General features: G+C 51.7%; 3 protein-coding genes and 1 pseudogene across 9 annotated transcripts in view; all 4 read right to left on the bottom strand.

Moving 5' to 3' along the window:
• Positions 1–7,088, bottom strand: part of LOC136387687 (DLA class II histocompatibility antigen, DR-1 beta chain-like) — a 9,149-nt gene extending 2,061 nt beyond the window's left edge. For 3 of the 4 annotated variants that reach the window (XM_066359623.1, XM_066359622.1, XM_066359624.1), the window contains exons 1-3: positions 6,970–7,088; positions 3,145–3,414; positions 514–795 (exon numbers count right to left, since the gene is read on the bottom strand). In XM_066359623.1, the coding sequence (XP_066215720.1) occupies positions 514–795; positions 3,145–3,414; positions 6,970–7,069 (652 nt within the window). In that variant the 5' untranslated portion in view covers positions 7,070–7,088. The remainder of the gene's footprint in view (positions 1–513; positions 796–3,144; positions 3,415–6,969) is intronic. The other variant, XM_066359625.1, reaches the window with a different exon arrangement.
• Positions 7,089–10,347: 3,259 nt separating this feature from the next.
• On the bottom strand, positions 10,348–18,539 carry LOC136387689 (H-2 class II histocompatibility antigen, E-S beta chain-like). 3 transcript variants are annotated; one of them, XM_066359626.1, is made up of 6 exons: positions 18,381–18,539; positions 14,270–14,539; positions 12,277–12,558; positions 11,503–11,613; positions 11,040–11,062; positions 10,349–10,752 (listed from the first exon to the last, which is right to left on the bottom strand). In XM_066359626.1, exons 1-6 carry the CDS (start codon positions 18,478–18,480, stop codon positions 10,744–10,746), a joined length of 795 nt encoding a protein of 264 aa, XP_066215723.1. In that variant the 5' UTR covers positions 18,481–18,539; the 3' UTR covers positions 10,349–10,743. The 3 variants fall into 3 exon arrangements, with proteins under 3 accessions (XP_066215725.1, XP_066215723.1, XP_066215724.1); XM_066359627.1 differs by lacking the exon at positions 11,040–11,062 and having other exon boundaries at positions 10,351–10,752; XM_066359628.1 differs by lacking the exons at positions 11,040–11,062; positions 11,503–11,613 and having other exon boundaries at positions 10,348–10,752; positions 12,253–12,558.
• Positions 18,540–21,089: 2,550 nt separating this feature from the next.
• Positions 21,090–29,591, bottom strand: LOC136387688 (H-2 class II histocompatibility antigen, E-S beta chain-like; annotated as a pseudogene).
• A 3,796-nt stretch (positions 29,592–33,387) lies between these two features.
• LOC136387686 (DLA class II histocompatibility antigen, DR-1 beta chain-like) lies at positions 33,388–42,495 on the bottom strand. 2 transcript variants are annotated; one of them, XM_066359619.1, is made up of 5 exons: positions 42,333–42,495; positions 38,254–38,523; positions 35,908–36,189; positions 35,148–35,258; positions 33,388–34,711 (listed from the first exon to the last, which is right to left on the bottom strand). In XM_066359619.1, exons 1-5 carry the CDS (start codon positions 42,430–42,432, stop codon positions 34,509–34,511), a joined length of 966 nt encoding a protein of 321 aa, XP_066215716.1. In that variant the 5' UTR covers positions 42,433–42,495; the 3' UTR covers positions 33,388–34,508. The 2 variants fall into 2 exon arrangements, with proteins under 2 accessions (XP_066215716.1, XP_066215717.1); XM_066359620.1 differs by having other exon boundaries at positions 33,388–34,401.
• Positions 42,496–69,227: the final 26,732 nt, after the last annotated feature.

The following is a 69,227-nucleotide window of genomic DNA, read 5'->3' as shown; positions in this document are numbered from 1 at the left end:
CTGAGTAGATACACGGTTCAGGCACTGGACCCATTGAAACATCCCAGCCCTGACATCAGGCCACTACTTTGTGATCTAAAGGATTTGGAATCTGAGATTCAATGAGGTGGAGCCCTTGTCCAGGGGGACAGAGCTAATAGACACAGAGCAGGGACTGCTCCCCTCATGCCAGAGGCCCCCACATTGTAGAGGATGCGCCTCTTCTCAGATCACAGAGGACAACTCAGAGCAGCAGTGTGGAAGGACCAGCACAGCCCGATGCAGAGGACTGGTACCCAGAACCAAGAGAGCTATGACTTGTGACATCATGGGGAAGTTCAAAACAGGGACAAAAATAATGGCCTCTGCCAGGGTTATAGCTTTTCATAGAACTATCACACAACTACCCAGTGACCTGTGCTGAAGGAGAAACCACAGTGAGAACACGGTGTGGGGAGGGAGAACCCAGCCCTCAGGGAGAAGCAACATCCCCTGTGCTGGGTGAGACACGTGTGAGGTCAGAAAGCTTCTCACTCCATTTTGTAATGTGAGGGCTCATCAGGCTTGGGTGCTGCACTTGGCAGGTGTAGACCTCTCCACTCTGGGGCACTGTTTCCAGCATCACCAGCATCTGGAAGGTCCAGTCTCCGTTCCGGATCAGGCCTGTGGAGCTGACCCCAGCCTCCTCTTCCTGGCCATTGCGGAACCAGCGGACTTCAATGTGGCCTGGATAGAAGCCAGTGACAGAGCAGACCAGGAGGTTGTGGTGCTGCAGGCGCTCGGTCTTTGCAGGATACACAGTCACTGTGGGTGCAGCTGGGAGAGAAAAGAGGGAAGGAACATGAGGAAGACAGAGGGAGGCTCCTTGGTTGGCTCCCTGTCGGCCTCCAGTCTCCAGTCCCAGGCTCTGTCCTTGGGCAGCTTCCCTCAGAGCTGGTCCTGTGGCCCAGCGGGAGTTAGCGCCTTAAGCCTTGAATCTATCCCTAAATCTGTGGCTTTCTAGAGTTGACAGATACTGTGGAGATTTGGGGGACATTTCCATATCCTGAAACAGTTATTCATTATTGACGTGTTTACAAATCTTTGCAAGGCCTGTAGGTATTAAAGTGTGATTTCTAGGCCAGGGTTTCCTGAGTTCAAATCTCGGTTCTGCCTCTTAATGGTTGCTTCTGGGAGAATTTTTACATTCCTCTGTGCCTCAGCTCTCTCACCTATAAAGGAGGATAGTAATACTAACTTACCTCTTTGGGATATGGTAGGATCAATGGACCTAAATATGTAAAGCCGTGCCTGGAATCCACTGAGCAATATATTTTAGCTAGCTATTATCCTCGCTCCTTCGAGAGAAAAGATAATTCAAAGCAGTGTGGACAAATTGAGAAACAGCGTGGAGAAAATGGGATATAGAGTATGAAATCCTGGGAATATGACACCCACACCTGAGAACCCCACTAACATGGTCCCACCTGGGCAGCAGGAAAGACAGGTGGTTCCCTGACTCTAAGAACTGAGCCCCAGAAAGGCTGAGTCCTGAGGAGAGGGGCAGGAGCCCGGGGAGTCATTCATTAGAAATACTTGTAGGCCCTGGCCTGTTGGCTCAGTGGATAGTCAATCGGCATATGGACATCCCAGGTTCAATACCCTGTGAAGGCACAGATAAGAAGCAAACACATGCTTCTCTCCCTCTTTCTCCCCCCCACTCTCCCTCCCTCCTCTCCCTCTAGTCTTCTCCCAGCCAGTGGCTGGATTGGCCCGAAAGTCCACCTCAGGCACTGAGGCTAGCCTGGCTGGTTCCAGCATCAGCCCCAGACGGGTATTGCTGGCTGGATCCCTGTTGGGACGCATGGGGGAGTCTGTCTATCTCCTGTGCTCTCATTTAAAATAAAAAAGAATCTAGAAATCAAAAAAGTGTAAGTTAAAAATAAAAAAAAATTTCAATTGACTGGTAATATTAAAGAACATTTGGAATGTGAGATAAATTGTTACAACTATAAAAAGATAATATGGAACTAGTTTTAAAATACATTTAACATTATAGCCCTGGCCGGTTGGCTCAGCGGTAGAGCGTCGGCCTAGCGTGTGGAGGACCCGGGTTCGATTCCCGGCCAGGGCACACAGGAGAAGCACCCATTTGCTTCTCCACCCCTCCGCCGCGCTTTCCTCTCTGTCTCTCTCTTCCCCTCCCGCAGCCAAGGCTCCATTGGAGCAAAGATGGCCCGGGCGCTGGGGATGGCTCTGTGGCCTCTGCCTCAGGTGCTAGAGTGGCTCTGGTCGCAACATGGCGACGCCCAGGATGGGCAGAGCATCGCCCCCTGGTGGGCGTGCCGGGTGGATTCCGGTCGGGCGCATGCGGGAGTCTGTCTGTCTCTCCCTGTTTCCAGCTTCAGAAAAATGAAAGAAAAAATAAAAAATAAAAAATAAAAAAATAAAATAAAAATACATTTAACATTATAAAAATAGTAACATCAAAATGTGAAGTAACAAAATTATAATTTATAAACCTGTTTTAAAATCACTTCCACTATTTAAAAATACAGACACTAAGGGAAGAAAAGTAAGAAGCTGAGACCTAGTTGGAGCCTCAGAAAGAGCAGAAGCACCTGGGAGCCCCTCCACTCCGACACCAGCCCCGCCCCCTGACACCAGCCACGCCCCCTGACACCAGCCATGCCCCATGACACCAGCCACGCCCCCATCACCAGCCACGCCCCATGACACTAGCCACGCCCCACGACACCAGCCACGCCACCCGACACCAGCACCTCCTCTCTAGTAATGGACTCGCTATGTGCAAGCACGTGACTGTCCTGGCCCGGGTACGGAGGGTTTGCCCGGGGCAGTCGTGACTCTGCTCACACTCGGTCACCTCCCTCACCTCTGCTTCCCGAGCCTCCACCCCAGCCCAACAGCCCCGGAAACGTTTCTTCCGCAGGACAGGACTGCACGGTGTCCCGTGTCCCGACAGCCGCCCTCAGGGCCTCGCGTTCCCGCCCCCTTGATGGTCCTCTTCCTCTCCCCATCCTACGCACACGAACACATGGACGTACGCACATGTACATGCACGCACAGGCACGCACACATGCACGTAGACATACATTCACACACTCACGGACACGGACACACGTGTATACACACACACACACACCCCACCCCGGCAGCGCTCACTTTGCCGATGCACCAGGAATGGCTCAGCAATCCGGTACCAGACTCTGCAGAACGTGTCCACATCTGCCCTAGAGTCCTCCAGAATATTCTTCTGCCGGTTCCAGTACTCGGCGTCCGGCCGCCCCAGCTCGGTCACCGCGCGGAACTCCCCCACGTCGCTGTCGAAGCGCACGTCCTCCTGCCCGTTGTAGATATATCTCTCCACATGCCGCACGCGCTCCGTCCCGTTGTAGAAATAACACTCACCCTTATACTCCAGCAGATAGTGTGCTGTGGGGACAGGACAGTGTGGGCACACTGGGTAGAGACAGATGGTGGCGCCGCCCAGTGCGGGGCACTCAGACCCAAGTGGATACGTGAACACCAGCACCCCAACTGCCTGCACCCAGGGTCCTGTCTCGTCTGGGACCCGGGGTCAAGGGAGACCCTTCAGGTCCTAAGTCACTGAGGATCCCCTTGGGCTTAACTGCAGGGCTGCTGGACCCCCAGCTGCTTGAGGATTTGTCTCAACTCCACCTCCTTCTGGAAGCTTCCACCGCCCTCCTCTCACCACCTCTTCCCCTTTCCTTAAACACATCCTCCTCCTTCTGTGAGCACGTGGTTGGTGGGACCTCCTGCCGCCCTGCTGCCCTGGGCATCCACAGAAGGAGAACAGACTCTCTCCTCTGCCTGGAGCTTAACGTTTAGTGACAGTGACTGTCGCAGCCCAGGGGCACAGAGTTCATACAGGAGTGAGAGATGTCAGAGGAGAAGTGTGGAGTCCAGAACAGAGAGGAATAACATGATCTAAGTTACAGCAGAGTGCCAAGAAGCCGCCTCTGTGGCCCTGGCCCGTTGGTCAGAGGATAGAGCGGTGGCCAGCCTGTGGAAGTCCTGGTTCCTTTTTGGTCAGGGCTCACATGAGAGGCGATCTTCTGCTTCTCTCCCCTTCTCTTCCCCTTCCTCGCTCTCTTTTTCTCGCAGCCAGTGGCTCCGTTGGCTTGGTGAGCCCTGGGCACTGAGGATGGCTCAGTTGAGTCAAACATCCATCCCAGATGGGGTTGCTGGGTGAATCCCCGTCGGGGTGCATGCTGTAGTCTATCTCCCCTTCTCACACTAAAAAAAAAAAAAAAAAAAGTAAAAAGCGGCTTCTGAGTGACATTGAAGATGTGACAGGAAAGTTTAGTTGGTGTGAGCTGGCAGAAGACAGATGTGTGTGTGTTTGGGGAAAGAAAAGCACATTTCAGGTAAAGGTAACACCACCTGCAAAAGTCTGAGAGAACATGAAGTCCCTCCAGACAGGAGAGGGAACAGTGCTCTGAGGCACGGACAGTGACAGGGGAGGGAAGGGGACAGGACAGGTCAGGTGGAGCCCGTGCTGAAAGCCTGGGGGGCGGGGTTAGGATGGGACATTTTTCTAAATGTAACGGAGACCACGGACGGGTTTTAGGGAGACTAAACCCCAATCCAAACAGGGCTGCATCTCTTTTCTGCATTTCCACATCCAGAAAGCTCAGAAAACCAGAGACTAAGCCTGTGGTTAAAAGTGAGATGAGTAAATGGAAGCTTCTGGTGTCATCAGTAGTGTGGAGAGGAAAATTACTGCAGAAACTTGAGACACTTTACTGAAAAATAATTGTGACTTAAAAAGATGAGTTGTTAAAAGTTAATAGAGATGTGATGACCAAGAACTCATGAAATTTTGAAAAAACATTGCATAAGAAACCATGATGTGACACCCAACTTGGCTCTAGATATTGCCAGATGTTCCAGGGGTGGAAAGAGAGGGGAAGGGATGGTGACCTTCCCAGGGTGAGCTCACTAGTATAAACCATCTGAAACACCTGTGGTGAAAAAGTCATTGATATTTATACAGCAGCTGAGAATTGCATAGGTAGTTCTACCTATTGAAAATGTAGGTCCTACATGAAATTTGTACTTTTTAGAAATATCATCTGAATGCAGACTATTATTTCAGAAGAATAAATTTGTTCGGGACCAAGGTTTACCTGTTTCTTTGCCTTGTCGACCAATCACCAAGTCAGATAATTTATTCCTCACATCATCTTCTCTCTTACCTTTTCTGCCAGGTCCCCCGCTTATCTACAGGAGGAAACTGCAGCACAGCCACCTGATTCCTGTTCAGTGTCCCAAATAGTTCACTGTCTAACTGTGTCTCCTTCTGCATCAGAATACCAGCCTCGGCCAGAGTGGAACTCCCATTTCTATAATCAGGTCCCTCAGAGGGGAGAAACTAAGAAGATGACATTCTCATGTGGACAGTTTACAAAAACGAGCAGGTCCCCAGACTCTGAGTAGAGACCTTCACTTAGAAATGATGGCAGAGACTAGGGGACTATGGTCAGATGAGGTCTGTTCACAAATGATCTAAACCTTCTTGACATATGACAAAATTGAAAAATAAAAATGTGTGAAGCTGCTGTAGCCTGCAGGGTTAGCACTGTCCGTCCACGTTCATGGCCCTATTTAAAGTTTTCAAATATAATGAATAGTGTGCCCAGTTAAATTTGGATTTCAGACAAAATATTGTTGTTTCTCTGAGATTCAGATTCATTCAGGCATTCTGTGTTTCTCTGGGAGCCCCAGCCCCACGCTAACAAGACCTGAGACGCAGGAGCATAGTTAATACTCCCTGTGTTCTTCCTCACGTGCTCACGACAGTCTGCACTAGTGTGAGTCCGTACAGGACTTTTCAAATCATAAATGCGAATGAATGTGAATGTGAATCTCTCTTATATTGGAACTAGGAGACCATGCATCTCCCTACCCCCAACCCTAAGACACCCTGGCACATGTGAGCATCAGATACTTCCCCAGTAATTCAGACTCAGCCAAGCCACTGTCACCAGTGGAGGTTAGAAGCCCGAGCTCTAGAGTTAGAAAATCTACATTTTAATGTCAGCTCTTCCACTTAGGTCAGGTTTTAACATCCATGAGCCCAATTTCCTTTATTTGTAAAATTGATTTAATGATAATATATTTTTCACAGGATATTGTTAAGTGTGGAATCAAATAGTGATTCTTTCTAGTGCTCACCAAATAATAAGGATGCAAAGTAGGAGAATCTGATAGTACAGAAAGTAGAAGAATCTGATAGTACAGGATGAATTTATAATGAACAGGAACCTGGCCAGGTGTTCAGAGAAGCTTTGAGTTCTCTAAGGCATCAGAGACACTGACCCCATAGATGCTGCTTGTCAGCGGGTTCACTTTAAGTACTGAGAGTCTCTGCTTCAGCCCCGGGGACTTTCCACAGGAGGAATGGAGAGCACTGACCCCAGCTCTGTCAGGGGACCTCCGCTACTGGGTTCAGGGGGGAAGGAAGGGAGACAGAAGTGAGGCCCCTTGGTACCTCCTTGCCTTTTAGGGAGAGACACCACATTTCAGATGCTGTCAAGGACATCACAGTGGATTTCTTAGTAGAGACCCTTCTAATTTCTTTTGACTCCTCATAAAACTTCAGAGAACTTTTCCTTTTCTTGGGATAGCTCAATATAATAAATAGAGCCATTTAATAAGGAATTACTTTGACATTATTATTTCTGAATCCCATGAAGACCCTGAGGGAATGGGACACGAGGCTGGAGAGGTTTATTGGAGGAGAGAGGAGAAGAAATGGTCTCTACACAGGGAGCCCTGACATGGATTTCGTAGGGCGAGCACCCAGGCTCCTTCTGTTGTGGAAAGAATCGGGGTCCACAGGATGAAGACAGGGGGTCACTGAAGAGAATGTTACAGTTTTCTAAGGGGCATGGCCTGGACACAGTGACAAAGCTCACCCTTTCTTCTCTCACCCACAGCAGCTCACCCCCGAGGTGCACTTACGTGGTGTGTCCCTGGCCCCATCCAGGAGAGGGCTCAGTACCGTCACTGTCACCGTCAGAGCTGCCACCCAGGAGCCTCCGAGGAACCACAGACGCGCCATGCTGGAGCAGAAAGGACAGGTGCAAATAGCGGGGAATCCCACCCAGTAAGGATCATAAACCTTCCTCACCCACATCCCACATAATGTGAACTAAGAAAACTTGTTTTCTGTTCCTTGATTGGGTGATTTCAGTGTTGAGAACCAATCAGCATCAGAGAAAAACAGTGTCATCAGTTGCCGATCAGAGATTTTGTCTGAAGGTCCTCTTGTAAAACTTAAATTTCCCTTCATTAAAAGGCTTGTTTTAATTTAGTGCTTTAAAGGTTTGTTGGGTTGTATCGAAAACATTTAATTGGGTCCCTATGGAGAGCCACTCCGTGCGGGTCGGTGACAAGCACACAAGTTGGAGACTTTTAGGAGCATTTGTCTGTCTTGCTTGAGCACGAGCTGCTGTGACAGATGTCCGAGTGCGTGTGCTAGGAGTGAGGGTGGAGGAGATGGAGCCCTGTGGGGAAACGGGCATTGCTCTCTGTGATGTAACCATACGGTTTCCCACACACGGTGCTACTTTGTATAATCATTACAGGTCATTTTAATGCGAGTAGAGCTCAGAGCCCGAGTGGACGTTAGAAGACAGCTCTCTACCCAAAGTTCTGTACTAATTCTGACTCCACCACGGTTCTGACCCGCAGTCCTGCTGACCCGTGCTGTCACGTTCCCAGTGACGGGACCCCTACCATGCTGCCGTAAGAGTGACCGCGATTCCGTGGGTGGAATGGGTGGAGACGGTCAAAGGTACAGACTTTCTGTTATAAAATAAGTAAGTCATGAGAATGCAAAGGACAGCTCAGAGGGTAGGTCTTAAATGTTGTCATGACAAGAAAAATTGTAACTGTGTGTGGTGAGATGTTAACTAGACTTACTGTGGTGATCATTTCACAGTGTACAGCAATGTCCAGTCATTATGTTGTGTATCTGAAACTAATATGATGCCACATGTTGATTATATCTCAGTATAAAAGGTAAGAGCCCTGTGTGCTTCCCAGGACTTGGGTAAAGAGACTGATTCACTACGGACTTAAGGATGTATGTTCTCTGTTCTAGAGTGATCACCAAACAACAGAAACAATGTAGAACTTCCAAACTTGCAGTAAGGGAAAAAATAAAGGAATGATAAATATTTACATCACTCCACTATATATTTCCTGTTCAGATACCACATCTTTGTGGACCACACCTTACGCTAGACATGTCCAGCCAAAGAGATCCAATGGCTATAGCCAATCTGAACACCCATCATATAACAGACGCTGCACATGGGACCTTTTCTTCACTGTTTCAGTCTTTACTTTTTCCCAGAGGTCCCTATTCTCAATAAACGATGAGTAGATTTATATCTTAACACTCTCTTTTAATTTGTAATTTGTTCTTTGAGGAATAAATAGTGTTTACTTAGAAATATATAAAAGTTTATAAAAATATCTATGTCACTGACAACTTCAATACAAAAAATAAAGTTAAAAATGAATTGTCGTTTTTTAGCATCTTTGGAGAAGTGAGGTAACTTTCCTTTCATGGTTCCATGCACTTCCTCAAATAATCTAACATGCAAAAGTATTGAGGAATCAGTTCAGAAATAGACATTTCCCTCTCTTCCTTTGCAAGGGATACTTTAAGAATTTCAGCTAGGCCCTGGCCAGTTGGTTCAGTGGTAGAGTGTCAGCCCAGTGTGCGGATGTCCCAGGATTGATTCTCAGGGCACACAGGACAAGTGCCCATCTGCTTTCCCACATCTACCCCTCTCGCCTCTCTCGCTTTATATATTCCCCTTCTGCAGCTATGGCTCGATTGGAGCCATAGCTAATTGGCCCTGGGTGCTGAGGATGGCTCCATGGCCTCTGCCTCAGGTGCTAAGAAGAACTCAGTTGCTGAGCAACGAAGCAATGCCCCAGATGGGCAGAGCATTGCCTTGTAATGGGCTTGCAGGGTGAATCATGGTCAGGGCGTATGTGGGAGTCTGTTTCTCTGACTCCTCTCTTCTCACTGAATAAAAAATAAAATAAAAAAGGAATTTCATCTCACAAAGAACTTGTTTAGGTGAATTCCTTTTTCTTAAAAAACTAAAAGTGTGTTTCAGAATTCATGTAATACCAATTAATTGACAGAGGCATTGAGGAAATGTGAACTCATCTGTCTCATTGTAGAGAGCTGAATTGCCCAGACCACGGGCAGGGCCTGAGCCCATAGCCGACTATCTCAGAGACTCAGCGGTCCCTGCTTCGCTTACTGAGGAGTCGCCGTGGGGCCCGGGGATCTGACTGTCTCTGAAAGGAAATGTTGTCTTGTTTCTCCTTCCAAGTCCCGTTCCTTCCCCCCAGCTTCTGAGAAGCTTTAGAAAGTCAGGTTTCTGGATTTGACAACAGGAAAGAAGAGACACAAGCAGAGAGGTGCTGTGCCTGAAACCCCAGAGGCCATTTACTTGTCGCTCTGTCCTGATGGCCTCAGAGACCTGTTTATGGGAAAGGGGACATCTCAGGGCAGAGTCAGCATGGCACTGATTGTATCTGAGAGACAGGAAGGGATTAAATCTGGAAGCCCACCATTAGTCTAATAAAAGGGGACTTCAAAAAGTAACCAGGTTTATATTTTATTTTAAAAAATCAGAGTAAAGGAAGCGAAGGAACATGATATAAAAACCATGAGGACACCACTTCCTTACAGGTGACTGCATTTTATACAGTTGTTGTCCCCTTTCTGTCCCCACGGGGCAGAGGAACCGTGTGTCTGTTTGTGAGAAACAAAGACGTAGGAGACACCATGTCTGGGTTCAGTGCAGGCTCCTCCCAGCTCAGGAAGCCGGGCCTGGTTACAGAATCCAGAAAGGTCAGGAAAAAGCACAGAGGGAAACAAGGACACCTTCCAGATCCCCCTGTGGCCACAATGCAGGCACATAAGTGAACAGTGTCCTTGTACAGTGATGACACCCTCTTTATCTTTGTTTCTAATTCTTGTCCAGAAACTGTGAAGATGATGAGTTTCACCCGATTTACTGTTTATTTATTTATTTATATATTTTATTTTTTGATTTTAGAGAGAGGAAGGGAGAGAGAAACAAGAACATTCATCTGTTTCTGTGTGTGCCCTGACTGGGGATTGAACCAGCAACCTCTGTGCTTCTGGGCAGGGATCTAACTAACAACTATCCAGGTAAAGCCACTCTGTACGTAATTGGAAAAAATGTATAAAGAAATGTGGGCAGCCTGACCTGGGGTGGTGCAGAGGATAGCGCGGCGACCTGGGATGCTGAGGTTGCCGGTTCAAGATCCCCGGCTTGCCCGGTCAAGGCACCCACGAGAAGAAACGCTGCTTCCTGCTCCTTCTCTCCTCTGCCTTTCTCTCCCTCTCCTCTCTCTGAAATCAATAGATACAATAATAATAATAATGATAAATGTGGGCAGAAGGTGGATTCAGGGGCACAGGGGACAGTAGGGTGACCACACAGGGACCAGGGAAGGCATGAGATAAGGTACTGCTATCAGCATGGGGACTTCCGGGTCAAGTGTGAGCCGAGGAGGCCGTCAGGGAGGACGTGTTCTGCAGGGTCACTGACCTGGGGACAAACCAGAGCCCGAGGAAGCGCTCTCTGTGGAATAAGAGCCGAGCAGGAAACCTCACGCTGCGATGACGCTGGGACAGGGGCTCTTTATCCTCCGTGTCAGCGTGGTCACATCAGCTCAGGAGCCCTGCAGACAGAGGGGACGCTGTGTCCAGTCCCAGCCACAGGCAGGTTCATTCCCTGCCCCCTGGTCCTCTTGTTACAGCTCTCAAGTCAGAAGAGAAATGCTCCTTTCTCACCCCAAGCCAAAGCCACTGCAGAGTGAGCCTTTTCTAAGTGGTGAGAAAAGGCTTTCGTGCAAACTGCCTGACCACAAGTCACAGCCAGAGTCCTCATATTATTCTGTCCCTGTCCTGTCACCTCCACATCCTGTGCTAGGGACTGTGTCTCTAAAGGAGGATTAAAGAGTGTTACTTGTTGCTGAAGTCCAGAGTGTCCTGGGAAAGAGAAGGAAGACACACACTCAAACATATGAAGGTAAATCTGTCCCCAAACACATCGTCCCCAGCCCCAGAGCACCTGAGATTTCTCTACCCCACAACCCACCTCACCCGACACCGGAGAGGACAGGGGAGCAGACACTGAGAGCAGTGACCTATGAAGCTCCCCTCACACACATCCAGTGTCTGCTCCTCATTACTCTAGGGTCGTGACCCAAGTCTCCTGCATGCTAACCCTTCTCTTCCTCTTCATGCCATAATTCCTTACGTTTCAACCATAAGTACTGTGAACTATTATTTTCAGATTTCCTGGAAATTTGAGATTCAGGGAAAGAAGGAGTTTATATGAAGTCATTGGTAGTAGAGAACTAAGGAACAAAGTCACTTCTTCCCCCATAGAGTCTGTGGGGATCCTCAGCTGCCAGCAGGCGCCTTACCTTTCTGACCCCTGAAGTAGACGCACAGCCCCGCCCCCAGGAAGAGCAGGCCCAGCACGAAGCCCCCAACTCCACTCAGCATCTTGCTCTGTGCAGATTCAGACTGTGCCCCTGAGAGAAGAAACTATTTTAGTGATTTTGATCCCAAATCCAGCTTTTCTAATTGAGACTCTGGGACTGAGCTTTGAGAGTAAGGGGACAAGTCAGCCCCAGAAGGGCCAGAACAACTGGCCATTTGTGGAGAAGAGACCTAAAACTCACACTGAGTAGATACACGGTTCAGGCACTGAACTCATTTAAACATCACAGCCCTGACATCAGGCCACTACTTCGTGATCTGACGGATGCAGAGCCTGGGACTCAGTGAGGTGGAGCCCTTGTCCAGGGGGACAGAGCTAATAGACACAGAGCAGGGACTGCTCCCCTCATGTCAGGAGACCCCACATTGTAGAGGATGCGCCTCTTCTCACATCACAGAGGACAACTCAGAGCAGCAGTGTGGAAGGACCATCCTAGACCACTGCAGGGGACTGGGGTCCAGGGCCCAGGGGACTATGACCTGTGACATCGTGGAGAAGCTCAAAACAGGGACAGTAATAATGGCCTCTGCTGCGGCTATAGCGGTTTATAGAATTATCACAGAACTACCCCAGGGACCTGTGCTGAAGGAGAGAACACAGTGAGAACACGGTGTGGGGAGAGAACCCGACCCTCAGGGGAAAGCAAAGTCCCCTGTGCTGAGTGAGACACGTGTGAGGTCAGAAAGCTTCTCACTCCATTCCATGGTGACAGGGCTCATCAGGCTGGGGTGCTGCACTTGGCAGGTGTAGACCTCTCCACTCTGGGGCACTGTTTCCAGCATCACTAGCATCTGGAAGGTCCAGTCCCCGTTCCGGATCAGACCTGTACAGCTGACCCCAGTCTCCTCTTCCTGGCCATTGCGGAACCAGCGGACTTCAATGTGGCCTGGATAGAAGCCAGTGACAGAGCAGACCAGGAGGTTGTGGTGCTGCAGGCGCTCGGTCTTTGCAGGATACACAGTCACTGTGGGCGCAGCTGGGAGAGAAAAGGGGGGGACGTGAGGAAGACAGAGGGAGTCTCCTTGGTTGGCTCCCTGTCGGCCTCCAGTCTCCAGTCCCAGGCTCTGTCCGTGGGCAGCTCCCTCAGAGCTGGTCCTGTGGCCCAGCGGGAGTTAGCGCCCTGGGCCTTGAATCTATCCCTAAAGTAGTGGTTCATTAGAGTTGTCAGATACTATGAAGATTTTGGGGACTTTTCCACATTTTGAAATGGTTACTCATTATTGACATATTTACAAATCTTTGCAAGGCCTGTAGGTATTAAAGTGTGATTTCTGGGGCCAGGCTTCCTGGGTTCAAACCCCAGTTCTGCCTCTTACTGGTTGCTCCTGGGAGAATGTTTACATTCCTCTGTGCCTCCGCTCTCTCACCTATAAAGGGGGACAGTAATACTAACTTCCCTCTTAGGGAAATGGGAGGATCAATGGACCTAAATATGTAAAGTGGCGCCTGGAACCCAGCCAGCAAAATGTTAGCTAGTTATTATTTTTTGTTCCTTCGGCAAGAAATGATTAATTGATGCAGTGTGAACACATTGAGAAACAGTGTGGGAAAGATGGGGACACAGGATATGACAGCCTGGGAATGTGACAGCCACACCTGAGAACCACACTGACATGGTCCCACCTGGGAAGCAGGAAAGACAGGTGGTTCCCTAAGAGCTGAGCCCCAGAAAGGCTGAGTCTCAGAAAGGCATGAGAGGGGAAGAAGCCTGGGAGTCACTCATTAGAAATACTTGTAGGCCCTGGCCTGTTGGCTCAGTGGATAGTCAATCCGCATATGGACAGCCCGGTTTCAATACCCTGTGAAGGCACACATGAGAAGGGGCCATCTGCTTCTCTTCCCCTTTCTCTCCCCTTTCTGTCCCTCTTCCCTTCTTGTAGCCAGTGGCTAGATTGGCCCGAAAATCCACCTCAAGCTCTGAGGATAGCTTGGCTGGTTCCAGCATCAGCCCCAGACAGGTGGTGCCGGCTGAATCCCAGTCGAGGGCACATGGGGGAGTCTGTCTATCCCCTGTCCTCTAACTTAAAATAATAAAGAACCTAGAAATCAAAGAAGTATAAGTTAAAAATAAAAAACAAAATTTCAATTGAGCATTTGGTAAAACTGAAGAACATTTGGAATGTGAGGTAGATGGTTACTATAAAAAGATAATATGGAAGTAGCTTTTAAATACTATTAACGTTATAAAAATAGTAACATCAAAATATGAAGCAACAAAATTATAATTTATAAGCCTGGTTTCACATTCACTTCAGCTATGTAAAAATACGGACAGTAAGGGAAGGGGAGGCAGAGGCTCAGACCTAGAAGGGGCCTGGGAAAGAGCAGAGACTCCTGGGAGCCCCGCCCCAGACACCAGCTCCACTCAGAACACTCGTGGCACAAACACGTGACTGTCCCTGGTAAGGAGGGTTTGCCGAGACAGACAGTGAGTCTATGCTCACACCAGTCATCTCTGTCACCTCTGCTGCTGCAGCCTCCACCCCAGCCCGACAGCCCCGGAAATGTCCCCTCCGCGGGGCAGGACTGCACGGTGTCCCGACAGGCGCCCTCACAGGGCCCTCGCTCTCCCTCGCCCCCGCTGTCTCCCTTTCCCCCTTACACACGCACGGACGTACTTGCACGGACACACATGCACATACACACACACACACACACACACGCTCCCTGCCCCCCGCCGCGCTCACTTTGCCGATGCACTGGGAACCCATCATACACCCCATAGTTCTGTCTGCAGAACGTGTCCATCGCAGACCGCTCGTCCTCCAGGAGCTCCTCCTGCCGGTTCCAGTACTTGGCACTCTGCCGCCCCAGCTCGGTCACCGCGCGGAACTTCCCCACGTCGCTGTCGAAGCGCACGTGCTCCTCCGGGTTGTAGATGTATCTGCTCAGCAACCGCACCCGCTGCGTCCCCTTGTAGAAATGACACTGGGCCTTCCGCTGCTCCAAGAAATGTGCTGTGGGGACAGGAACCATTCGGTCACACTGGTTAGAGACAGACAGTGACCCCGCCCAGTGTGGGGCGTTCAGGCCGGGGGGGGGGGGGGAGGACACGAGGACCCGGGCACCCCGACTGCCTGCACCCAAGGGTCCCATCTCGTCTGCGGCTGGAGGGCAGCGGAACCACTTGGGTCCTAAGTCACCGGGAATCCCCTGGGCTTCCCTGTGGGGCTGCGAGACCCCCAGTTGCAGTGGATTTCTATAATGTCCACCTCCTTCTGGAAGCTTCCACTGCCCTCTTCTCACCACCTCTTCCCCTTTCCTTAAACATCTCCTCCTCCTCCTGTGAGCACATGGATGGTGGGACCTCCTGGTGCCCTCCTGGGCGTCTACAGAAGGAGAACAGACTCTCCTCTGCGTGGAGCTTAACATTTAGTGACAGTGACTGTCGCAGCCCAGGGACACAGAGTTCATACAGGAGTGAGAGATGTCAGAGGAGAAGTGTGGCGTCCAGAACAGAGAGGAATAACGTGATCTAAGTTACATTAGGGGCCAAGAAGCCGCCTCTGTGGCCCTGGCCTGTTGGCTCAGAGGGTAGAGCCGTGGCCAGCCTGTGGAAGTCCCGGTTCTGTTCTGGTCAGGGCTCACATGAGAGGCGACCTTCTGCTTCTCCTCCCCTCCTCTCCCTCTTCTCTCTTTCTCTCACAAATAGTGGCTCCATTGGTTTGGTGTGCCCTGGGCACTGAGGATAGCGCAGTTGAGGAGAGAATTCGTTCCAGATGGGGTTGCTGGGTGAATCCCTATCTGGGTGCATAATGAAGTCTATCTCCCCTTCTCTCACTAAAAGAAAATTTAAAAACGGCTTCTGGGTGACACTGAAGATGTGACAGGAAGGTTTAGTTGGTGTGAGCTGGAAGAATACCGGTGTTGTGTGTGTTTGGAGAAAGAAAAGCACATTTCAGGTAAAAGTAATAAATACCACGTGCAAAAACCTGGGAGAACCACGAATGCCCTCCAGACATGAAAAGGAACAGCACTCTGAGGCACAGACAGTGACAGGGGAGGGGAGATGGGACCAGACAGGTCAGGTGGAGCCCGTGCTGAACACCGAGGCAGGTGGGAGGTTAGAATGGGACCTTATTCTAATGTAACAGGAGACTATGGACGAGTTTTAGAGAGACTAAACCTCAATCCCAAAAGGACCACATCTCCTTTCTGCATTTCTGCATCCAGAAAGCTCAGGAAAGCAGAAGAATAAGCTTGTGGTTAAAAGTGAGATGAATAAAAGGAAGTTCCTGGAATCATCAAGAGTGTGAAGAGAATTACTGCAGAAACTTGAAAAACGTTACTGAAAAATGATTGTGACTTAAAAAGACGAATTGTTAAAAGTTAATAGAGATGTGATGACCAAGAACTCATGAAATTTTGAAAAACATTACATAAAGCAAAAAATAAAAATGAATTTCTTAAACTTCAATTGATTGAATGGATTCCACAAAAATGTGTGATTTTGTTGTTGTAACAAAACAAGCTAAAATAAACCAGAAAGAACTGAGATGGAAGGTGAGTGTGTGTACAAAGTGTGAGTCTAGAATTTTAGGAACAGTGAGTATAGAGTAGTGTTCTCAACCTCAACACTGTTGACAATGGAACCAGGTAATTCCTTGTGGTTGGGGGTGGCTGTGCTGTTCTGTACTCAGTGTCTCTGTTCTCTCTACACACTAGTCACAAGAAACCACAATGTGACAACGAACTTGGCTCTAAATATTGCCAGATGTTCCAAGGGTGACAAGAGGGGGGAGGGGTGGTGACCTTCCCAGGGTGAGCTCCAGCAGTATGAACCATCTGAAACACCTGTGGTGAAAAGGCCATGATATTTATAGAACAGCTGAGAATTACATAGGTAGTTCTACCTGTGGAGGATGTAGGTCCTACATGAAATTTGTGTTTTTTAGGAATGTCATCTGAATGCAGACTATTTTTCCATAAAAATACATTTGTTCAGGACCAAGATTTACCTGCTTCTTTGCCTTGCTGACCAATCACCAAGTCAGACAATTTATCCTTCACATCGTCTTCTCTCTTACCTTCCCTGCCACTGGTCCCCTATTATCTACAGGAGGAAACTGCAGCACAGCCGTCTGACTCCTATTCAGTGTCCCAAATAATTCACTAACTGTCTCCCACTGAGAGTAAGACCAGCTGGCATTGGAATACCAGCCTCGGCAAGATGTGGGACCCCCATTTCTATAGTCAGGTCCCCTCAGAGGGGAGAAACTAAGAAGATGACATTCTCATGTGGACAGTTCACCAAAACGAGCCGGTCCCCAGACTCTGAGCAGAGACCTTCACTTAGAAATGATGGCAGAGACGAGGGGACTATGGTCAGTCTAGGTCTTATCACAAATTCTCTAAACCTTCTTGACACATGAGAAAGTTGAAAAATAAAAATGTGTGAAGCCGCTGTAGCCTGCAGGGTTAGCACTGTCGGTCCACGTTCATGGCTCAATTTAAGGTTTCCAAATATGCTGAATAGTGTGCCAGTTAAATTTGGATTACATACAAATTATTGTTGTTTCTCTGAAATTCAGATTCAGTCGGGCATCCTGTGTTTCTCTGGCAGCCGTAGCCCCACGCTGACAAGACCTGAGACGCAGGAGCGTAGGTAATACTTCCTCACGTGCCCACGATAGTCAGCACTAGTGTGAGTCCGTACAGGACTTTTCAAATCATAAATGCAAAGGAATGTGAATCTCTCCTGTACTGGAACTAGCAGCCCTTGCATCTCCCCGCCTCCAACCCTAAGACACAGTGACACATGTCAGCATCAGATACTTCCCCAGTAATTCAGACCCAACCGGGCCTCCGTCACTGGTGGTGGTCAGAAGCCCGAGCTCTAGAGTTAGAAAATCTACATTTGAACATTGGCTCTTCTACTTTGGTCAGATTTTAACATCCATGGGTCCTTTTTCTTTTATTTGTAAAATGGATTTAATGATAGTATATTCCTCACAGGATATTGTTAAGTGTGGAATTGAATAGTGATTCTTCCTAGTGCTCATCATATAATAAGGAGGCAATATAGGAGAAGCTGATAGTACAGAAAGGTCCGAGACAGATTCACAATGAACACGAGCCTGGCCAGGTGTTCAAGATACTTTGAGTTCTCTAAGGCATCAGAGACACTGACCCCATAGATTTTGTTTGTCTGCGGGGTCACTCTAAGTACTGAGAGTCTCTGCTTCAGCCCTGGGGACTTTCCACAGGAGGAATGGAGAGCACTGACCCAGCTTCTGTCAGGGGACCTCCGTTACAGGAACTGGGCCTTATGGACACTGGGTTCAGGAGAGAAGAAGGGAGACAGTGGGGAGGCCCCTTAATACATCCTCAAGTATTAGGGAGAGACACCACATCACAGATGCTGTCGAGAACATCACAGCGGATTTCTTCAGAAAGACCCTTCTAATTCCTTTTGACTTTCCATAGACTTCAGAGAACTTTTCCTTTTCTTAGGATTACTCAATGTAATAAATGGAACCATTTGATAAGGATTTATTTTGACATTATTATTTCTGAATCCCATGAAGACCCGGAGGGAATGGGACACGAGACTGGAGAGGTTTTATTGGAGGAGAGAGGAGAAGAAACGGTCTCTACACAGGGAGCCCCTGACATGGCTCTCGTAGGATGAGCACCCAGGCTCCTTCTGCTGTGGAAAGAATCGGGATCCACAGGATAAAAACAGGTGGTCACTGAGGACAATGTTACAGTGTTCTAAAGAACATGGCTTGAATACAGTGACAAAGCTCATTCCTTCCTTCTCTCACACACAGCAGCTCACCCCCGAGGTGCATTTACGTGGTGTGTCCCTGGCCGCATCCAGGAGAGGGCTCAGTACTGTCACTGTCACCATCAGAGCTGCCACCCAGGAGCCTCCAGGGAACCACAGACGCACCATGCTGGAACAGAGAGGATGGGTGCAGAGAGCAGCGAGTTTCACTCGTTGGCGATTATGACCCTTCCTCACCCACATCCCACATAATACCAACTAAGGAGCTCATTTCTTTGTCCTCTGATTGGGTGAATTTAGTGTTGAGAACCAATCAGCATCAGAGGAGACAAATAGCATCATCAATTGCTGGTCAGAGATTTTCTCGGAGTCTTCTTGTAAAACTTAAATTTCCCTGCATTAAACAACTTGTTTTAATTTAGTGCTTTAAAAGTTTGCCGGATTATATCGAAAACATTTAATTGGGTCCCTATGGAGAGCCACTCCGTGCAGGTCGGTGACAAGCACACAAGTTGGAGACTTTTAGGAGCATTTGTCTGTCTTGCTTGAGCACGAGCTGCTGTGACAGATGTCGGAGTGTGTGTGCTAGGAGTGAGGGTGGAGGAGATGGAGCCCTGTGGGGTAACCGGCATTGCTCTCTGTGCTGTAACCATACGGTTTCACACACACGGTGCTACTTTGTATAATCATTACAGGTCATTTTAATGCGAGTAGAGCTCAGAGCCCGAGTGGACGTTAGAGGACAGCTCTCTACCCAAAGTTCTGTACTAATTCTGACTCCACCACGGTTCTGATCCGCAGTCCTGCTGACCCGTGCTGTCACGTTACCAGTGACGGGACCCCTCCCATGCTGCCGTAAGAGTGACCACGATTCCGTGGGTGGAATGGGTGGAGACGGTCAAAGGTACAGACTTTCTGCTATAAAATAAGTAAGTCACAAGGATGCAAGGGACAGCTCAGAGGGTAGGTCTTAAATGTCATGACAAGAAAAACGTTTGTAACAGCGTGTGGTGTGTCGTTAACTACACTTACTGCGGTGATCGTTTCACAGTGTAAAGCAATGTCCAATCATTATATTGTGTATCTGAAACTAGTATGATGCCACATGTCGATTATACCTCAGTATAAAAGGTAAGAGCCGTGTGGGCTACCCAGGAGTTGGGTAAAGAGACTGATTCACTACGGACTTAAGGATGTATGTTGTCTGTTCTAGAATGATCACCTAATAACAGAAACCGTGTAGAATTTTCAAACTTACAGTAAGGGAAAAAGTAAAGAAGTGATAAATATTCACGTGACTCAGCTCTATATTTCCTGTCAGACTCCACATCTCTGTGGACCACACCTTACATTGGACATGTCCAGCCAAAGGGATCCAGTGGCTTTAGCCAACCTAACACCCATCACAGAACAGACGCTACACATGGGACCTTTTCTTCACTGTTTCAGTCTTTACTTTTGCCCATGGTCTCTACTCTCAATAGAAGATGAGTAAATATGTATCTTAGCACTCTATTATACTTTATAATGTGTTTTTATGTAGAATTTAGTGAACTTGTAAAGTTATAAAAACATAAAAGTTTATCAAAATAGTTATAGTTGTGACTAACCATTTCAAAACAAAAAAGTAAAGTGTTAATCTCATTGCCCTTTTTAAACTCTTTTGAGGAAATGAGGTAACTCTCCCTTCATGGTTCCATGCACTTTTTAAAATAAAGTATTTAGAAATCAGTTCAGACGTAGACATTTCCCTTTCTCTTTTGCAACTGATTCTTTAAGAATTTCAGCTAGGCCCTGACCAGTTGGCTCAGTGGTAGAGTGTCTGCCCAGCATGTGGATGTCCTATTTTCGATTCCTGGCCAGGGCACAGGAGAAGCGCCCATCTGCTTCTCCACCCTTTCCCCATCTCTCTTCTCTCTCTCTTTCTCTCTCTTCCCCTCTTGCAGCCTTGGCTCTATTGGTGTGAGTTGGCCCAGGGAGCCGAAAATGTCTCCATGGTTTCTGCCTCAGGTGCTAAGAAGAGCTTGGTTGCTGAGCATCAGAGCAACACCCTAAATGCGCAGAGCATTGCCCTTCAGTGAACTTGATGGGAGGATCCTGGTTGGGGCATATGTGGGCGTTTGTCTTTCCTCCTCCCTTCCTCTCATTGAATAAAACATAAATAAATAGAGGAGTTTCATCTCACAAACAACTTGTTTAGATTAATTCCTTTTCCTTAAGAAATTAGATGTGTGTTTCAGAACCCATGTCATACTAATTATTGGACAAGAGGCACCGTAGAAACCTGAAGTCTCTTGTCTCATTGTACAGAGCTGAATTGCCCAGACCATGGGCAGGGCTTGAGCCCATAGCCGACTATCTCAGAGCCTCAGCGGTCCCTGCTTCTCTTACTGAGGAGTCGCCGTGGGGCCCGGGGATCTGACTGTCTCTGAAAGGAAATGTTGTCTTGTTTCCCCTTCCAAGTGCCGTTCCTTTCCCCCCAGCTTCTGAGAAGCTTTAGAAAGTCAGGTTTCTGGATTTGACAACAGGAAAGAAGAGACACAAGCAGAGAGGTGCTGTGCCTGAAACCCCCGAGGCCGTTTACTTGTCGCTCTGTCCTGATGGCCTCTGAGACCTACTTATGGGAAAGGGGACATCTCAGGGCAGAGTCAGCATGGCACTGATTTGTATCTGGGAGACAGGAAAGGATTAAATCTGGAAGCCCACCATTAGTCTAATAAAAGGGGACTTCAAGAAGTAACCAAGTTTATATTTTATTTTTAAAAATCAGACTAATGGAGGCAAAAATACATGATATAAATAATGTGAGGGCACCACATCGTTATAGGTGACTGTATTTCATACAATTGTTGTCCTCCTTCTGTCCCCACGGGGCAGTGGAACCGTGTATCTGTGTGTGAGAAACAAAGACGTAGGAGACACCATGTCTGGTTCACTGCAGGCTCCTCCCAGCTCAGGGAGCCGGGCCTGGTTACAGAATCCAGAAAGGTCAGGAAAAAGCATGGAAGGAAACAAGGACACCTTCCAGATCCCCCTGCGGCCACAATGCAGTCGTGTAAGTGAGCAGTGTCCTTGTACAGTGATGACACCCTCTTTCTCTCTTCTTTCTAATTTTTTTCCTGGAAACTGTGTGAAGGTGATGAGTTCCACTCCATATATAATAAAGAAAGATTTATAAAGAAATTTGGGCAGAAGGTGGATTCAGGGTCACAGAAGGTGGCAGGGTGACCACACAGGGACCAGGGAAGGCATGAGATCAGGTACTGCTATCAGCATGGGGACTTCCGGGTCAAGTGCAGGCTGAGGAGGCCGTCAGGGAGGACGTGTTCTGCAGGGTCACTGACCCGGGGGAAACCAGAGCCCGAGGAAGCGCTCTCTGTGGAATAAGAGCCGAGCAGGAAACCTCATGCTGTGATGACGCTGGGACAGGGGCTCTTTATCCTCCGTGTCAGCGAGGTCACGTCAGCTCAGGAGCCCTGCAGACAGAGGGGACGCTGTGTCCAGTCCCAGCCACACCCAGCTTTGCCCCCACCCCCCACACACCAGGTCCTCCTGTTATAGTTCTGACGTCAGAAGGAGAAATGCTCCTGTATCACCCTGAGCCAAAGTTACTATAGAGCAGGCCTGTCCTAAGTGGACAGAGGAGGCTTTAGTGCACACTGCCTGACCACAAGTCACAGCCACAGTGCTTTTATCCTGTCCCTGTCTTGTCCCCTGTGCATCCTGTGCCAGGGACTGTGTCTCTAAAAAAATATCAAAGAGCATTACCTGTTGGCAGAAGTCCAGAGTGTCCTGGGAAAGAGAAGGAAGACACACACTCAAAGACATGAAGGTAAATCTGTCCCCAAACACATCGTCCCAGCCCCAGAGCACCTGAGATTTCTCTACCCCACAACCCACCTCACCCGACACCGGAGAGGACAGGGGAGCAGACACTGAGAGCAGTGACCTATGAAGCTCCCCTCACACAAATCCAGTGTCTGCTCCTCATTTACTCTAGGGTCGTGACCCAAGTCTCCTGCATGTTAACCCTTCTCTTCCTCTTCAGGCCATAATTCTTTATGTCTCGACCATAAGCACCATGAAGTATTATTTCTGAATTTCAGGACATTTGAGATTAACCAGCAGCTTTATACAGGGCCACTGATAACAGAGAACTAACTCTACCAAAGTCATTTCTTCCCCCATAGAGTCTGTGGGGATCCTCAGCTGCCAGCAAGCGCCTTACCTTTCTGACCCCTGAAGTAGACGCACAGCCCCGCCCCCAAGGAAGAGCAGGCCCAGCACGAAGCCCCCGACTCCACTCAGCATCTTGCTCTGTGCAGATTCAGACTGTGCCCCTGGGAGAAGAAACAATTTGGTGATTTTGATCCCAAATCCTGCTTCTCTATTGGAGACTCTGGACTGAGCTTTGAGGGTAAGGGGAGAAGTCAGCCCCAGAAGGATCAGAACAACTGCCATTTCTGGAAAATGAACTTAAAACTCACACTGAGTGGATACAAGATTCAGGCACTGGACTCATTTAACCATCACAGCCCTGACATCAGGCCACTACTTCACGATCTGACGAATACGGAGCCTGGGACTCAATGAGGTTGAGTCCTCGTCAAGGGGGACAGAGCTAATAGACACAGAGCAGGGACTGCTCCCCTCATGCCAGAGGCCCCCACATTGTAAGGATGCGCCTCTGCTCACCTTACAGTGGACAACTCAGAGAGCAGTGTGGAAGGACAAGCTCAGCCATCGCAGGGGACTGGTACCCAGAGCCAAGGGACCATGATCTGGGAAATTATGTGAAAGTTCAAAACAGAGACAGTATAATGGCCTTCACCAGGGCTATAGTTGTCTATAGAATTACCACAGGACTACCCCAGGGACCTGTGCTGAAGGAGGGACATGAACAAATGAGAACACGGTGTGGGGAGGGGAACCCCACCCTCAGGGAGAAGCAAGGTCCCCTGTGCTGAGTGAGACAAGTGTGAGGTCAGAAAGCTGCTCACTCCATTCCACGGTGACAGGGCTCGTCAGGCTTGGGTGCTGCACGTGGCAGGTGTAGACCTCTCCACTCTGGGGCACTGTTTCCAGCATCACCAGCATCTGGAAGGTCCAGTCCCCGTTCCGGATCAGGCCTGTGGAGCTGACCCCAGTCTCCTCTTCCTGGCCGTTGCGGAACCAGCGGACTTCAATGTGGCCTGGATAGAAGCCAGGGACAGAGCAGACCAGGAGGTTGTGGTGCTGCAGGTGCTCGGTCTTTGCAGGATACACAGTCACTGTGGGCACAGCTGGGAGAGGAAAGGGGGGGACGTGAGGAAGACAGAGGGAGGCTCCTTGGTTGGCTCCCTGTCGGCCTCTAGTCTCCAGTCCCAGGCTCTGTCCTTGGGCAGCCTCCAGAGCTGGCCCTGTGGCCCAGCGGAAGTGAGTGCCCTGAGCCTTGAATCTATCCCTAAAGCTGTGGCTTACTAGAGTTGACCGATATTGCAGAGTTTTGGGAGACTTTTTCATATCTTGAAACAGTTATTTGTTATTGATGTGTTTACAAATCTTTGCATGACATATAGGGTATTAAAGCATCATTTCTAGGGCTGGGCTTCCTGAGTTCAAATCCCGGTTCTGCCTCTTACTGGTTGCTTCTGGCAGAACTTTACATTCCTCTGTGTCTCAGCTCTGTCACCTATAAAGGGGGATAGTAATAGTTACTTACCTCTTAGGGATATGGGAGGATCAATAGGTCTAAATAGGTAAAACAATGGCTGGAACTTGGCAGCAATATGTGTTAGCTAGCTACTATCCTTGTTCATTTGGAGAGAAAATATAATGGAAAGCAGTGTGAGCAAATTGAGAAACAGCGTACGGAAAATGGGGACACAGGGTGTGACATCCTGGGAACGTGACACCCACACCTGAGAACCCCACAGACATGGTCCCACCTGGGCAGCAGGAAAGACAGGTGGGTCCCTGACTCTGAGGGCTGAGTCCCTGAAAGGCGTCAGTCCTTAAGAAAGGAGAAGGAGTCATTCATTAGAAATACTTGTAGGCCTTGGCCTGTTGGGTCAGTGGATAGTCCCAGGTTCTATACCCTGTCAAGGCACACACGAGAAGGGACCATCTGCTTCTCTCCCCCACTCTGCCTCCCTCCTCTCCCTTTACTCTTCTGCCAGCCAGTGGCTCGAATGGCCCGAAAGTCCACCTCAGGCCCTGAGGATAGCTTAGCTGGGTCCGCATTAGCCCCAGACAGGTGCTGCTGGCTGGATCCCAGTCTGGGCACATGGAGGAGTCTATCTCCTGTCCTCTAACTGAAAATAAAAAAGAGCCTAGAAGTTAAAGAAGTATAAGTTAAAAATAAAAAACAAAATTTCAATGGATGATTTGGTAATAGTGATGAAAATTTGTAATGTGAGGTAAATTGTTACAACTGTAAAAAGATAATATGGAACTAGTTTTTAAATACTGTTAACATTATAAAACTAGTAACATCAAAATGTCAAGTAACGAAATTATAACTTATAAACCTAGTTTCACAATCACTTCAACTATGTAAAAATACAGACAGTAAGGGAAGGAAAGGAAGAAACTGCGACTTAGAAGGAGCCTCAGAAAGAGCAGAGGCTCCTGGGAGCCACGCCCCTCAGACACAAGCCTCACCCAGAACACGCTCCTGCACAAACACGTGACTGTCCCGGGTAAGTAGGGTTTGCTGGGACACACCAGACAGTGATTCTATGCTCACATCCAGTCACCTCTGTCACCTTTGCTCCCCGAGCCTCCACCCCAGCCCCACAACCTCAGAAATGTCCCCTCTGCAGGCCGGGGCCACACGGTGTCCCGACAGCTGCCCTCCCCGGGCCCTCGCTCTCCCTCCTCCCTCTTACACACGCACGCACGTACACACGTGTATACACACACCACACACACACACACACACACACCACACACACCACGTCCCCGCCGCGCTCACTTTGCCGATGCACCAGGAATGGCTCGTAAATCAGGTACCAGACTCTGCACACCGTGTCCACCTGGCCCCGCATCCGCTGCAGGATGTCCTTCTGCCGGTTCCAGTTCTCCGCGTCCAGCCGCCCCAGCTCGGTCACCGCGCGGAACTCCCCCACGTCGCTGTCGAAGCGCACGAACTCCTGCCTGTTGTAGATGTATCTGACCAGCAACCGCACCCGCTGTGTCCCGTTGTTGAAATGACACTCGCCCTTAAGCTGCTCCAAGTAATGTGCTGTGGGGACATCCAGTCACACTGGTTAGAGACTGACGGTGACCCCGCTCAGTGCGGGGTGCTCAGGCCAGCAGGGAAACGAGGACCCGGGCACCCCGACTGCCCGCATCCGGGGTCCCTCTCTTCTGGGGCCTGAGGACAGAGAAGACCCCGGGTCCTATGTCTCTGAGGATCCCCTGGGCTTCCCTGCAGGTCTGCGAGACCCCCAGCTGCATGAGGATTTGTCTCATCTCCACCTCCTTCTGGAAGCTTCCACCTCCCTCCTCTCACCCACCCCTTCCCCTTTTCTTAAACACGTCCTCCTCCTCCTGTGAACACGTGGTTGGTGGGATCTCCTGCTGCCCTGCTGCCTGGGCATCCACAGAAGGAGAACAGACTCTCTCCTCTGCCTGGAGCTTAAAGTTTAGTGACAGTGACTGTCGCAGCCCAGGGGCACAGAGTTCATACAGGAGTGAGAGATGTCAGAGGAGAAGTGTGGAGTCCAGAACAGAGAGGAATAACCTGATCTAAGTTACATTCAGGGCCTTGAAGCCACCTCTGTGGCCCTGGCCCGTTGGCTCAGAGGGTAGGGCAGTGGCCAGCCTGTGGAAGTCCTGGTTCCCATCTAGTCAGGGCTCACATGGAGGCGATCTTCTGCTTCCCCTCCTCTCCTCTCCCCCTTCTCTCTCTCTTTCTTTCGCAGCTAGAGGCTCTGTTGGTTTGGCGTGCCCTGGGCACTGAGGATAGCTCAGTTGAGTCGAGCATTGTTTCTAGATGGGGTTGCTGGGTGAATCCCCATCCGGGTGCATGATGGCGTCTATCTCCCCTTCTCTCACTAAAAAAAATAAAAAATAAATAAAAAAATAAAAATAAAATAAATAAATTAAAAATTAAAAAGCAGCTTCTGGGTGACATTTAAGATGTGACAGGCAAGTTTGGTTGGTGTGAGCTGGAAAAAGACAGGTGTGTGTGTTTGGGGAAGAAAAACACATTTCAGGTAAAGGTAACCACCTGCAAAAGCCTGAGAGAACATGAGCGTCCTCCAGAGAGGAGAGGGGACAGTGCTTTTAGGCACAGACAGTGACAGGGGAGGGGAGGGGACAGGACAGGTCAGGTGAAGCAGGTACTGAAAGCCTGGTGGGGGGATTAGAATGGGACTTTATTCTAAATGTAATGGGAGACCACGGACGGGTTTTAGGGAGACTAAACCCCAATCCCAACAGGGCCGCATCTCCTTTCTGCATTTCCACATCCAGAAAGCTCAGAAAACCAGAATAAAACCTGTGGTTAAAAGTGAGATGAATGAATGGAAGCTTCTGGTGTCATCAAGTGTGGAGAGGAGAATTGCAGAGACTTGAGACACTTTACTGAAAAATAATCTTGACTTTATAAAGACAAGTTGTTAAAAGTTAATAGAGATGTGATGACCAAGAACTCATGAAATTTTGAAAAACAAGCATAAGGCAAGAAAAGAAAATGAATATTTTAAACTTGAGTTGATTGAATTGATCACACAAGAAAGTAGTGCATTTGTACAATTGACATTTTTGTGTCTGTAATAAAACAAGCTAAAATAAACCAGAAAGAACTGAATTGGAAGGTGAGTGTGTGTAATAAGCGTAAGTCTAGAATTTTAGGAACAGTGAATATAGAGTAGTGTTCTCAACTTCAACACTATTGACAACGGAACCAGGTAATTCTTTGTGGTTGGGGGTGGGTGGGCTGTTGTGTACTCAGTGTCTCTGGGGTCTCTCTACCCACTAGTCAGAAGAAACCACAATGTGACAACGAACCTTGGCTCTAGATATTGCCAGATGTTCCAAGGGTGGGGAGAGGGGGGCAGGGGTGGTGACCTTCCCAGGGTAAGCTCCAGCAGTATGAACCATCTGAAACACCCGTGGTGAAAAGGCCATTGATATTTATAGAGCAGCTGAGAATTACATAGGTAGTTCTACCTGTGGAAGGTCCTATATGAAATTTGTGTTTTTTAGGAATGTCATCTGAGTGCAGACTATTTTTCCAGAAAAATACATTTGTTCAGGACCAAGGTTTACCTGTTTCTTTGCTTTGCTGACCAATCACCAAGTCAGACAATTTATCCTTCACATCGTCTTCTCTCTTACCTTCCCTGCCACTGGTCCCCTATTATCTACAGGAGGAAACTGCAGCACAGCCGTCTGACTCCTGTTCAGTGTTTGAAATAATTCACTAACTGTGTCTCCCACTGCCAGTAAGACCAGTCGGCATCAGCATACCAGCCTCGGCCCAATGTGGGACCCCCATTTCTATAGTCAGGTCCCATCAGAAGGGAAAAAGTAAGATGACATTTCATGTGGACAGTTCACCAAAATGTGCAGGTCCCCAGACTCTGAACAGAGACCTTCACTTATAAATGATGACAGAGATTGGGGATATGGTCAGATGAGGTCTGTTCACAAATTCTCTAAACCTTCTTGACACATGAGAAAGTTGAAAAATGAAAATGTGTGAACCTGCTGTAGCCTGCAGGGTTAGCACTCTCCGTCCACGTGCACGGCCCTATTTAAAGTTTTCAAATAAAATAAATAGTGTGCCCAGTTAAATTTGGATTTCAGATTAATTATTGTTGTTTCTCTGAGATTCAGATTTAGTCGGGCATCCTGTATTTCTCTGGGAGCCCCAGCCCCACGCTGACAAGACCTGAGATGCAGGAGCATAGTTAATACTTCCTGTGTTCTTCCTCACGTGCCCACGACAGTCTGCACTAGTGTGAGTCCATACAGGACTTTTCAAATCATAAATGCAAATGAATGTGAATGTGAATCTCTCTTATGTTGGAACTAAGAGACCATGCATTTCCCTACCCCCAACCCTAAGACACCCTGGCACATGTGAGCATCAGATACTTCCCCAGTAATTCAGACTCAGCCAAGCCACTGTCACCAGTGGAGGTTAGGAGCCCAAGCTCTAGAGTTAGAAAATATATATTTTAATGTTAACTCTTCCACTTAGGTCAGATTTTAACATCCATAGGATATTTTTCCTTTATTTGTAAAATGGATTTAATGATAGTATGTCCCTCCCAGGATATTGTTAAGTGTGGAATCAAATAGTGATTCTTCCTAGTGCTCATGATATAATAAGGAGGCAATGTAGGAGAATCTGATAGTACAGAAAGGTTCAAGACAGATTCACAATGAACACGAGCCTGGCCAGGTGTTCAGAGAAGCTTTGAGTTCTCTAAGGCATCAGAGACACTGACCCCATTGATGCTGCTTGTCTGCGGGGTCACTCTAAGGACTGAGAGTCTCTGCTTCAGCCCCGGGGACTTTCCACAGGAGGAATGGAGGGCACTGACCCCAGCTTCTGTCAGGGGACCGCAGTTACAGGGACCAGGCCTTATGGACACTGGGTTCAGGGGGAAGGAAGGGAGGCGGTGGGGAGGCCCCTTGATACATCCTCACCTATTAGGGAGAAACACCACATCTCAGATGCTGTCCAGAACATCACAGCGGATTCTTAGTAGAGACCCTTCAAATTCCTTTTGAGTCCCCATAAAGCTTCAGAGACTTTTCTTTCCCTTGGGATAACTCAATATAATAAATACAACCATTTAATAAGGAATTATTTTGACAATATTATTTCTGAATCCCATGAAGATCCTGAGGGAATGGGACACGAGGCTGGAGAGGTTTATTGGAGGAGAGTGGAGAAGAAACGGTCTCTACACAGGGAGCCCTGACACGGCTCTCGTAGGGCGAGCACCCAGGCTCCTTCTGCTGTGGAAAGAATCAGGATCCACAGGATGAAGACAGGTGGTCCCTGAAGAGAATGTCACAGTTTTCTAAGAGCATGGCCTGGACACAGTGACAAAGCTCATCCCTTCCTTCTCGTGATCACCCACAGTAGCTCACCCCGGAGGTGCACTTACATGGTATGTCCCTGGCCCCATCCAGGAGAGGGCTCAGTACCGTCACTGTCACCGTCAGAGCTGCCACCCAGGAACCTCCGAGGAACCACAGACGCGCCATGCTGGAACAGAGAGGACGAGTGCAGAGAGCGGGGAGTCCCACTCTGTGAGGATCATGACCTTTCCTCACCCACATCCCACATAATACCAACTAAGGAACTCGTTTCTGTTCCTTGATTGGGTGACTTCAGTGTTGAGAACCAATCAGCGTCAGAGAAAATAGTGTCATCAGTTGCCGGTCAGAGATTTTGTCTGAAGGTCTTGTGAAACTTAAATTTCCCTGCATTAAAAGACTTGTTTTAATTTAGTGCTTTAAAGGTTTGCTGGGTTGTATCGAAAACATTTAATTGGGTCCCTATGGAGAGCCACTCCGTGCAGGTCGGTGACAAGCACACAAGTTGGAAACTTTTAGGAGCTTGAGCAAAAGCTGCTATGACAGATGTCCGAGTGCGTGTGCTAGGAGTAAGGGTGGAGAAGATGGAGCCCTGTGGGGAAACGGGCATTGCTCTCTGTGATGTAACCATACGGTTTCCCACACACAGTGCTACTTTGTATAATCATTACAGGTCATTTTAATGCGAGTAGAGCTCAGAGCCCGAGTGGACATTAGAGGACAGCTCTCTACCCAAAGTTCTGTACTAATTCTGACTCCACCACGGTTCTGATCCGCAGTCCTGCTGACCCGTGCTGTCACGTTACCAGTGACGGGACCCCTCCCATGCTGCCGTAAGAGTGACCACGATTCCGTGGGTGGAATGGGTGGAGACGGTCAAAGCACAGACCTCCAGCTATAAAATAAGTAAGTCACGAGAATGCAAGGGACAGCTCAGAGCATAGGTCTTAAATGTCATGACAAGAAAAACGTTTGTAACAGCGTGTGGTATGTCATTAACTACACTTACTGCGGTGATCGTTTCACAGTGTACAGCAATGTCCAGTCATTATATTGTGTATCTGAAAGTAGTATGATGCCACATGTCGATTATACCTCAGTATAAAAGGTAAGAGCCGTGTGGGCTACCCAGGGGTTGGGTAAAGAGACTGATTAACTTAGGAGTTAAGGATGTATGTTGTCTGTTCTAGAGTGATCACTGAAGAACAGAAACAGTATAGAATTCCCAAACTTGCAGTAAGGAAAAAAAATAAAGGAATGATAAATATTACATCACTTCGCTATATATTTCTTTTTCAGGTTCCACAACTCTGTGGATCACATCTTTTTTTTTTCTTTTTTTTTTTTTTTATATTTTTCTGAAGCTGGAAACGGGGAGAGACAGTCAGACAGACTCCCGCATGCGCCCGACCGGGATCCACCTGGCACGCCCACCAGGGAGCGATGCTCTGCCCACCAGGGGGCGATGCTCTGTCCCTCTGGGGCGTCGCTCTGCCGCGACCAGAGCCACTCTAGCGCCTGGGGCAGAGGCCAAGGAGCTATCCCCAGCGCCCGGGTCATCTTTGCTCCAATGGATCCTTGGCTGCAGGAGGGGAAGAGAGAGACAGAGAGGAAGGAGGGGGGGTGGAGAAGCAAATGGGCGCTTCTCCTATGTGCCCTGGCTGGGAATCGAACCCGGGTCCCCCGCACGCCAGGCCGACGCTCTACCGCTGAGCCAACCGGCCAGGGCCTGTGGATCACATCTTACGGTAGACATGGCCAGCCAAAGAGATACAAGAGCTTTAGCCAATCTGAACACCCATCATATAACAGACACTGCACATGGGACCTTTTCTTCACTGTTTCAGTCTTTACTTTTTCTCATTGGTCCCTATTCTCAATAAACAATGAGTAATTTGTATCTTAACATTCTCTTTTAATTTGTAATTTGTTCTTTGAAGAATAAAGTAATAGTGTTAAGTTAGAAATATATAAAAGTTTATCAAAATATCTATATTTGTCACTGACAACTTCAATACAAAAAATAAACTTAAAAATGAATTGTTTTTTAACGTCTTTTGGAGAAATGAGGTAACTTTCCCTTCGTGGTTCCATGCACTTCCTCAAATAATCTAACATATGAAAGTATTTAGGAATCAGTTCAGAAATAGACATTTCCCTCTCTTCTTTTGCAAGTGATACTTTAAGAATTTCAGCTAGGCCCTGGCCAGTTGGCTCAGTGGTAGAGTGTCAGCCCAGTGTGTGGATGTCCCAGGAGTGATTCTCAGGGCACACAGGACAAGTGCCCATCTGCTTCCCCACATCTACCCCTTTGCCTCTCTATCTATATATATTCCCCTTCTGCAGCTATGGCTCGATTAGAGTGAGTTGGCCCTGGGTGCTGAGAATGGCTATTGGCCTCTGCCTCAGGTGCTAAGAAGAGCTCGGTTGCTGAGCAACAGAGCAATGCCCCAGATGGCAGAGCATTGCCCTCTAGTGGGCTTGCAGGGTGGATCATGGTCAGGGTGTATGTGAGAGTCTGTCTCTCTCCCTCCCCTCTACTCACTCAATAAAAAAAAAAAAAAAAAAAAAAAGAATTTCATCTCACAAAGAACTTGTTTTAGATGAATTCCTTTTTCTTAAAAAAACTAAAAGTGCGCCTGACCAGGTGGTGGTGCAGTGAATAGAGCATCGGACTGGGATGCGGAAGACCCAGGTTCGAGACCCCGAGGTCTCGAGTGCGGGCTCATCTGATTTGAGCAAAACTCACCAGCTTGGACCCAAAGTTGTTGGCTCAAGCAAAAGGTTACTCGGTCTGCTGAAGGCCCACGGTCAAGACATATATGAGAAAGCAATCAATGAACAAATAAAGTGTTGCAACAAAAAACTGATGATTAATGCTTCTCATCTCTCTCCGTTCCTGTCTGTCTGTCCCTATCTATCTCTTTCTCTGACTTTCTCTATGTCTCTGCAAAAACAACAACAACAACAACAAAAAATAAAAATAATCTAAAAGTGTGTTTCAGAATCCATGTAATACTAATTAATGGACAAGAGACACCATAGAAACCTGAAGTCATCTGTCTCATTGTACAGAGCTGAATTGCCCAGACCACGGGCAGGGCTTGAGCCCATAGCCAACTATCTCAGAGCCTCAGCGGTCCCAGCTTCTCTTACTGAGGAGTCGCCGTGGGGCCCGGGGATCTGACTGTCTCTGAAAGGAAATGTTGTCTTGTTTCTCCTTCCAAGTGCCGTTCCTTTCCCCCCAGCTTCTGAGAAGCTTTAGAAAGTCAGGTTTCTGGATTTGACAACAGGAAAGAAGAGACACAAGCAGAGAGGTGCTGTGCCTGAAACCCCAGAGGCCATTTACTTGTCACTCTGTCCTGATGGCCTCTGAGTCCTACTTATGGGAAAGGGGACATCTCAGGGCAGAGTCAGCATGGCACTGATTGTATCTGAGAGACAGGAAAGGATTAAATCTGGAAGCCCACCATTAGTCTAATAAAAGGGGACTTCAAGAAGTAACCAGGTTTATATTTTATTTTTAAAAATCAGAGTAAAGGAAGCGAAGGAACATGATATAAAAACCATGAGGACACCACTTCCTTACAGGTGACTGCATTTTATTTTTTTATTTTTTTATTTATTTTTTTTTTCATTTTTCTGAAGCTGGAAACAGGGAGAGACAGTCAGACAGACTCCCGCATGCGCCCGACCGGGATCCACCCGGCACGCCCGCCATGGGGCGATGCTCTGCCCACCAGGGGGCGATGCTCTGCCCATCTTGGGCGTCGGCATGTTGCGACCAGAGCCACTCTAGCGCCTGAGGTAGAGGCCACAGAGCCATCCCCGGCGCCCAGGCCATCTTTGCTCCAATGGAGCCTTGGCTGCGGGAGGGGAAGAGAGAGACAGAGAGGAAAGCACGGCGGAGGGGTGGAGAAGCAAATGGGCGCTTCTCCTGTGTGCCCTGACCGGGAATCGAACCCGGGTCCTCCGCACGCTAGGCCGACGCTCTACCGCTGAGCCAACCGGCCAGGGCCGTGACTGCATTTTATACAGTTGTTGTCCCCTTTCTGTCCCCACGGGGCAGAGGAACCGTGTGTCTGTGTGTGAGAAACAAAGACGTAGGAGACACCATGTCTGGGTTCAGTGCAGGCTCCTCCCAGCTCAGGGAGCCGGGCCTGGTTACAGAATCCAGAAAGGTCAGGAAAAAGCACGGAGGGAAACAAGGACACCTTCCAGATCCCCCTGCGGCCACAATGCAGGCGCATAAGTGAACAGTGTCCTTGTACAGTGATGACACCTTCTTTCTTTCTTCTTTCTAAGTCCTGTCCAGGAAGCTGTGTGCAGCTAATGAGTTTCACTCTAGATTTACTGTTTATATATTTATTTTAAAATTTTATTTCTTGATATTAGAGAGAGGAAGGGAGAGAGAAACAAGAACATTCATCTGTCTCTGTGTGTGCCCTGACTGGGGATTGAACCAGTAACTCTGCTTCCGGGCAGGGTTCTAACTAACAGCTATCCAGGTAAAGCCACTCTGTACTTAATTGAAAAATATTTATAAAGAAATGTGGGCAGCCTGACCTGGGGTGGTGCAGAGGATAGCGCGGCGACCTGGGATGCTGAGGTTGCCGGTTCAAGATCCCCGGCTTGCCCGGTCAAGGCACCCACGAGAAGAAACTCTGCTTCCTGCTCCTTCTCTCCTCTGCCTTTCTCTCCCTCTCCTCTCTCTGAAATCAATAGATACAATAATAATAATAATAACAATAAATGTGGGCAGAAGGTGCACTCAGCACAGGGGACAGTAGGGTGACCACACAGGGACCAGGGAAGGCATGAGATCAGGTCCTGCTATCAGCATGGGGACTTCCGGGTCAAGTGTGGGCTGAGGAGGCCATCAGGGAGGACGTGTTCTGCAGGGTCACTGACCCGGGACAAACCAGAGCCCGAGGAAGCGCTCTCTGTGGAATAAGAGCCGAGCAGGAAACCTCATGCTGCGATGACGCTGGGACAGGGGCTCTTTATCCTCCGTGTCAGCGTGGTCACGTCAGCTCAGGAGCCCTGCAGACAGAGGGGACGCTGTGTCCAGTCCCAGCCACAGGCAGGTTCATTCCCTCCCGCTGGTCCTCCTGTCACAGCTCTGAAGTCAGGAGAGAAATGCTCCTATGTCACCCCTGAGCCAAAGCTCCTGCACAGTGGGACTTTCCTAAGTGGTGAGAAGAGGATTTAGTGCACACTGCCTGACCACAAGTCACAGCCAGAGTCCTCCCATTATTCTGTCCCTGTCCTGTCACCTCCACATCCTGTGCTAGGGACTGTGTCTCTAAAGGAGGATTAAAGAGCATTACTTGTTGCTGAAGTCCAGAGTGTCCTGGGAAAGAGAAGGAAGACACACACTCAACGACATGAAGGTAAATCTGTCCCCAAACACATCGTCCCCAGCCCCAGAGCACCTGAGATTTCTCTACCCCACAACCCACCTCTCCAGACACCGGAGAGGACAGGGGAGCAGACACTGAGAGCAGTGACCTGTGAAGCTCCCCTCACACAGATCCAGTGTCTGCTCCTCATTTACTCCAGGATCCTGACCCAAGTCTCCTGCATGTTAACCCTTCTCTTCCTCTTCAGGCCATAATTCTTTATGTTTCAACCATAACTACTATTATTTCTGGACTTCCGGAAAATTTGGATCGACCAGGAAAAGAAGGGCTTTATACGGGGTCATTAAAAACAGAGAAATAACAAGCAAAGTCACTTTTTCCCCCATAGAGTCTGTGGGGATCCTCAGCTGCCAGCAAGTGCCTTACCTTTCTGACCCCTGAAGTAGACGAACAGCCCCACCTCAAGGAAGAGCAGGCCCAGCACGAAGCCCCAGATTCCAATCAGCATCTTGCTCTGTGCAGATTCAGACTGTGGCCCTGAGAGAAGAAGCTATTTTAGTGATTTTGATCCCAAATCCAGCTTTTCTAATTGAGACTCTGGGACTGAGCTTTGAGAGTAAGGGGACAAGTCAGCCCCAGAAGGGCCAGAACAACTGGCCATTTGTGGAGAAGACCTAAAACTCACACTGAGTCGATACACGGTTCAGGCACTGAACTCATTTCAACATCACAGCCCTGACATCAGGCCACTACTTCACGATCTGACGGATATGGAGCCTGGGACTCAGTGAGGTGGAGCCCTTGTCCAGGGGGACAGAGCTAATAGACACAGAGCAGGGACTGCTCCCCTCATGTCGGGAGGTCCCCACATTGTAGAGGATGCGCCTCTTCTCAGATCACAGTGGACAACTCAGAGCAGTGTGTGGAAGGACCAGCCTAGATCACTGCAGAGACTGGTTTCCAGGGCCAAGGGAGCTATGACCTGGGAAATTATGTGAAAGTTCAGAACTGGGACAGTAATAATGGCCTCCACCAGGGCTATAGCTATTTATAGAATTACCATAGGACTACTCCAGGGACCTGTGCTGAAGGAGAAAACACGGTGTGGGGAGAGAACCCGACCCTCAGAGAAAAGCAAAGTCCTCTGTGCTGAGTGAGACACATGTGAGGTCAGAAAGCTGCTCACGCCATTCCACGGTGACAGGGTTCGTCAGGCTGGGGTGCTGCACTTGGCAGGTGTAGACCTCTCCACTCTGGGGAACTATTTCCAGCATCACCATTATTTGGAAGGTCCAGTCTCCGTTCCGGATCAGGCCCGTAGAGATCATCCCAGTCTCCTCTTCCTGGCCGTTGCGGAACCAGCGGACTTCAACGTGGCCTGGATAGAAGCCACTGACAGAGCAGACCAGGAGGTTGTGGTGCTGCAGGCACACCGTCTTGGCAGGATACACAGTCACTGTGGGCGCAGCTGGGAGAGAAAAGGGGGGGGGAACGTGAGGAAGACAGAGGGAGGCTCCTTGGTTGGCTCTTTTTCAGCCTCCAGTCTCCAGTTCCAGGCTCTGTCCGTGGGCAGCTCCCTCAGAGCTGGTCCTGTGGCCCAGCGGGAGTTAGCGCCCTGGGCCTTGAATCTATCCCTAAAGTAGTGGCTCATTAGAGTTGTCAGATACTACAGAGATTTGGGAGATTTTTCCACATCTTGATACAGTTATTCATTATTGATGTGTTTACAAATCTTTGCAAGGCCTGTAGGTATTAAAGTGTGATTTCTAGGCCAGGGCTTCCTGGGTTCAAATCATGGTTCTGCCTCTTACTGGTTGCTCCTGGGAGAATGTTTACATTCCTCTGTGTCTCCGCTCTCTCACCTATACAGGGGGACAGTAATACTAACTTCCCTCTTAGGGATATGGGAGGATCAATGGACCTAAATATGTAATGTTGCGCCTGGAACCCACCAATCAATATGTGTTAGCTAGCTATTATTTTTTGTTCCTTTGGCAATAAAAGATTAATTGATGCAGTGTGGACACATTGAGAAACAGTGTGGGAAAGATGGGGACACAGGGTATGACATCCTGGGAATGTGAACCCCACAGACATGGTCCCACCTGGGAAGCAGGAAAGACAGGTGGTTCCCTGACTCTAAGAGCTGAGCCCCAGAAAGGCTGAGTCCTGAGGAGAGGGGGAGGAGCCCGGGAGTCATTCATTAGAAATACTTGTAGGCCCTGGCCTGTTGGCTCAGTGGATAGTCAATCGGCCTATGGACTGCCCGGTTTCAATACCCTGTGAAGGCACAGATACAAATCAATCATCTGCTTCTCTTGCCCTCTCTCTCCCCCTCTCTTCCTCTTCCCTTCTCCCAGCCAGTGGCTGGATTGGCCCGAAAGTCCACCTCAGACACTGAGCATAGCTTGGCTGGTTCCAGCATCAGCCCCAGATGGGTGGTGCAGGCTGGATCCCAGTCGAGGGCACATGGGGGAGTCTGTCTGTCTCTCCTCCTCTAACTTAAAATAAAAAAGAACCTGCCTGACCAGGTGGTGGCACAGTGGATAGAGCGTTGGACTGGGATGTGGAAAAAGCCAGGTTCAAGACCCCGAGGTCGCCAGCTTGAGCGCGGGCTCATCTGGTTTGAGCAAAAAGCTCACTAGCTTGGACCCAAGGTCGCTGTCTTCAGCAAGGGGTTACATAGTCTGCTGAAGGCCCACGGTCAAGGCACATATGAGAAAGCAATCAATGAACAACTAAGGTGTCGCAACAAAAAACTGATGATTGATGCTTCTCATCTCTCTCCGTTCCTGTCTATCTGTCTCTGTAAAAAAATAAATAAATAAAAGAAACCTAGAAATCAAAGAAGTATAAGTTAAAAATAAAAAAAACAAAATTTCAATTCAGTATTTGGTAATATTAAAGAACATTTGGAATGTGAGGTAGATTGTTACAACTATAAAAAGATAATATAGAAATAGCTTTTAAATAATATTAACATTATAAAAATAGTAACATCATGTCAAGTAACAAAATTATAATTTATAAATCTAACTTCACAATTACTTCAACTATGTAAAAATACAGACAGTAAGGGAAGAAAAGGAAGAAGCTGAGACCTAGAAAAAACTCGGAAAGAGCAGAGGCTCCTGGGAGCGTCGCCCCCTCACCCCCCACCAGCTCCACCCCTTCAACACCAGCCACGCCCCCGACACCAGCCCCGCCCAGAACACGCTTGTGCATAAACACGTGACTGTCCCTGGTAAGGAGGGCTTGCCCAGGACAGACAGTGAGTCTAAGCTCACACCAGTCATCTCTGTCACCTCTGCTCCTCCAGCCTCCACCCCAGCTTGACAGCCCCGGAAATGTCCCCTCCGCAGGACAGGACTGCACGGTGACCTGACAGTCGCCCTCACAGGGCCCTCTCCCTCCCTCGGCCCCGGTGTGTCCCTTTCTCCCCCTTACACACGCACGGACGTACTTGCACGGACACACATGCACATACACACACACACACACACACACGCTCCCTGCCCCCCGCCGCGCTCACTTTGCCGATGCACCAAGAATCCATCAAACACCCGGTAGTTGTGTCTGCAGAACGTGTCCACCGCGGCCCGCTCCTCCTCCAGGATGTCCTTCTGTCGGTTCCAGTACTTGGCACTCCGCCGCCCCAGCTCGGTCACCGCGCGGAACTCCCCCGCGTCGCTGTCGAAGTGCACGAACTCCTCCCGGTTGTAGATGTATCTGCTCAGAAAACGCATCCGCTGCGTCCCCTTGTAGAAATGACACTCGGCCTTATGCTGCTCCAAGAAATGTGCTGTGGGGACAGGAACCATCCGGTCACACTGGTTAGAGACAGACGGTGATCGCTCCCAGTGCGGGGCACTCAGGCCGGAGGGGACACAAGGACCCGGGCACCCCGACTGCTCGCACCCTGGAGGGCTGGGGAGACCACTCGCGTCCTAAGTCACCGGGGATCCCAAGGTCGTCCAGCGGGGCTGTGGAACTCCCAGCTGCACAAGGGTTTGTCTCATCTCCACCTCCTTCTGGAAGCTTCTGCCTCCGACCTCTCACCCCCCTATTCCCCTTTCCTTAAACATGTCTACCTCCTCCTGTGAGCACGTGGTTGGTGGGACCTCCTGTCGCCCTGCTGCCCTGGGCGTCCACAGAAGGAGAACAGACTCCCCTCTGCCTGGAGCTTAACGTTTAGTGACAGTGACTGTCACAGCCCAGGGGCACAGAGTTCATACAGGAGTGAGAGATGTCAGAGGAGAAGTGTGGAGTCCAGAACAGAGAGGAATAACGTGATCTAAGTTACATTCGGGAACAAGAAGCCATCTCTGTGGCCCGTTGCGTTGGCTCAGAGGGTAGAGCCGTGGCCAGCCTGTGGAAGTCCCGGTTCTGTTCTGGTCAGGGCTCACATGAGAGGCGACCTTCTGCTTCTCCTCCCCTCCTCTCCCCCTTCTCTCTCTCTTTCTCTGGCAGCCAGTGGCCCTGTTGGTTTGGTGAGCCCTGGGCACTGAGGACGGCTCAGTTGATCGAGCATCATCCCTTACGGTGTTGCTGGGTAAATCCCCGTCGGGGTGCATGCTGGAGTCTATCTCCCCTTCTCACACTAAAATAAAAATTAAAAAAGCGGCTTCTGGGTGACATTGAAGATGTAACAGGAAGGTTTAGTTGGTGTGAGCTGGAAGAATACAGTTGTTGTGTTTGTTTGGGGAAAGAAAAGCACATTTCAGGTAAAGGTAATACGACATGCAAAAACCTGGAAGAATCAAGAACGACCTCCAGACACGAGAGGGAACAGTGCTCTGAGGCACAGACAGTGACAGGGGAGGGGAGATGGGACCAGACAGGTCAGGTGGAGCCCGTGCTGAACGCCGGGGTGGGTGGAGGGTTAGAATGGGACCTTATTCTAATGTAACAGGAGACTATGGACGAGTTTTAGAGAGACTAAACCTCAATCCCAAAAGGGCTGCATCTCCTTTCTGCATTTCTGCATCCAGAAAGCTCAGGAAAGCAGAAGAATAAGCTTGTGGTTAAAAGTGAGATGAATAAAAGGAAGTTCCTGGAATCATCAAGAGTGTGAAGAGAATTACTGCAGAAACTTGAAAAACGTTACTGAAAAATGATTGTGACTTAAAAAGACGAGTTGTTAAAATAGAGATGAAAGAACCAAGAACTCATGAAATTTTGAAAAACATTACATAAAGCAAAAAATAAAAATGAATTTCTTAAACTTCAATTGATTGAATGGATTCCACAAAAAAGTGATGAGTTTGTTGTTGTAACAAAACAAGCTGAAATAAAGCAGAAAGAACTGAGATGGAAGGTGAGTGTGTGTACAAAGTGTGAGTCTAGAATTTTAGGAACAGCCAGTGGAAAGCAGTGTTCTCAACCTCAACACTGTTGACAATGGAACCAGGTAATTCCTTGTGGTTGGGGGTGGGTGTGCTGTTCTGTACTCAGTGTCTCTGTTCTCTCTACACACTAGTCACAAGAAACCACAATGTGACACCAAACCTGGCTCTAGATATTGCAGATGTTCCAGGGGTGGGAAGAAGGGGGGAGGGGTGGTGACCTTCCCAGGGTGAGCTCCAGCAGTATGAACCATCTGAAACACCTGTGGTGAAAAGGCCATTGATATTTATAGAGCAGCTGAGAATTGCATAGGTAGTTCTACCTGTGGAGGATGTAGGTCCTATATGAAATTTGTGTTTTTTAGGAATGTCATCTGAATGCAGACTATTTTTCCAGAAAAATACATTTGTTCAGGACCAAGGTTTACCTGTTTCTTGGTCTTGCTGACCAATCACCAAGTCAGACAATTTATCCTTCACATCGTCTTCTCTCTTACCTTCCCTGCCACTGGTCCCCTATTATCTACAGGAGGAAACTGCAGCACAGCCGTCTGATTCCTGTTCAGTGTCTGAAATAATTCACTAACTGTGTCTCCCACTGAGAGTAAGACCAGTCTGCATTGGAATGCCAGCCTCGGCGAGATGTGGGACCCCCATTTCTATAGTCAGGTCCCCTCAGAGGGGAGAAACTAAGAAGATGACATTCTCATGTGGACAGTTCACCAAAACGAGCCGGTCCCCAGACTCTGAGCAGAGACCTTCACTTAGAAATGATGGCAGAGACGAGGGGACTATGATCAGATCAGGTCTTATCACAAATTCTCTAAACCTTCTTGACACATGAGAAAGTTGAAAAATAAAAATGTGTGAAGCTGCTATATCCTGTAGGGTTAGCACTGTCCGTCCATGTTCATGGCTCAATTTAAGGTTTCCAAATATGCTGAATAGTGTGCCAGTTAAATTTGGATTACATACAAATTATTGTTGTTTCTCTGAAATTCAGATTCAGTCGGGCATCCCGTGTTTCTCTGGCAGCCGTAGCCCCACACTGACAAGACCTGAGACAGGAGCGTAGCTAATACTTCCTGTGTTCTTCCTCACGTGCCCACAACAGTCTGCACTAGTGTGAGTCCGTACAGGACTTTGCAAATCATAAATGCAAAGGAATGTGAATCTCTCCTGTACTGGAACTAGCAGCCCTTGCATCTCCCTGCCCCCACCCCTAAGACACAGTGACACATGTCAGCATCAGATACTTCCCCAGTAATTCAGACCCAACCAGGCCTCCGTCACTGGTGGAGGTCAGAAGCCCGAGCTCTAGAGTTAGAAAATCTACATTTGAACATTGGCTCTTCTACTTTAGTCAGATTTTAACATCCGTGGGCCTTCTTTCCTTTATTTGTAAAATGGATTTAATGATAATATATTCCTCACAGGATATTGTTAAGTGTGGAATTAAATAGTGATTCTTCCTAGTGCTCATCATATAATAAGGAGGCAATATAGGAGAAGCTGATAGTACAGAAAGGTCCGAGACAGATTCACAATGAACACGAGCCTGGCCAGGTATTCAGAGATACTTTGAGTTCTCTAAGGCATCAGAGACACTGACCCCATAGATTTTGTTTGTCTGTGATGTCACTCTAAGGACTGAGAGTCTCTGCTTCAGCCCCGGGGACTTTCCACAGGAGGAATGGAGAGCACTGGAGCCAGCTTCTGTCAGGGGACCTCCGTTACAGGGACCGGGTCTTATGGACACTGGGTTCAGGGGGGAAGGAAGGGAGACAGTGGGGAGGCCCCTTGATACATCCTCACCTATTAGGGAGAGACACCACATCACAGATGCTTTCAAGGGCATAACATGGGATTTTCTAATTCCTTCTGAGTCCCCATAGACTTCAGAGAACTTTTCCTTTTCTTGGGATTACTCAATGTAGTAAATGGAACCGTTTGATAAGGAATTATTTTGACATTATTATTTCTGAATCCCATGAAGACCCTGAGGGAATGGGACACGAGGCTGGAGCGGTTTATTGGAGGAGAGAGGAGAAGAAACGGTCTCTACACAGGGAGCCCCTGACACGGCTCTCGTAGGATGAGCACCCAGGCTCCTTCTGCTGTGGAAAGAATCAGGATCCACAGGATGAAGACAGGGGCTCACTGAAGAGAATGTCACAGTTTTCTAAGGGACATGGCCTGGACACAGTGACAAAGCTCATCCCTTCCTTCTCTCACCCACAGCAGCTCACCCCCGAGGTGCACTTACGTGGTGTGTCCCTGGCCCCATCCAGGAGAGGGCTCAGTACTGTCACTGTCACCGTCAGAGCTGCCACCCAGGAGCCTCTGGGGAACCACAGATGCGCCATGCTGGAACAGAGAGGACGGGTGCAGAGAGCGGGGAGTCCTACCCGGTGGCGATTATGACTCTTCTCCACACACATCCCACATAATACCAACTAAGGAACTCATTTCTTTGTCCCTTGATTGGGTAAATTCAGTGTTGAGAACCAATCAGCACCAGAGGAGACAAATAGCATCATCAATTGCTGGTTAGAAATTTTGTTGGTGTCCTCTTGTGAAACTTAAATTTTTCTGCATTAAAAGACTAGTTTTATTTAGTGCTTTAAAGGTTTGCTGGGTTGTATCTAAAACATTTAATTGGGCCCCTATGGAGAGCTACTTCGTACAGGTTGGTGACAAGCACTCAAGTTGGAGCCCTTAGGAGCACTTATCTGTCTTGCTTGAGCACAGAGCTGCTGTGACAGATGTCTGAGTGAGTGTGCTAGGAGTGAGGGTGGAGGGAATGAAACACTGTGGAGAAACTGGGAATTACATTCTTTATGTAACCATACGATTTCAAACACAGAGTGCTACTTTGTATAATTATTACAGGTCATTTTAATATGAGTCTGTAGCTCAGATCCTAAGTAAACTTTAGAGGACAGCTCTCTACCTAAAATTCTGTACGAATTCTGACTCTACCACGGTTCTGACCCGCAGTCCGGCTGTCCCGTGCCGTCACATTCCCAGTGACGGAACACCTACCATGCCGCCGGTAATGTGACCGCGATTTAGTGGGTGAAATTGGTGGAGACTGTCAAATGTACAGACTTCCAGCTGTAGAACAAGCAAGTCATGAGAATGCAAGGGACAGCTCATAGGGTAGGTCTTAAATGTTGTCATGACAAGAAAAATTGTTGTAACTGTGTGGTGAGATGTTAACTAGACTTACTGCGGTGATCATTTCACAGTGTACAGCAATGTCCAGCCATTATGTTGTGTATCTGAAACTAATATGATGCCACATGTCAATTAGACCTCAGTTTAAAAGGTAAGAGCCGTGTGGGCTACCCAGGAGTTGGGTAAAGAGACTGATTCACTTTAGAATTAAGGGTGTACTATTTTATGTAATGTAGAGGCTCACCAAATAATAGAAACAGTGTAGAACTCCCAAATTTGCAGATGGAAAAAACAGAGGAGTGATAAATATTTAAATAGCTCAGCTCTAGGATTTCCTGTCCTCATTCCACATCTCTGTGATCCACACCTTACGCTGGACACGGCCAGCCAAAGGGGTCCAATGGCTTTAGTCAATCTGAACACCCATCGTAAGACACATGGAACCTTTTCCTCATTGCTTCAGTCTTCACTTTTGCCCAATGGTCCCTGCTCTCCATAAACGATGAGTCAACCTGTATCTTAACACTCTAATTTAATTTGTAATCTGTTCTTTGAAGAATAAAGTGATTGAGCGTTGAGTTAGAAATATATAAAAGTTTATAAAACTATCTGTAAGTTGTGATTGATCACTTCAAATACAAAAAAAAATAAAGTTAAAAACTGCCCTTTTTTTAACATCTTTTGGAGAAACGAGGTAACTTTCCCTTCCTGGTTCCAAGCACTTCCTCAAATAATCTAACATGCGAAAGTATTTAGGAATCGGTTCAGAAATAGACATTTCCCTTTCTTCTTTTGCAGGTGATACTTGAAGAATTTCAGCTAACAAACAAGTTGGTTAGATTAGTTCCTTTTTCTTAAGAAAGTGGATGTGTGTTTCAGAATCCACGTAATACTGGTTATTGGACAAGAGGCACGGTAGAAACCTGAAATCGCTGTTTAATTGTACGGAGCTGAATAGCACAGACCCTGGGCCAAGCCTCAAACCCTCATCCGACTATCTCAGAGCCTCAGCGGTCCCGGCTTCACTTACTGAGGAATCACCATGGTGCCCGGGGATCTGACTGTCTTTGAAAGGAAATGTTGTCTTGTTTCTCCTTCCAAGTGTCGTTCCTTTCCTCCCGTAGCCTCTGAGAAGTTTTAGAAAGTCAGGTTTCTGGATTTGACAACAGAAAACAAGAGACACCAGCAGAGAGGTGCTGTGCCTGAAACCCCAGAGGCCGCGGGGACCACTGAGCTGAGGGAGGTAATGAGGCACTTGTGGGGGACAGAGCTCAGAAGGCCCCCTGAGAGAACAGTGGAAAGTCAGTGTTACATCCACCACGGAAGGAAAGAAAATGGGGTAAAACGAGAAAGTGGAATACGTATGGTGATTTAAAGATGTTTTGTTCACATTTCGCGAGAGGCAAGCTAAAGATTTAAATTATTTTTAAAAACTGCTTCTGGCTGCGGAACGGGGCCTATAAGAGTGGTGTGTGCACTGTCTGAAGGGTGCCCTGTCCCACGACCGGCCACGCTGGTCCCCCCGGGAAAGAGGCGGAAGCTGAGTGACGTGCACTTAGTTCTCCATCCTGCATTCCTGAGGCGCTTGCACTGTCGTCACGGCCGTGTATTACTTTTATCACTGGACGTCCATTAACCAAATGTATAGATAGAATTAGGGAGGAAATATTAATAAATACAACAGGAGCAAAGATAATAGAATTAACTGTGTGTACTTTCATTTTAGCTCTAAAATTTCCGGGGGACCAAGTAAACTATAAAACGTTGATGGACCATGAACTTCCTCTTATGTCCCAAGGAGAGCTTATTGGTTTTTCTAGAGGTACTTTCTGTGCTTCCATTTAAACTTTCACGAGTCTGTATCATAGTCACAATAAATGATACACAGTTGTTGAAGAGCTAGATACAGGCCCTCTTCAAGGAATAGAAACATTTTACAATGGTTGTATTTCTTGTTAACCCTTGATGAAAGAGCAGCATGTGGAATGGAAATGTAATTCAGTGAAGATAATGTCCTTCTACAGTAACGAAGTTTCTTAAATACATTAAATGAATTTAAACAGTTCTTTCGAAATCGGCAATAAGGAAACACAACCAAACACGTCTTATCAGATGATGGGGCCTGGCCCTTGGCTTCTCTCTGTGTGTTCTATTGTGAAATCCTGAACTCCCCGGAGGAAGCCTGCTGTCTCACAGAGGTAGCTTCCCATGAAGCCCTTGCTGAACTTGATACATTAAGTGAAGAGTCCTACAAAGACAGCACGTTGATAATGCAATCACTGAGACAACTTGACATTGTGGACATCGGATACCCAAGGAGAGGAAGCTGAGAAAGGAGAAGGAGAAAATTAACCGGCTTTCAAACTTTTGTCTGCATCATTCTTTTTTTTTTTTTTCCAAGTGAGTGGAGGGGAGATAGAAAGACAGATGCCTGCATGCACCGTCACCAGGATCTACTTGGCAACACTCCATCTGGGGCTGATGCTCTGCCCAACAGGGGCCATGCTCTCAAACGAGCTATTTTTAGCACCTGAGGCAGAAGCTCCAAGGAGCCATCCTTGTTTGGGTCGATGCGCTTGAACCAATCAAGTCATGGATGTGGGAGAAGAAGGGGGGAAAGAAGGGGAAAGTGGAAGGGTGGAGAAGCAGTGGTTGCCTCTCCTGTGTGTCCTGACCAGGAATTGATCCCAGGGCCAATGCTCTACCACTAAGTCAACCGGCCAGGGCCTCACAACTATATTTTGAAAAGAGAGGCACTCTGAGAACCCCAGTTTGAATTTATGGTGGTGGGGCCCCAACAGACTTCAGCTTATTGGAGGTGCCTCCACTGACTCCGGGCTTGAGGAGGACCTGGGAATATATCAGGTCCACCCCGGCCTCTGACTTGATTTAACTGCCTTGGTTGCTCGTGTTGTCATAGGCCCAGTGAGAATGTGAGTGGAGGCGGGCTTGGTCTCCCAGCTCCTGAGATGTACTCCTTCCTCCAGACAGGTGTGTGCATGCGTGTGTGTACACACACACACACACACACACACACACACACACACACGCGCGCGCACACATGCACACACACACACACGCGCGCGCGCACACACACACACACACCGATGCGTACCCAGCTCATCAGTCCCTGCCCTCACCCTGTGGGGCCAGATGAACTTTCCTCTGTTTGCACAGCTTCTCCTGGGGCCAGGCTGCACCCAAAGGCAGTGGACCCGCACTGGCCGTTTAAGAGGGTTTACGTCTGCCTGTGAGACCCCCGGGGAATCTAGAATTGCGCTCTGGGACACGAGCCTGGACTCAGCATCCATTCTATTCCTCTGGCACTGCAGAGGCGGAGAGGCTAAGGATTATGTTTCCCGGACTCTCGCACACCCGGGCTGTTGGTTCCTGAGTTAGGTTCTGCTACATGGATGCCCCCGCACGAGACCTGGAAGGCAGAGGAGAACCGGAGCCGCCTGCCTCCTGGTCCTTTGGCCACTTGCTGACGGCACCCGGTTTCCCTTCAGCAGTGTTCCCGTGTCCAGTCACCAGCTCTGCAGGAGCCCAGATGCAGCTGTGGTCCTGACAGCAGCTTCCGGACCCTGGCATTGCAGCTGCAGCCTCGTGTCCCAGCAGGGGGGCTCGAACCCTGCTGGGCAAGGGTCATGCTGCCTCCCCGGGCAGCCAGCTCAGCAGCCTTGTTGCCTCCTGCATTCCCACGACTTTGCAAGCACCTAACTTCCTGTGTTAATTCTCTCTCTACTTAAAATCCCCCCACAGGCACACAGGCGCATGGCTTCTGTTCCCTGCACTGAGCACCGACAGAAACAGACACGAATGCACTTTATGCTAACAGTTCAGACCTTCAGCACCAAGCTAACAGGCCATGAGGGGCCCTAGGACCAAAGTGGCCTTGAAGGACCATGAAAAAGTGAAATTAGGAATACACGCTGCAGAAGGGCACATGTGCACTTGCTCACGCGCGTGTGCGCGCACACACACAGACACCCTCCGCGGAAGCAGAGGGGATATCACTTTCTCCCTGCCGTGTGCTTCAGTGTCCGGGCTCCCAGGCCACACACAGCCCCGTGTGGCAGGATGACGTGTTGAAACATTCATTCCTGTTCCGTGGTACCCTGTCCCGGCCCCGGGCGGTTTCCTTCCGCAGCCAGCAGGACAGCTGCTGTCTCCGGGAAGGGATGACTCAGCATTCAGAGAGAGACAAGCAGTCCTGGCCTGGCTTTGGAGTTTCAAAATCGCAGCCCTCAAGGGAAAACAGAAATGACTCACATGGCTCAACAGTTCAGGTGACAGGGCAAGTGTGATGATGACACAGAGCAAGCTGCCCCCCTGCCGGGCCCCCACAAACCCAGCGTGTCCTGGAGGAGGACTTGGGGGAGAGGCAGGGGGAGAGGAAACAGGATGTAGATGGTTTGGGACCCTGAGGAAGATGAGTCCCGAGGTCATGTGTGAACTTTGAGCTCGGCTCACTCTGCTCCCTGTTGAGTCGCGGGGTCCCAATTCCAAAGTCTTCCAGTCTGACTGGCTCAGTTTGCCTTTTTCAGACAGGCCCCGGGTCAAGGTCAGTGACCAGCCTAAGGAAAGAGGGCCTTTGGCTCCAGTGACCCCTTCTGGTCTAAGCCGTGGCCAGGAGCTGGGCCACGTGGAGTGAGGCCTGGGTCCCATGCACTGGGGGCTAGAAGGGGGGCGCGGGTCCTCGTCCTGGCATGTCCTGCTCCCCTCACAGGCCTCCGGGCCTGTGTGGCTGGAGGGCTTCGGTGGTTCCTTTACCTCATTGGTCCATTGTGGAGCCGCTGAAGTGTCACCTCCAAGGACTAGGAGTCTTGCCAAACGGGATGTTGATTTGCTTTTGAATTTTTCCATGTTGCCCGACACTGCGTTGCTAAGAATCCAGGTATTCCGGCAGCAAATTTCACGCCCTAGTGTCCGCTAAACGCCGTGGGAGGCAGGGCCTCTCACCCGGGTACACTGTGCCTCAGTTTCCTCATTTGTAAGCATACACACCTTTTGGAAGGCTTAGGGGACATTCATCAACATAAAAAGGCTAGGAAGAAGCCCAAAGTAGACCCTGTAAATAGAAACCCTGTGATCTCGCTCCTCCTCTTCCCTGTCTCTCCCCCAGCGGCGCCCCCAGCCCCAGCCTGTCCCCACAGTCCGCTCAGACCCGAGTGGAGAGGGGCGGAGCCCCTGGCCCCCTGGGCAGGCACCGTGTGGGGCTGGGCCTGCCAGGCCGGGGCAGCGAGGTGCTGACAGAGCCTTTCTCCGCGTGATGAATGGCCCGCCCGCTGGAGCCGCAGTGCCAATTTGCTCCCCATTTGGACAGCCGCTTTACCCACAATTCAACTTGTCAGGGCCACAAATCACTCCGCACAATCAGACAGAAGAGGGGCGGGGAGACCGGAGGAAGGGCAAAGTGGCTCCCAGAGGATCCTGCCCTGGGGGTGGGGGGCCACGGGGTTGGGGTGCTGATGATACGAGGTTTGGCTCCATGCTGGGCCCCCTTTTCCCTGCACGCCCGCCTCCTGCAGGCCCCACATCCCCACATTCCAGATAATCCGCTACCTTGAGTCCTAACCTCAACCCCCCCCACCCCAGTGCCTTGTCCAGGTGTCCTTCAGCCCCCCCCCCCAAACAAGTACGACAAACCCTGTGCTTGTTGTCCTACTGCCCCAAGCTGTCCTCTGCCCAGCTCAACTGTCTGGCTCCAGTTATACTTAGACATCTCCATGGCCTTCTGCTGCCTCCTGTCCCCTGCATGGGACTGACCTGCTCCACCTCCAGGCCATGATGGGAGTTAGGGCCATTCATTCCGTCTAAAAGCACTGATTAAGCATTCACTGCATCACAATGGTGAGCGAAACCACAGCTGTGAATTCACCAGTTAGAGAAGTGTACCACCTCGAGCTGAGGCAATGGCTGAGGAATGAAGATCCTGGGGCAGTAAGGGGGGCGGGGGTGGGTCTGCCAGGTAAGATCCTGGAGCAGTAAGGGCGTGGAGCGGTGGGGGGCGGGAGTGGGTCTGCCAGGTTTGTAGTTTCTCTGCACTCCCTTTCTTTAAAGCTCTGCTTAGGCTCACCTCCTCCAGGAAGCCTTCCCTGGCTTCCCATCTACAGAATGGGGCAAAAGTAGGTTTACCATTGTGAGCTCACAAAACACAGAGTTTATTTTTGAATTATTTATTAATTATTGCACTATTTTCATACAAACAACTATAAACCCACTTTTGCCCTACCCTATGTATACCCATCAATGGGCACTTTGTGAAGGATCTCTGAATTCAAGACATCTCCTAGTGGGGTCTTGTCTTTTGTTAAGCCCCCAAGGGTAAAGGCTCTCCCTGTATAAAGGATCTGCATCCCCAAACATGTCACAGATACCAGCAACGCCTTCTCAGGACTCATCTCAGATGCTTCCTCCTCCAGGAAGCTTTCCCTCGCATGCCCATACTTTGGCCCCCAGCACACCTCGGGCTCAGAGGGCATTGCAGCTGCCCCCTCTCTTCCACCAGGTGCCTCTGGGGCACCCAGCTTGACTCTGTGGGTGTAAGGATCCCTCCTCCAGCCCCGCCCCCGTCCCCCTCCCCTCTCCCCCCTCCCCCACCTCGGCCCTCTGCTAATGGTGATGTAAGGCGCAGAGAGCAGGCCGCGGCTCTGATCTACCGCAGCTGCCTCTCTCCGTGATGGATTTCCTGGCCTCAGATATCACTTTCCCTGGCCCGGACACAGGGCTCCCCGCTTCATCTTGCCGAAGGAGCTGGTACTTCTCTGTGTTTGGAACGAACCGGGAAGGTGACTTTCCCCTTGTAGCCAGGTCCAGGGAGACAGCTGGTGGCAGGGGTGGGTGGCAGGCAAGTCCGGAGTTGGGAGTGACCGGAGCTGGGAGGGGTGAAGCAGAGAGGGAGGTGTGGGGCCGGACAAGCTCCCCTCAACCCTGGGGGTCCGGGAGGCAGAGGCAGCCCACCCCCTGTCCTGGCCAGAGTGTCCCCATGATGAAATCTCTAGACAGAGTGGGCCCGCTTACAACCACTTCCGTGTCTGAACATCTGCTTTTAGATAAAAACCCAAACGGGGGACAACCGTTCTCCGTGGAGAAAGACTCCCTCCAGGATCCTCTGTGATGCGTTTTCCTGATAAATTTCCACGAGAAGTCGTTGCCTGGTGTTGATTTATGTTCCCAACCTTTCCGGACGCGTGCCTTGTACAGAGGGAGGACTGCGCACAGCAGAGGCGATGTGCCGAGCTGATCTCAGCAGAGAACCCTCCGCCCAGCAGATACGTGCGTGCGAGTGGTGGGGGTGGGGAGGGGCCGCGGATGATCCTTCTACACGGGCTGCACTCACGTTTGCCTCCAGGGTGGGCGGCACCAATACTTAGAGATCTGGGGGCTTGGACCTTGGCAATGCCCCCATGCCTCTGGGAGGGGCTGAGCAAAGCTGCTTCCACCCCTGGGGCATCTTAGTGAAGACTCTCTTGGTCTCAAGCACAGGATTCACGTTAAACAAAAAGGGGGGTTTATTGGAAAGGTGCTGGGTGTCTGCACACACACCCCACCCCCCCACCCCCAGGGCAGGAGCGCAGCATGAGGGCCGGGAACCAGGCGATGAGTGGAAACCGTGTTGGTGCCCACACTCCACCCTTCACCTCTGCTTCTCTGCGCACCTGCTTCCTCTGAAGACCGTGGTTGTGGCTTCCAGGGCTGGGGGGCCAGATGTGCCCACCCCCGGTCTCATGACAGCCTCAGCTCCTGAGTCTGGACTGAGAGCAGTGCCTCCAGGACAGATTCCAAGCCCCCAGGTGAGATAGCCTGAGAGGTCTGGCTCCTGTCCGAGCACCAGGATCACGTACCAACATGGCCCACGGCCATGCTCCCTGCCCCATCTACTCCAGGGGCGGTTCTCAGAACACGTGGTCCAGCAGACACACTGCCGAGCAGATGCTCGCAGGGACGTCTGCTACAGCACGTCCAGTGCCTGAAAGCAGGGTGAGTACTCCTTAAGTGTGGCTGATATGATCAAGTGGATTCTGTATCTCTGGCTGGGAAGAAAGCAGGGTTTAGCAAGAACAAGGACTGCTGTCCATCTGGAAGAGACTCACGCCCACTCCTCAAACTTTCATGTGCATAAAACCACTTGGACACAGGACACAAGATGTTTCCTCAAAGAGGGAAAAACGATCATTTGGACTATATTTAAATGAAAAAAAAAAACTCTGTTCATCAAAAGACATCAGTAAAAAGGTAAGGCACCAAGTTAAAGGTGATATTTGCAATACATATATCCAACAAAGGACTGGGATCCAACATAAAGAACTATAAATTGATAAAGGAGAGACAATTTGATTTTTAAATTGGCAAAAGATCTTGCAGTAATGGAACAGGGAGAAACAAACGTCCTGCCACACAATCACGAAGCCAAATTAAGAAATTAGGGAGTCTTTATTAGCTAGCTGTGCACGGACCACATGGAGACCTAAGTCATTCAAATCGTGCAGGCCCGGTTACAGTCTGGAATTAGCTTTTAAAGGCAGAATTACATACTGATTGAGGAATGGGAGGAGAGAAAGCGTAGCAGTAAAACAGCAGTGAAACAAGCTTTCTTACAGTGTTTATTATTGGGTTAATTCAGGGAGCAGCATTCTGAGAACACCTGCAACTTGGCAGAGCTAGCCCAAGGCCACAGTCTGGGAAACCAGCCTCAAGGCCAGGAAGAGGGAGTCTTTTTAGAAAAAGTAAGTTCTGCTAAAAGTCTCTTTGTTTTAGAGAAAGTAAGTTCTGCCAAAAATTGTTCATGCTAAGAGCCTTTCTTTTCTATATTTCAATCTGAACAGGTACTCCATGGAAGAGGGTGCCCACATGGACGGTAAACATGAGAAAATGTGCCCAACATCATGAGTCATCAAGAAGGTGCAAGTTGCAGCATAAAACTATATCACTCCACACCCACCGGAATGGCTCGGATGGAAAGAGAAACGTACCCCCTGTCGGCCAGGATGTGGCTCAGCTGGGGCTCTCCTGGTGGAGCCTAATCCGGTACCACCCGTGGGAAGATCGCTCGCCGTGTCCGTGGAACCTGAACACAAGGTCCATCCCGCTCACAGATGTGCACCCTTCAGAAATGCGCTCGAGTGTCCGGGAGGTGCGAGTAATAGGATTTTCACAGCAACGCTCTTCGGATATCCTAAAGCTGGGGACAGCCCAATGCCCAGATTCAGTGCAGGCAGAGAAACGGGGCTAGAGTCAGGGGCCAGACTCGGTGCTATGCGGCAACGAGAGAAAAAACAACAACAACAACACTTCTGCACACAGCGATACAAATGAATCGCACACACAAGGTCAAGCAGAAGAGCCCGGACACTCCATACACGTGAAGTTCAAAAGCAGGCAAGACTGGCCCAAGCTGTCGGAGTCAGGATAGTGGCCGCTCTGGGGAAGGGCCCTGAGGAGTGTCTTGGGGGGCTATTAATATTCAGTTTCTTACTCTGGCGTAGATTAAACAGATGTAAGATCTGTGAACAAGCACTGGGAAATTCCTTACGGCTTGTACACTGATTTGTATTCATGTATCCACTTATAACAATTATGGGGGAAAACCTCGGATGGCTGATTTTAAGTGCAGATTCCTATGATCCACTCCCAGAGAGTCTGATCTTGGGGTCTTGGGCGGGCCTAGGAGTCTGTGTGTGAACCAGCTCCCTGGGCGGTTCCGGGGCAGGTTGTGTCTGAGCAGCAGGCATGAAGCCTGGCCCCGGCCAGCACTGGGAGGGCCGAGTGGTACCCGTCAGCCTTCGGGGCAGGGGCAGTGGCTGAGGGTGCCCAGCGGAGGTGGGGCAGGGGCCATGGCTGAGGGTGCCCAGCGGAGGTGGGGCAGGGGCCGTGGCTGAGGGTGCCCAGCGGAGGTGGGGCAGGGGCAATGGCTGAGGGTGCCCAGCGGAGGTGGGGCAGGGGCAGTAGCTGAGGGTGCCCAGCGGAGGTGGGGCAGGGGCAGTGGCTGAGGGTGCCCAGCGGAGGTGGGGCAGGGGCAATGGCTGAGGGTGCCCAGCGGAGGTGGGGCAGGGGCAGTAGCTGAGGGTGCCCAGCGGAGGTGGAGCAGGGGAAGGGCAGGCTGGATGGGGGAAAGCCGCTCACGGAGGGAGGCTGGGGCACTCACTGCTCTCCAGAGCGCCCTCAGCAGGAAAGAATGTGTGGCCTCTCGGGCAGTGCTTGCCCGGGGTGAGGCATGAAGGACCCTCGGAGGGCCAGTCTTTCTTGGGGCAGGGTGTGGATGCCTGGAGGGCTCCACTCAACATCCCAGTTCAGTGCCGCTCTGGGCCTCAGTGTGTCTTGGTCACTGTGGGGAGGCACACTCTTTACAGCCTCGGAGGCGGGTCGAGTTCCGTTCTGGTCCTGCTCCACTATAACCGTGTGGCTTTGGGCCAGTCACCTGTCCTTTCTGAGCCTTAGGCTGTCCACCTGTAAAACCACAGGTGTGACTGTAGGACTCAAACCTCTCTGCTCACCTGGCCACCTCTGAGCAGCTCACCCGACCCCACGTTGAGACCCCTAACCCCACACCTCTTGGAAGTGCTGCCGTTGACAGCACGGCCCGTGGACGCTGTGCTGAGGTCAGGGGGTCAGGTTCAGGTCTACTTCCTCCCCACGTCCTGCCCCTTTAGCGGATCATGAACTCTTGTTCGTCTTTGTCCCCGGCACCCACACAGTGTCAGGCACAACAAATGTTGAAATGAAACTTCTTAGGGCCTTCTTGCCCTGACTTATTGGGGGTTTTGGTTCCTTCTTTTCTGGGAATAGTTCAGGGATGCACGGGTCCCCAGGGGCAAGAAAGTCCACCATGCCACCCCCTCTCCAACAAGCCTGGGAAGGGATGGCTGTCAGTGGATAAGGGGACCCGAAGGGGCACCCCTGTGCCCCGCGTTCTGCCTGGAGCCTTGGCAGGCAGGCTGGCGAGCAGGTGGGCGGGCGGTTCCGGTGTCTCTTGGCTGAGTTCATTAGAGGGTGAGTTATTAAGCCCTGGCTTGGGCAGGGCAGCCGGGGCCCTGGGCGCCCCTTGGAGCAGACAGGGCAGGCCTGCGCTAATTGAAGGCTTAATTAATTTTCCCAGAGGAGCTGCAGCCGGAGCCTTCCCTCTTGCCATCTGGCCGTTTGTGTTTTCCTGGTGGGATCCCCCTCTGCCGGTCTGGGGAACGCCGCCTGCTCCTCTGGGCAGGACTCCACGCTTCCGGCACCCAGCCTGGGTCTCCGCCTACCCCAGGGGGCCTTCTCTTTGGTCCCTCTGCCAGGTCCTTTGCCCCAGGGTCACTCGGGGTTATTCCAGGCTTTGGACATCTTCACCCAGGCCCCGGGACCTTGTCGGTTATACCTGAAGTGTCCACCGGAACGGTCTAGAGGTGGGCGGGGCTGAACACTTTTGGTTGGCCTTCTGGGTCCATTCCTGAGGACTCAGGGTGTCCATCTGAGCGCCCTACCACTGTTTTCATGACTAAGGCATCCGTTCAGGCCAGGGACAAGAACTGAGTGGATGGTCCCGAAGGGTTTGCTGGCTACAGAGGCAGGTGTGGGAGAGAAGCGCTGCCCAGAGGCGACTTCCCAGAGCCAGGGTGGGGGACCCGGGAGGGAACGAACGCCAGGTGCTTCTCCAGTGAACCAGGCATCCCTCCCTCACCCTGTCCTAACACTGAGCAACGTCTTGAGGTGGCTGTGCGGTCCCACTGTGCAGATGGGGACACACAGGTGCAGGACAGGGAGGTTGGCTCACTTGGTCGATGTTAGCCAGTGTCACCTGAGAGTTTGTATTGGCCATTTTGGGGCAGGGAAATATTTCCAGGTCTTCTCCAGGTACAAGGACTAGAAACTGGTGTTCCACCTTCTGTATCTTATTCAGTTTCCCGCTTTATTTCTTCCTCCAAAACAACTCTGCTGTCAGCCCTCGGAGTGGGAAACGGGGAGTGTGGGGCAGTGGGGGAGCCCTGGGTGGGCTGTCAGCCCTCGGAGTGGGAAACGGGGAGTGTGGGGCAGTGGGGGAGCCCTGGGTGGGCTGTCAGCCCTCGGAGTGGGAAACGGGGAGTGTGGGGCAGTGGGGGAGCCCTGGGTGGGCTGTCAGCCCTCGGAGTGGGAAACGGGGGTGTGGGGCAGTGGGGGAGCCCTGGGTGGGCTGTCAGCCCTCGGAGTGGGAAACGGGGAGTGTGGGGCAGTGGGGGAGCCCTGGGTGGGCTGTCAGCCCTCGGAGTGGGAAACGGGGAGTGTGGGGCAGTGGGGGAGCCCTGGGTGGGCTGTCAGCCCTCGGAGTGGGAAACGGGGGGTGTGGGGCAGTGGGGGAGCCCTGGGTGGGCTGTCAGCCCTCGGAGTGGGAAACGGGGAGTGTGGGGCAGTGGGGGAGCCCTGGGTGGGCTGTCAGCCCTCGGAGTGGGGAACGGGGAGTGTGGGGCAGTGGGGGAGCCCTGGGTGGGCTGTCAGGGGACCTCAGCTCTTGCCCTGCCCTGTCACTAGACTGATGGGTGACTTTGGGCTTTTCCCTGGGACAGGCTAACAATCACGGGGCTGCTGACATCTTCAGACGCTGTGCGGCTCCATGAGGCCATTAGAGGCATGTCCATGGAGGGTTGTCAATAAATACCACTGGCCTGAGATGCCCACCTCCACCCCCTACCCCCCACCCAGCACCTTCCAGGCCTCCTGTTACCCCCTCACACCAGGAAACCCCAGGGCCACAGGCACCTGGGCCCCAGGCTCAACCCTGCGACTCACTCTGCGTGACCTGAGAGCTAACCTCGCTGAAGCTCACACTGCCCCCCCCCCCCCCCCAGGGCCGGGGGTGCTCCAGCCGGGGCCGGGGCTGGTGAGGGCTGGGGTTAGGGTTGCTTTAGGGACGGAGATCTGATCTGGGATTGGGAAGAAGCAAGCCTGCTGTCAAGTCAAAGTGAAAAGGGTTGGGACTTGTGTCAGGGACGAGGCTGGTTAGGGTCTGCGAAATGACTGCTGGGTAAAAGGGCTGGAGCTGTGAGGTCAGGAGAAGGGTGGGGAGTGGGCGTGAACTCGGGTCCTGGCTCCGCCCCGATCCCCCCAGGGCCCTGGGTGCCTCGCTCAGCCTCAGCCTTCTGGCTGTGAACTGGGGTCGTCACTCTGTCCTGTGTCCTCCCGGCCTCACTAGCCATCGAGCCGTGAGCGGTTCCCGAATGGGGCTGCCTGCTGATGTTCTGTCACCCTCCTGAATGATGACGAACAAGGGAGAGAAACGGTGCACAGTTGCCAACAAGCCCCCGGAGCTAGGAAATACGTGAGGCCTGTGTCTGTGTCAGGCATTGGGTTTCTCCTGCTTTCTGTGTGAGGCCTGCCCCTCTGGCTGCACCCCCTGCCCCCAAATAACACAGGCGGTCATTCTCACAGGATTCGGGTTGCGGACTTGGCCTCTCCTCCAGTTTGTCTGAGCCTCAGGTCTCTGGGGGGGGCAGCAGAGAGCACCTTCCCACCACCACCCGCCTCCCTGCTCCCTGCACACCCCCCCCCCCCCAGGGCCTCTAGAGACCCTTCCTGATGTCCAACTCAGAGAGCCTGGCTCTGCCTGTAAGTGTGGGGCAGAGCAACGCCAACCCCCGGATCGTGGACCCCCGGGGGTGGGGGTGGGGGGAGCTGGGCTGGGCGCCTGTTCCTCCCTCCCAGCACCTGGTGTGCTAACGACATGTGCTTGTCACTCAGAGGCCTTCCAAGCTGTGTCAGAGCCTGTCAGCCTCTTAATGCCACTCTTGGGGACAGGAGACTCTGGGGTTCCACTGACAGAAGCTGTGAAGAGGGCAGGTCCTTCCTTTTCGGCCTTGACTCCAAGGTCTAAGGTGCGTCAGGTCTAGCTCCGCCCCCCATGCCCTCCCCACCGCACCCCCCGCCCCTGGCACGGACACAGCGATGTGGCCCGCGGGTCATTGTGGGCATGATCCTCCTCCCTTGTCTGAAGGTCTCTGAATCATTTCCACCTGCTTGGAGTATGCTGATATTGTCACTCAGAGTGGTGGCTCCAAGAGCCCACCTTCAGAGGCCCAGGGCACTCACTCCACTCCTGCCAAGGGGCGGTGTTGTGTCCCCGGAACCCGCCGCTCCCTCGGGTTCCAAGGTCTCTGCACTCCGCTCTCTGCACGTGGAGCAGGAACGCTGCTCCATGTATCCATCCGCGCGTCTGTCCTCGGGGGCCTCGGAGGCGGAGGCGGAAGCCGGCCTCCCTGCATGCACGAATCCGGCCGTGGCCCTCGGGGACCAGGGGTGGCTGGGGTGGGGTGCAGTCAGCCCCGCAGAGTAAGGCCAGTAAGACCAGCCCCGCTGCAGCGCCGGCTCCCGCAGCAGCAGACGGGACTCGGGAAAGCAGTGCTCACTCTGCCGCCACTGGGCAGTCGGCGCGTGCCAGAAAGGCAGACCTTGTTGCGTTTGCGCCTGTCACCTCAGTCTTCTACACTAGTGATGAAAATGGGTCCCTGAGCCCCTTCTGGCCCTGACGTTAGGGACCAGCTAGGATTTCTAGCCTATTTATTGACTGAGACACAGAATGGGCAGGATCTGGTGGGGGAGGAGCAGGGTGGTTGGGTGAAAGGTTTGGGGCTCAGAGGGGACGGGGTTGGCAAGAGAACAGCAGTAGGCCCACAGGGTGGGCAGGTGGAGTTGGGAACATACCCTGCCCTCCTTATCCCTGTGCTGGGACCTTTGAGGTGTCTTTTGCCCCTTTTCCCAGGGGGAGTGGCTCCAAGCCTGGGGAGCCTGGCATGTGCCCTGAGCGGACACTAGGGGGCGCGGACGTTCTTGTGAACCTGGCTGAATTTACACTCTGGGAAGGGGTAGGTTGAGGAGGAGCATGTCCCAGCCTTGCTTTTTTGGGTGGGGTGGGCCCCAGCTGACTAGTCAGGCTGGAGGCAAACCAGTGTGGTCTCTGTACCAGGCCCTCACCACAGCTCCTGAGGGAAGGACCTGGGTTTATCCCAGCTGTCTGGGAGCACCAGCTAGAATCCATTCCTGGTGGGTATAGAGGATCCTGAGGCTCAAGGGGGTTCAGAAACAGGGTGAGAGGAGACACAGTGGACCAGGCCGCCACCTTACCAGAGGGTGCTTTGCTCTGCCTTGCTGCTGGGTCACTAATATTGCATGCCAGTTTCCCACACCCCCAGCGCTGAGAGCCTAGACAGGGGCCTTTGGAGGGGGTTGCAGCTAGTTCCAGCAGGACTTCTCCATCTCTCCTCCCAAATCTGGGATTTTTTCAAATCAAAAACTGGGGCTCACAAATCAAAAAAGGCGTTTGTATTCTGCTTTTGGGATGACACATCTGGGAGACATAATCTGGGTGTCCAGTTTGGGGCACCCAGATGACCTCCAAGACATTTCAAGGGTCACGGGGACAAGGGCTGGGATGTTAAGGGACATGACTGTCTTTGAAGATGTGGCCCTTTGTGCACTGGCTGCCAGCCTCAATGGGGAGACCCCCACTGTCGTGGGAAAGAAGGTGGCCCCTCACCACACAGAGAAACACGGGCATCAGACGCTCCCTGAGGACGCCCCCCGGACGGGCAGGGTGGCTCCAGCTCTCTGCCTGGGAGCCCATGCTGGCTGGTGCCTGGGACCCACTAAGGCCAGCTGCCAACAACTCTGGCATGGGGATGGGGGGATGGGACCCCTAGGGACCCCTCGGAGACTCCTTGTTCAGCCCTCTGTCTGCTGGACCAAGCCTGGTGTGTGAGCTCTGGCTTGAGCCCCTCTCTGTGTGGAAGTCTCTGCCTCCATGACGGGGCCTGGTGGCCCCAGACATCTCACTCTTGTCTGGAAGGTACTGGCACCAGGTTTTCTGCAGTCTCCACCCACGAGGACGACTGTGTGGTGAGTCAGACCCAAGGCTCTGGGTTGAGCGCCTGGGTCTGAGCCCTAGCACTGTTCCTTAGAGCGGGCCTCAGTTTCCTCGTCGGTAAGAGGGAATAAGAGAGCCCCCCTCCCCAGGCTGTTGTAAGGACTCCAGGCGACAAAGCCGGGGAGGCCCTTAGTGGAGTGCCCGCGCACTGCATTGTGCCCAGTACACTCTAGTTATCCCTTTAGCAGACCTGATGGTGAGGGAAGAAATGTAAAGAATTGGAAGTCGGGCCAAACTGGGTTCAATTCCGGGCTCTGACATTTGCTGATCTTGGCTAAATCAGTTAGACTCAGTTTGCTCATCTGTAAAATGGGCACATTTTACAGATTTCTTTAAAACTAGGTCCTGCTACCTTGAGTTCTTACGGGATTGGAGGGGTTCACCTCTGTACCTGGCTCTGGGTTTACCACGTAGTTAGTGCTCATTATTGACTCCTCCTCCCCTCTCCCCCTCCCCCTCCCCTCCTCAAGCCCAAACCAGAATCCGAACATAACCTCAGACTCCGAACATAACCTCAGAATCCGAACATAACCTCAGACTCCGAACATAACCTCAGACTCCGAACATAACCTCAGAATCCGAACATAACCTCAGACTCCGAACATAAGCGCCCCCCGTCCTCTTTTGCCACCATGCCTCGACCCAAGTGACTGCCCAGTCCCTGCATCCCCACCATACTTGTCACTGTTGGGCTCCACAGGTGAAGACTACCCCTGGGTGGCGGGAACCCGGAATCCCACCACTGGGCTTAACCGCACTCATTGGGCGCCAGGCTCCCTGCGCTGTTTCGAAGTCAGACGGCGCAGCAGGTGGGAGAGCGCTTGGCCGAGGGTCCTTCCGTGCCGGGAGTGGAGGTGCCGCCCGCATTTCGCAAAGAGCCAGGGGGACTTGCCTGTGGTCTCAACAGAACCTTCTGGAAGCAGGGCGTCCTTGGCCCACCTGAGCCGGCCTGGAGGCCGCCCCCAGCCGTTTCCCCCTCATCTAAATGCCATTTCCCCTGTCTGGGTCCAAGCTATCGCCAGCGGTCCGGGGCGGCTGGAAATTTCTCAAACGTCGCTTTGATTTATGGCTCTAGTTAATTCTGGAGGAGGCCCGTGAGATGCCGTGAGCTCTGGAGCCTCAACGGGATAAATCATTTAACAGGTGGTTAAATATTCTTTAAGGTCTGAGGAGCACAGGCAGGGGGTAGACGGGAGGGGGGCGGCAGGCTGGTGGGAGACCTGGCAAGTTTCTAAGCAGAAAAGGGGGAAACCATGCGGCATTTCAGAACCCCCGGGAGCAATCTGTCATCGCAGTGGCTGGAGGCACCACCTGGAGTCCCTTGTACCCACAGGCCCAGGAGACCGGCCGCCGAAGCACCGGAGGGTGCGGGATGGGGCAGGGCAGGAGGGAGAGACTGCCGCTGCCCCTCCGCCCACTGTGTGTGCCCGCTGTGTGGGCTCCCTGTGGGGAGGCACCCACTGGACCCCAGAACTCCGACATCACCTGTGCGTGCTGTGACTAAGGACACCCAATGCGGAATCCCACTGGGCCGTGACTCTGAGAGCCCAGAGGTCTGCGGTCCGTCTTCTGCACATCTGCAGGGAGTCCTGTGGCTGCAAGGCCCGTTCCCGTCCTTGGTAACAGTTAACCCTCACAACAGACTCCCAGGTCTGCGGGGCAAGGGAGAGACTGCTGCACCACAGGAGGGAGCCGATGGCGGCTCAGAGGGGCTGAGGTCCTGCCTGAGCAGCACAGCTGGTTAGAGACCCAGTGGGACCCAGACCACAGGCTGGGGGGACACAGCTCCTGGCCTCCCGGGAGGAAGGCTGGAGCCCCTGAGGAATCAGGGAAGGCCCATCAGTAGATGAGGAAGCTGGGTCTGCAGAAGGGAAGGGCAGGGCCCAAGGGCAGGGAGGGCAGTGGTGGCGGAGATGAGGTTCCCAGGAGGTGGCGGAGAGTGGCTGCCTGCCCCGCCCCCAGTGTCCTCCCCCCCAGGGCCTCGGGTTCCTGGAAAGGAAGGCTGCTATTGGTCCAGGGAGGCTGTGGAAAGGAAGGGTGGGAGACTTCCTCTCTGGACAGCCTGCCTCCCCTCCCTGGCCCCCAGTGCAGAACCCTGAGCTTACATCTCCCCCTTGGTCCCTCACGCCCGTCTTTCCAATGCGGCCCCAGGGCGCCCGCTGCAGCTGCCTGCGGGGGCTGGGGGGGGACAGGCTGCCCGAGGCTGGGGCTGAGCTCTGTGGGCTGCGGGTGGGAAGGGGAAGGAGCAGGAGCGGCCTGGGCTTCAGACCACCCCCTGGACCGAGCCTGGACCTCCAGGGCCAGAGGGACCACCCCCAGAGAGGCGGGTCTGCTTCAGGGCACCTGGGCCAGGCCGTGAACAGCGGGCACGCCCCCACAGGCACGCAGTAGGCAGCCCTCACCTGTGACGCTGGCCCACCCCGCCTCCCATTGGAACGCGAGAGGAAGGAGGTGGTTGTTATGGTGGGTAAACCGGACCCGCGGCTGACAAAGGTCTCTGGGGCCCCTCAGGAGGTCCTGGGGGCTCGTGAGGCAGTGGGAGAGGCCGTGGTTGTAGGATCAACTTGCCTTCAGGATGCGATTAGTGGCTGCCCACTGCTCCACCAAGCCCTCAGGGGGCCTTGCAGCTGCTGGAGACTGGTGCTGAGAGAGCGCGGGAGAGAGCTGGCACCTGTCGCACTGCGGGGCCCGTGCTCACCTGTCCCGTCCACAGTGGCCAGGGCTCTGCATTGCCAGCCTGGGGCCTGGCTGGGAGTGTCTCACCCCATGGCCGTTCCGTCTCGTAGCCCTGGGTCTTGGCCCCTGCACGCCCCACACCCACCCTGGGCTCCATGACACAGGGCTGGGGCCTGGTAGAGGCCCCACAGCTATTTAACCTCCATGCCAGAGCATGCCACCTAATTAAGAGGTGGTTCAGCCCTGGAGAGAGAGGACAAGGGAGGGGCCCAGGGTCTCCCAACAAGCCAGGCCAAGTGCTGCTGCGCCCAGGACAGGGCTGGGGGGCGGGGAGTGAGAGGCCCGTGTCCTCTGGGCGTGCAGTGAGAGGCAGCGTCAACCCGCCCCAGTCCTGACAGTCCTCTGAGCGTCTCTCTCCCTCCCCCCCCTCCTCTCTCTCTCACTCAATGAATAATTCACAAGAGGGCTCTAGCTCTATGAAGTATCCATCGGGCCTTGCCCTCCACAGTAATTAACTCTCACACCAGTGCAGTAACACAGCAGCATTATCAACAGTCCCTAGCCCCGCCATCAAACTGCCAGCCCGGGTGGGCCTCCTGGGGCGCAGTGGCTGGCGGTGTGCCCAGGGAAGCCCAGGGCAGGTGGGGTCTTGGTTTTAGCACCTGGGTTCTCAGCCTGGAGCAAACTGTTGCTCCTGATGGTGCCATGAGAGAGAGGGTTGCAGGTTAGATGCTCAAAAGGACTTCCAGAGGAAAAAGCTGAGGTCAAGGAGGGCTTTCAGCTTCTGGGGCTGGCGAGGACTCTCGACATATTTCTCCTTGTGCAGCTGGGGCCATGGGGTCTAGAGTTGAGGAGTTTGTCGGTGGGGGCCTCACTCCTGTGTTCTAATTAGGCCTCCTGCCTTTCCCGGGGCCCAGAGTGTCTCCAGTGGGGCTCTGAGAGAGTGGAGACAGCCTCCATGCAGCGGTGGTACGGGGAAAACCTGGCCCACCCTGCCCCCGGCCACCCCCCGAGGGTGCCTGAGAGGGGCTGTGTTCTGGGGGTGCGGAGCCGGGAGGGGGGGGCACGGGCACAGCAGAAGCGCCTGACGTGTCACCCGGCAGGTTCTGGAGCCCGTCCCCGTCCTCTAGGCCGGGAGGGACTGGGCCGACGTCCCTCCTCTGGGCTCCCAGCACACCCCTCGCTTTAAAAACGATCTCTGTGTCTGAGTCATGCGAGCAGCCCTGCCCTGGCCCCTGGCACACCCAGTGCCGCCACAGAGCGGGTCCTCCTGAAGCAGCCGCCCCCGCGGTGGGCTGGGGTCAGAGGAGCCCGGTACCCTGCCTGGTCCTCCCCTGGTTTGCTGTGTGACCTGGGACGCACATCACACTCTGCTCTGATGAGGTTTGACTGAGCTACTGTTTTCTAAAGTTTTTTTAAATGCATTTAATATCAGGACATGATATATATAATATGCATATTTATAAAACCTAACACTGAGACAAAATTTTGTGGATACACGCTTTCTCTTACTACGTGCCTTACCCTCTGATATTTTGTGTTTGTTCTCTCACTCTCTCTCTCCTAAAAAAATGGCTGGTCGTAACCCATGAACTGATTGTCTCACTCACGGGACAATGCGCAGTTGGGAAATACTGTCTGGGACGGTCCCAATGGGACGGTCCCCAGCCTCTCCGCGGCTCAGTGCTCCCGTCCTGCCTCCTCCAGAGCCTTCCACTGCCCCACAGAGACAGGGATTCTGCCACCCAAGACCCCCACGCAGCACTGTGTTCATGCCACCGACCACCCTCTGTCCTCAGCCGGTCATGGCCTGAGACACTCAGCCCGTGCTGGCCTGAGACGGCCGGGCCTCAGGAATGAGGCTGAGGAGGGTGCGGCCTGCTCCCGGCTGGCTGGCGGGGAGATTCCAGCCAGGTGCTCGGAGAGCCCAGGGCCGAATCTGTGACCCCTGCCGGATCTCAGAGCAGGGCGAGGACTTGCATCCGAGCCCCATCCCCGCGCTCCTGCCTCAGCTGGCGGGGAGCCCGGAGAGCACCTCAGCCTTCCGTGCTGTGGTCTGCAGGGACCCCGGGGGCCTGCCCAGAGCCCCTCCAGGAGGGCAAGTGGGTAGAACCCACTGAGAGCTGCATCGCTCTCAGCCGTGCAATCTCCCCCTTCTGCAGCCTCTGCTGACCGCTTTCCCCCTCCTCCGCACTGACCAAGCCCTGGAAGTGACAGAGCGGGAAGGAGCCCTGGTCTTGGTGACACAAATCCCGAGAAATCTTGAGTGACCTTAGGACAGTCACTTAGTATGACTGTAAAGGACAGAAAACTTGACCAGAGTGGCTTAAACCCAGCAGTGTGCAAGAGTTAGTATGTGTGGACTCGCAAGAGTCAGCTACGGGCGTCTCTTCCCAATTCCATGTTCAGTACCGTCTAGTCCGTAGCTTGAATCAGCCTGGTAGGAGTATTTACACTGTGGCAATTGGCAATCACTACACATGTCCCCTGGAAAGCCTGTGGCTAAATACTTACTAGCACACCGTTGCTAAATCGCTAAATCCTCTCCTTCAGGGTGTATTGTGACACTTACTGACAGCACTGGGACACCCTGGGGTTGGACTGATTGTGGGACACCCAAATGTGGTCATCGGGGTTCAGACTTTCTCTCCCCAGGTCCTTCCTACTGTGACAAAATGACTGTCAGATCCTGGAAGTCCCAGCATAGAGTCCCCAGAAGTCCCAGTAGAAGCCTGGTAACTAAGCCTTATGGATCCTAGCGAGGTCCTACTCATCTCTAAAATTCAACCATAGTGGTTGCCTGGGATGGGGGTTGGGAGGTACTGACTGAAAGGGGGCAGGAGGGGATCTCCTGGCGTGATGGGAACGTGCTCTATCTTGACTGGGGTGGGCGTGGCTACACAGGTAGGTACGTTTGTCAAAATTCATTGAACTGTTGACTCAAAACAGATGCATTCAATAATTTATAAATGACACCCCAATAAGCAAATTTAAACTAAAGTTCAACCCAGTGTTGTCACCTCCAGGAAGCCCTCCTGGGTGCCCAGGCTGGGCTAAGCACTCGCTGGTCAGATCCAGGAGGACCCTGGACCACCTCTGCCTCGTCACTTAACCACTAGTTGTAAGCGCCCAATTGTGGCTGCATCCTGTGGTCTGCGGCCCACTTCCCGCGACCACCAGGCCCCTGCACGGTGCCAGGCACGTCATAGACACCTTGGTATTGATTGAGGACAAGCTTGTGTCTCTTGGTTCAGACCCTTCAACCTTGGTTCTGCCATGAGTTTGCCGTGTGACCTCCGGCAACTCAGGAGAGATGCTAACCATAGAACTTACCCCCGGACACGTGTGAGGTTTGAAGGGTTCGGTGCACTGAGCACGGTCCCCTATCCTGGCAGCACCAGGCCCATTCTAAAGGTCTCTCTTGCACTAACTAAGGCAAGGCTCGCACATGGCTGTGGTAGCCACACTTACGGCGGAGGAAACTGAGGCACTGGGAGGATAAGCACCTTGCCCAGGGCTGAGCTGTTGGGAGAGGTAGTCTGACTCCAGCGGTGCACGTAGCCCTTCTACTGGACCTGCCAGATATCGGCTGCGGCTTGTTGTTGGGAGAGGTAGTCTGACTCCAGCGGTGCACGTAGCCCTTCTACTGGACCTGCCAGATATCGGCTGCTGCTTGTTGTTGGGAGAGGTAGTCTGACTCCAGCGGTGCACGTAGCCCTTCTACTGGACCTGCCAGATATCGGCTGCTGCTTGTTGTTGGGAGAGGTAGTCTGACTCCAGCGGTGCACGTAGCCCTTCTACTGGACCTGCCAGATATCGGCTGCGGCTTGTACTGTGTCATTGCTTCTCCTTCCTCTCTGCTTCTCTCCTCTCCGCGTCTCTCCGCTCCTCTCCTCTCCTCTCCTCAAGGAACCGTCTCATCTTTAAGGTCATGGTGACAGTTAGTGGGAAGCTTGCAAATGTGAGAGCTCACTCCCCGAAGAGTATCTGGATGGAAAACAGGCTGGGCCCCCTCACCCGGCAAACGCCTGCGTTGTGTTGACAAGAGCCAGGAGGATTAACTATGCAGAATTCAGCTCAATTCACAAACATTTAGCCAACATCCACGATGTGCCAGGCAGTATGCTGGCACCAGGGAGCAGTGAAGGGCTGGAACGATGGAGAAGGCTGCAGGCCAGCCTGGAGGGGCAGAGCAGTGCCGGGGGGTGGGGGCTGGGAGAGAGAGCTGCAGGAGGCCTCACCCCACCCCAGCGGCCAGGCCCCTTGCTTAACCCCCGTCTGGTATAGGCGTTGGGGGGGGGGGTTGGAAGCAATGTTTGTCATTCTCTTTGGTCACCCCGACCCTAAGAAGTTCGGGGCACGCCCCACCCTATCTCCCACTATGGAACCCCAACGCTTACTATCTCAGACTCCCTTACAGCCAGGGCACGGCCTTGCGACCCACATTCTATTGAGCGGAAGCTATGACCTGAGAGGCGGGAACTTGAGCAACGTGTTGAGGTGAGGGTGGCCGCAGGCATACCTGTTTCCCAGGGTCTGCGGTGGCAGGAGCGTCAGTATCCTGCCCTTAGAGAGGGCGGGGTGAGATGGGTCACTGCGATGGCAGAGGGGTCTGATTCGCAGCGTGGTTTTGGACAATGTTCCCTGTTAGGTACCTGTCAAAGGGGTCTCTGGCGCTCCCAGGGACTCTGACTTACCACTAAGCCCGTAATACACTGCTTTTCTGTTTAAACCACTTAGCAATGGTGGTGGGGCAGGCTAACATGGTCAGTCCCAATGGCCCTCATTCCGTGACGCCTTACAGAGCTATTGCTCCCATCACACCGACGCGCTGGAGAGCCTGCTCCTGTCAGGAGCCCCACAGGATGGACGAGGAGGGGAGAGACACGGAAGGGGTACATGGGGACACTGTGGGTTGCCTCGCTCAATCTCCAGGTCCACTCTCCTCTGCTGTGCTTTCCTTTCCTCACTGGGAGGCTGGAAGGCTGCGAACTACATTTCCCAGACTCCTCTGGGTTCCAGGTATGATCAAGATCCTGCCATCTGATGTACTTGCATGAGACTTTGATTTCAAACTGAGTTATGAAGGGAGGGAGGAAGGGCATCAGGTGTCCACTTCCCTGGAGTCGGTCATGGCATCAGTCATTTGATGGCAGCTTTCTGATCTGGCACCTTCCCCGGGCAACAGAGGAAGCACCTCCCTTGGCAGCCCAGTTTTGGGGTGTGGTGCTGGGCATTGTTCTGAGAAGCTCAGCTGAAGGGTTTATTTAGACATTCCAGTGCTTTTGTGAGCTACCTGTGCCCCCCCGAGAAATTCTTTCTGCTTACACAAGAATCGTGGGATTCTGCCATCTGCAGCTAAGAGCCCTTCCAACTCTGCCCAGCCGACTCAGTCCTTTCTCTGTCCTCCCCTTGGTCCAGGGGGCCCCTCCGGCTACCATAGCCCTCTCAGCCTCCTCCCCCAGGTAAGGATCTGCTCATAGCTGCTGCTAATGGTCAGCTGTCTCCCCAAAGACCTCCTAAAGAGCACAACTGCAGAAGCCTGGGGCTCCCCAAAGAGCCTGCAGCTCTTCTCACCGCCTCCAGCCGCGTCCACAGCAGGAGCGCACCTGCCTGAAGTCGTGACTCCCCGTGTCAACCAGGCTTCCGCTGGAGAGAGCAGACTTCTCTGGAGCTGGTTTAATCAGAAAGGGATACATTACCGGAACTCGATTACAGAAGTGTCGGAAGCACTGATGAAACAGACTCTAGGCTGAGCTTTCGGGGGCAGTTACTGAGGCCTTGCTGCAGAACTGGGCTGCCAGCAGAGCTGTTCCGCGGCCTTCCCTGCGACCAGGAAGCTGCAGGCTCGGGAGGCGTCTCCCCGGCCACTGAGTCCAGAACCGCGCCACGTCTGCCACAGCAGGGAAACCAACAAGTCAGCAGACAACCTGCTAGATCGGAAAGTTGCTGCTACAGTTGCTGCTTCTGTTATTATCCACACCTGAAAAAAATGGGTGCTGTACATCCTCTTTCCCCACATAATTCAGCTCCCAATTCAGACCTATGTGGGTGCATCTAAACCGGTGACCCTAAATCACATCGGGAACCCTAGCTGCAAGGGAGCCTGGGAACGGTAGCTCGTAGCCATCTGATTTGACTTGTTGGAATGGAAGGAATACAGGTTAGGTAGCCCAAGCTGCTACCTTTGCCCTCTCAGCCTCCTGCCTCTCCTGATAACATCCCCAGGATATTTAGGGCTTAAGAGCCAGGTGATTCAGCAGATGAAGCATCGGCCCGGTGCGCTGAGGTTGTGGGTTTGATCCCCAGTCTGAGCACATATGCGAAGCAACCGAGTACAAAACTAAATGGAACAACTAAATGAAACGAGTTGATGCTTCTCTCTCTTTCTCTTTCTCAAATCAATGGAAAAATAGAAAGAAAGAAAGGAGGGAGGGAGGGGGGGAAAGAAAGGAGGGAGGGAGGGAGGGAGGGAGGGAGGAAGGAAAGGAGGGAGGGAGGAACAGAAAGAAAGAAAAGAGCCAGGGGCTTGGAGCACTGAGGAGGAGGCTGAGGCAGGCTTGCTGAGCGGACGAGCTGACGTTGACGAGGCGCTCTGCTCTGGGCGGGTGGGGAGGAAAGCAGCGGGACCGGTCAGGTCAGGGAGGCAGTGTTAGAACAGAAGCTTCAGGCCAGCTGCGCCATGTCCGAGCAGCCAGGGGAGGCCATCACGGCACCACGAAGAGCCCCTTTGATCGGAGGGCTCAGCAGGGCTGTGGCCAGGATGAGGCTGAGCACGTGTGATCCCCACGGGATCTCCTGGGGAGCCCAAGATGCACAGGCTGCAGGAGACCGCCAGGGAGCAAAGGGCCAGGGACCCTCTGCACCAGTCTCGGGGTCCACTGGCCTCATTCCTTAAGGCCATGTGGACGTCTGGTTAGAGGGGTCAGGGCCAAGATGGGGCTGGCACCAGGGGTACAGGGCTTCTGCCCACTCCCAGGGGCACATTCTCCACCAGCGCTAATTTCCCAAGTGTGAAAATAACAGAAACCTCAACTAAAAGTGGAGTCAAGAAGTTCCACAGAGGGCGCTCTCACTCCCTACCACTCATCATCAGTTCCCCCGAACAGGAAAAGACACACCTCGCTGCTCCAGCAGGAAGGTGTAACTACTTAACTTCCCTGCCAAGAGGAAGAAAGATTTTTATTTATTTATTTTTTTGCCCAGCAACAAGCCCAGCCAATGCAAAATGCTGCAGCTCAGCCAATGAGAAGCCGTTGTCACCTTGAACTCTTACTTTCCTCCAATGAATTTTTTTTTTAATTTTTTTTATTTATTCCATTTTTAGAGAGGAGAGACAGTGACAGAGAGAGAGGGAGAGAGAGAGAGAAAGGGAGGAGGAGCAGGAAGCATCAACTCCCATATGTGCCTTGACAAGACAAGTGCAGGGTTTTGAAC

Source organism: Saccopteryx leptura, chromosome 1 (genome assembly GCF_036850995.1).
Source record: "Saccopteryx leptura isolate mSacLep1 chromosome 1, mSacLep1_pri_phased_curated, whole genome shotgun sequence".
Lineage (NCBI taxonomy): Eukaryota > Metazoa > Chordata > Mammalia > Chiroptera > Emballonuridae > Saccopteryx > Saccopteryx leptura.
The sequence above is the reverse complement of the archived record's forward strand: the minus strand, read 5'-3'. Positions and strand labels throughout refer to the sequence as shown.

Coding starts and splice junctions, on each gene's coding strand:
- LOC136387686 (XM_066359619.1), bottom strand. CDS start 42,432: ATGGCGCATCTGTGGTTCCCCAGAGGCTCCTGGGTGGCAGCTCTGACG. Junction 36,190..38,253: donor ATTCTTGGTGCATCGGCAAA/GTGAGCGCGGCG, acceptor TTTCTCTCCCAG/CTGCGCCCACAGTGACTGTG. Junction 35,259..35,907: donor CCCTGTCACCGTGGAATGGC/GTGAGCAGCTTT, acceptor TTCTTCTCTCAG/GGCCACAGTCTGAATCTGCA.
- LOC136387689 (XM_066359626.1), bottom strand. CDS start 18,480: ATGGTGCGTCTGTGGTTCCCTGGAGGCTCCTGGGTGGCAGCTCTGATG. Junction 14,540..18,380: donor TGCGGCCAGGGACACACCAC/GTAAATGCACCT, acceptor CTGTCCCCACAG/CACATTTCTTGGAGCAGCGG. Junction 12,559..14,269: donor GTTCCCAGTGCATCGGCAAA/GTGAGCGCGGCG, acceptor TTTCTCTCCCAG/CTGCGCCCACAGTGACTGTG.